Source organism: Coffea eugenioides, chromosome 1 (assembly GCF_003713205.1).
Source record: "Coffea eugenioides isolate CCC68of chromosome 1, Ceug_1.0, whole genome shotgun sequence".
In the NCBI taxonomy this organism is placed as follows: Eukaryota; Viridiplantae; Streptophyta; class Magnoliopsida; order Gentianales; family Rubiaceae; genus Coffea; species Coffea eugenioides.
The window spans coordinates 1,199,024-1,270,282 of record NC_040035.1 but is presented as its reverse complement, the minus strand read 5'-3'; the positions used below and the strand labels follow the sequence as shown (position 1 = coordinate 1,270,282).

General features: G+C 36.0%; 8 protein-coding genes and 1 pseudogene across 8 annotated transcripts; 5 read left to right on the top strand and 4 right to left on the bottom strand.

Annotated features, from left to right (window-relative positions):
* Positions 1-13,447: 13,447 nt before the first annotated feature.
* LOC113775874 lies at positions 13,448-15,824 on the top strand (annotated as a pseudogene).
* A 794-nt stretch (positions 15,825-16,618) lies between these two features.
* LOC113759861 lies at positions 16,619-18,233 on the top strand. Its single transcript, XM_027302440.1, has 4 exons — positions 16,619-16,797; positions 16,893-17,027; positions 17,132-17,195; positions 17,304-18,233. Exons 1-4 carry the CDS (start codon positions 16,619-16,621, stop codon positions 18,231-18,233), a joined length of 1,308 nt encoding a protein of 435 aa, XP_027158241.1.
* A 9,930-nt stretch (positions 18,234-28,163) lies between these two features.
* Positions 28,164-30,653, top strand: LOC113759857 (pentatricopeptide repeat-containing protein At4g21300-like). The gene has a single exon (XM_027302436.1). It carries the CDS (start codon positions 28,164-28,166, stop codon positions 30,651-30,653), a length of 2,490 nt encoding a protein of 829 aa, XP_027158237.1.
* A 2,550-nt stretch (positions 30,654-33,203) lies between these two features.
* LOC113759849 (E3 ubiquitin ligase BIG BROTHER-related-like) lies at positions 33,204-33,902 on the bottom strand. Its single transcript, XM_027302431.1, has one exon. The coding sequence runs from the start codon at positions 33,900-33,902 to the stop codon at positions 33,204-33,206; it is 699 nt and encodes a 232-aa protein (XP_027158232.1).
* Positions 33,903-35,933: 2,031 nt separating this feature from the next.
* On the top strand, positions 35,934-38,799 carry LOC113759845. The gene is made up of 2 exons (XM_027302425.1): positions 35,934-37,908; positions 38,000-38,799. The coding sequence occupies exons 1-2, from the start codon at positions 35,934-35,936 to the stop codon at positions 38,797-38,799; spliced, it is 2,775 nt and encodes a 924-aa protein (XP_027158226.1).
* Positions 38,800-38,928: 129 nt separating this feature from the next.
* LOC113759836 lies at positions 38,929-40,755 on the top strand. Its single transcript, XM_027302418.1, has 2 exons — positions 38,929-39,330; positions 39,538-40,755. The coding sequence occupies exons 1-2, from the start codon at positions 38,929-38,931 to the stop codon at positions 40,753-40,755; spliced, it is 1,620 nt and encodes a 539-aa protein (XP_027158219.1).
* A 6,968-nt stretch (positions 40,756-47,723) lies between these two features.
* On the bottom strand, positions 47,724-49,858 carry LOC113761060 (3,7-dimethylxanthine N-methyltransferase-like). Its single transcript, XM_027303880.1, has 4 exons — positions 49,716-49,858; positions 49,152-49,568; positions 48,634-48,894; positions 47,724-48,139 (listed from the first exon to the last, which is right to left on the bottom strand). Exons 1-4 carry the CDS (start codon positions 49,788-49,790, stop codon positions 47,738-47,740), a joined length of 1,155 nt encoding a protein of 384 aa, XP_027159681.1. The 5' UTR covers positions 49,791-49,858; the 3' UTR covers positions 47,724-47,737.
* Positions 49,859-57,299: 7,441 nt separating this feature from the next.
* On the bottom strand, positions 57,300-59,544 carry LOC113760775 (3,7-dimethylxanthine N-methyltransferase). Its single transcript, XM_027303495.1, has 4 exons — positions 59,400-59,544; positions 58,838-59,254; positions 58,321-58,581; positions 57,300-57,818 (listed from the first exon to the last, which is right to left on the bottom strand). Exons 1-4 carry the CDS (start codon positions 59,472-59,474, stop codon positions 57,417-57,419), a joined length of 1,155 nt encoding a protein of 384 aa, XP_027159296.1. The 5' UTR covers positions 59,475-59,544; the 3' UTR covers positions 57,300-57,416.
* Positions 59,545-66,638: 7,094 nt separating this feature from the next.
* On the bottom strand, positions 66,639-70,559 carry LOC113760785 (3,7-dimethylxanthine N-methyltransferase-like). The gene is made up of 4 exons (XM_027303507.1): positions 70,416-70,559; positions 69,852-70,268; positions 69,334-69,594; positions 66,639-67,054 (listed from the first exon to the last, which is right to left on the bottom strand). Exons 1-4 carry the CDS (start codon positions 70,488-70,490, stop codon positions 66,653-66,655), a joined length of 1,155 nt encoding a protein of 384 aa, XP_027159308.1. The 5' UTR covers positions 70,491-70,559; the 3' UTR covers positions 66,639-66,652.
* Positions 70,560-71,259: the final 700 nt, after the last annotated feature.

Genomic DNA, 71,259 nt, shown 5'->3' with positions numbered 1-71,259 from the left:
TTTAGTATGTCTTAATCTTTTACTCAAAAATCAACATCACTTGTCATTTTAACTATGTTCATATTTCTCTAGCCCCAAATGTGGGGGTTTTTGGGACATTGCGTACCGTTCTAGTCACAGACACAAGGCATCTTGAACTTGCTTAGACAAAATCACTAAAGATTATAAACTTTAGTTCAACATTAACACAGACATCACTAATAATAATAACGTGCATTGCCATTTATGCAGTCTATAATGTTGGAACGCAGAGTATAAAGTTGGAATTGGTGGCCATATATGTAGGATGAGTGAAGAAGCTTATGGTATTGGTGAAAATGTTGAAAAAAAATGTGGAAAAATGCAGAAAGTTATGTGTGTACTCTTTTATTCACTTAAATTACTAATAATAAATAGACTGTGATAGGATGACATTTTCACGAATAGCAAAGGATAATTTACCGGCAAACTAGTATATTTTATACTATATGTTAAAAACCAAAACAATTTACTTTAAAATTCTGGGAGACTAAAAATGTATAAGTTACAAATGCTATAAGTTACAATTTACTTTAAAAAGCTATAAGTTACTAAAAAGGTATATTTTATACTACTATAAGTTACAATTTACTTTAAAATTCTGGGACCATTTCTACATGTTTTCCTAAATTGAGAAAGAAGCTGCCAATAAGTTCTAACAATACCGAGACAAAAGCATAGTGATAAATTAATTAAATGCCCAATTCACATTAAAGTGCAATGGAAAGATTGAAAAATACTCACCACCTATTGTTCTTGGTCATTTCATCATGTTACTTAACATTATAGGATAATTGCAGAAACCTCCTTTGAGGTTTTTGACACCAGCATTCACCTTCTCTATGATTTCTAAAATTGCACTAACCTCCCCTAGAAGGAAATTGGACCTATTACTAACAATAAATTGTATGATTTTACTTTTATACCCTAACTAATTGCAGACACTTAATGAAAGGATTTTAGAAAAGAAAAATAAATTTTTGTCAACAAATTGAGTGACTAATTAAACTAAATTCCTTGCAAGTTTTGGCATCATTAGCCATTGTAAGCAAACCTAAGGAATGGTGCCAATTGAGGGGAGAAAACGGCGTAAATGTTTCTATATTATGCTTTTCAAACCAGTCAATTTAAGTCTAATTTTATACAACTGCAGAGAGGAAGGCCAGTAAGCAATTCTAGAGGTTCTACTAAAGTAAGTATAAAGAGAACTTGCACAAATATATCTACTCAAGTCATTTCTATTTCCAAACCTCTTCCAGTTCAACCTATTACTACTTCGCAAGTTGCTACATCTCTTTCCATTAATACAATTATAATCCTATAATCTGGAAATATCAACAGCAGCAGTAGTTTTAATACGTGGTTTTAATGCACTTACTGCAGTTTTCATTTACTAAAAATAAGTTTATCTTATTAGTAGGCACTTCTAATTACTTGTAACTAGACTTATCTCATACTCAATAACTTTTAGTGATGCTTAAGTATGCTGTTAATTAGCTGATTATTCAGTGATATATATCTTTTTTGTATATGATTGGTGCTGACAACATAAGCAGGTGTGTTACTCCCAGAAATAGCTATTCATATTACTAATAGAGAATTTTAAAAGTGATGTGTATTATTTATAAACTTTGCTGCAAGAACCTGGATATATAATCATTTAACTAGCCGTTAGTATCCACCGTTGCTTCATGTATTCTTGGTAAACTTTATTCAATTGAACTTACACCCCTTGAATTTTGTTAATTCTTAATAGTTTTTCATATTTTGTCATTCCTCTATTAATATAACTTGGAAAGTAGCATGAAAGGCAAATCTGGTATAAATATCTCATCTCACTCCTTAAAAAAATTTTTTAATGTTAACTTTTCTGCCATGGACTGAATTTGCAACACAAACCTTAAGTTCAAGGGTGGTAAGTGCTATTTTCTAAACTATAAGGGAGGTGAGTGCTAATATCAGAAATCTTAGGGGAGGTTTCTGCAATTGTCCCTAAAATTATATCATAAGAGGGCGCCCACAAAAATGTTTGTCTAGTTTTTGACACTAGTGCCTGACAGGTCTACACTTTACCTAGTTACTTATGTTTGGATAGCAAATTTTTTCAAAAATTTTTTTTGTATGTATCAGAAACACATTTCCTAATCCATCTCTTTATATTCTCAATCGTTTTTTTAACTTATATACATCACATCACAAAAAGTGCTATAATAATTATTTTAAATAATTATTTAGAATAATACTCTATCCAAACAAAGTCCAAGGTTGTGGAAAATATCTCAATGATTTGTCGGAGTTGTGAATAGGTCCTCCTCCCCCACCCCGAACAACACAAACCAATGTCCCCAAACCCAGCACCCACCCAAAAAAAAGGTCAACGATCAAAATGTAAAAGAGAAAAGGAAATAACAACCATAGCTGGTGACTTTGCAACATCAATTACTTCAGTCATTAGTCCTTGGGAAATAGACTAAAAAGTTATTTTGTAGGGAAAAAACTGAAAAAATAACCGCTGGTTCACTTATCAAAAACATGGAGTGGACTTAGGGGGTGCTTGGTTCATGCTCTGGAATTGGAATTGAATACGGAATGAATTATAAAAATCAATATGCGTATAAGCTCCTGGTATCATTGAAATCACTACTGCTTGCTACAATTTTTAGTGGAATGGGTATCAAAATTATTATTGCATTTTGCCCTATTTTTTTTTTTGTTGGGTTCAATCATACTGGCCTTTAGCAGCAATCGCCAGCCATCGTCAGACCATCCCCAATCAAGACCTTTTTTTTTTTTAATTTTTTGTTCTTTTCTCTCCTACGTTCAGACATAACTCATATGATGAAGCAACGCCACCTTTTCTTTTTTCTTGTCAATTGATACAATCCAAATTCAGAACTTGTCAATGGCTTGCAAACAGATTTTTTGAACTTTGAGTAGAGTGACTGTGAGAACCCGTAATTTTTCCATTTTTAGGTTTTATTCGGGTTAATGGCTTGTTTTCTGCATTTTCTTTATTAGGAAAATTTTCTAGATAATTTTTATGAGTAAATATAGTTTTTAGATGATTTTTCTAGTATCGAATAGGTTTTGAGAAATTAAGAGCGTATACCGGACGTGGGACCCACTAGTGCGAAAAGTTCGAAAAAATTCGGTCAACTAGGTTAAGTTTTGGATACTGGATTTAATTTACCGGGTGTTAAGAGAGAAGTAGAGGATGCTAAGTGGATTGGTATAAGAGAGATAAAAGTTAGCAAGCATTAATGAAGGTGACAAGTGTCACCATGGGATTTGGTCTTAAGTAAGACCACTATTCACCTTTTGTCCAATTGACCAAATAAATCACCAAAAATTCACCATTTTTCTCTTCATCTTGGCCGGCCCTCTCTCTCAAGAAGAAAGAAAGAAACTCTCCAAGTTCTTGATTCCATCTTGCTCCAAATCATCAAAACAACCACTTAATCTTACTTTTGTTCCATAGAAAACCTTAAGTGAGTGTTTGTGTGGGGTTCGGTGGAGTTGTTTGGGAAGCTAAGAGGACTTGTTGCTCTCTCTCTCTTGTTTCTAAGGTGAGTTATGAAGAACCACTCTCCTCCCTCTAATGATGCTTAATTTATGCTTAGTGGTGGTATAAGATGCAACTTTATGGATTATATTGTGATTTTTGGTTGAATTGATGAAGTTTTGTAATTATTGGGGATTTTTCTGTTTTACTATGAATATGATTGTGTGGCTATTTATGATGATTGGAAATGGTGTGTAAGGGACCTAGGAGGTGGAAAAAGTGGATAATTGTAAGCAATTTCTGTTTTGGAAGAAATTTTGGAAAGTTAGGGTTTATGAAATTACATTCTGCCCGGTTTTGTAGCTCATAGTTAGAGGCCAAATTGGCCTTGGCTTAAAACATGAAATCTGTAGGGAATGATATTTTAGAGGTGCCTGCAAAATTTCAGGTCAATCGGAGTAGCGTAGCTTGAGAAAAGTCGAAATTACCCTTGCTGTCCTGGTTTTACCCGAATTTGAGAATTGCTTCTGTCATGGGTTGTTTTGATTAGGAATGCTTCCGAATTGGTTGTTGAGGTCTTCTGATGAAATGTAGTCCTGTTTCTAAGCTTTCGGATGGCTTTGAAATTTCTGGATTTGGACTTAGGTAGGCTGATTTATGATGTTTACACCAGAATGCATTTTGTGAATCTGTTTTTCCGGTTCTGGTGTAGTATCTTGCATTTTTGACCTGGTTACACTCGAAACTGGGTTGAGTGACCTTCTGTAATATTGTAGCCCTATCTCTTAGCTTCGAAACGGTGGGTCTTGCACCTTCATCCGATAATCTTAGTGCCTTTGGTACCATTACCGTAAAATGAGGTCGAAAACTATTTTTTTCAGGGTTAAAGCTAGTTTCATTTCCGGATTTTCTGGTTTCCCCTAATGCTTGTATATGCTTATGGAACCCTATTTTGGGAATATTTGGCATTGGTTTATGACTCGTTATCGAGTTTCATTGTACTTGTTTGCATGTTTTAGGGCGTGACGGTGGTTCACGACGTTCTTTTGACGGAAGTGCATGAAACACCATTTGCAAGCTTGGTGAGTGTACTACTCACTTGTGTGTTACTATATGGCTTTGATACTTGAACTTGACGCGTTGACTGTTAATTGATTGAAGTGAGAGCGTACTTTATCACTCTCACTTATTGTTTATCATGTTATTGGAATGTTACATGAAATGTTACATGAAATGAAAGTACTTGACTTGGTGTCGATTGGACGAGTATCCAACGACTACAATTGTTATCATTGAGCTCAACCCCATTGGTAGTTGATTGAATCGAGTCGGCGAGGGATTGGTCGTGCCAATTAATGATCCTTGGGGAAATGTTATATGGAATCTTGTAGTATGAGAGACTCTCGATTCCGGTATACTCGAATAATACCACAGTGCAAGTGTTTGGAGTTCAGGCCCGGTAGGGGTATGTTGGGTGGAAGGAATGGAAGTAAAGTGGAGTCTACGGTTGGTTACTCTTAAACATTGACGGAGGGTCAATGAGCTTCGATCAAGAATGCAAACGAGGAAAAGGGCTCTTGAGAGCCGCCCGTATCCTTTTATCACCACCATTAATGTGTGCCTTTGTTTACTTTTGATGTATTGAAATAAAAAGCTTGATGCTTATATGAACTTGGTTGCTTGAGTAGTATTATCTCACTGGGCAATTAGCTCACCCTATTCCTTTTGTTTTCCTTACAGGAAAATAAATGCTTTTGGACTGCAATTGATTGATATTTGGTTACCGAATTGAGCTAGTTGGACATATCTTTTGTATAGCTCATTTATTGAAACTCTAAATGTACTTTTGGGACCGTTTCTCTTCTGATTTGGCAAACCAGACATGTATCCACTTTTGAATACTTTGTATGCCACTTTGGCTTGTAAATGCTAAGTTTCAAGATGTGAATGTTTGCTTGATATTTGGTTGGGTTCTGACGGGTCGGTTACTATTCATGGCCGACTCCGGATTTCATTTTTTTTATTTTTATTTTTTTTTATTTTGACATTTTGACTTGTTTACGCGCGTTTGTAAGTTTCGGAACGCAATAGATCACTCTAAACTGCACCGTTAGTCCTGGCGAGAGTTGGGCAGGCAATCCGCTAACCCCTTTGGTTCGCCTTAGGGGAAGGTGGGGCTGTCACAGTGACACCAGACTCAAGTTGACGTGGTTTCCTTCTCAAGTTGCAGCTGAATTCCTTTGAGATTGCGGCTGTAAATTCTGGTACTGATTCAAACTCAGAGGTGAGGTTGTGCAGGAACTTGTTGTGATGGATGAAATTTCGGAGGTCTAGCGTTTGGATTATGAGGGAGAGAAAGGAGTGACACTAGTGAGAGGGAAGTTTTTGAGATGTTGAGTGATGGCAACAAGAAAAATTTTTAGATGCCATGGAGGAGGAGACAAGTGGTGGGAGGTGATGGGGAAGACTAGAAGGAGGATGACGGGATGAAGGTGAAGGGGTGAGTGGATAAAAGAAATGTTTTATAAAAATTATCTTGGAATCAAATATAGGAATTAATAAAATCCACCAAATCAGTCAGGAACGGAGAGTTGCTAACTTTTTAGAACTCATTCCAAAATCTACAATCTCACACCTATTATCCAAGCATTTAAAATGGACATCATTCCAAATCTTGAATCCCATACCCTCAAACCAAACACCCCCTTAGTAATCAGGTTTGGCATGTAGTGATAAGTGATTGAGTGCTTTCTTAGCATTTACGCTTGTGAAATTGCCAATATAGTCACTCGAAGTGCCACAAGTTTTCTAGCACTTAAAAACTTCAGACATTTTGTGTCAAAATGTCTTGTTTATGTAAAATATACAAAATTTAAGTGGTGAAAGTTTGAGGAGTTTCTTTATTATTATTCCCTTTTTTTGAGAGTACAATATACAATCAACTGGAGTTAGAAGTGAAATCGACCTTTAGTTCACAATATAATTATAAACTTTGACTGAATTTGGATGTTTTAGGAAGGGGGAAATGGGCATGTTCTTGTAGATTTCAATTTTTACAATTGAATTATTTGCCTATGATATTATCACAAGTTTAACTTAAATGTAGTTGCGATAATAGAAGATTCTCGAAAGAAGACTTTGAAAGGTGGCAATTGAAAATGAGTGGAAATTGATGGGCAATTAACTAGTTATTTGGATACTTGAGTTTTACCTATTTTTGTATCCGATTGTTTTATAATTAGTTTTTCTTATAGTTTTTACATAAATTTGAATTATTTATTCTTATGGTTCTTCTCTCTTCTAACAATACGATAAATTTGTATAATTTTTTTTTATCCATATGGACTAACTTAGTGTTTAAAAACTTTAACTATTAACTGATAGATTTATCAATATTGCTGGAAATTGAATATTTGTTGATGCATAAATAAATTGCTAAATTTTTTTGTACTTAATTAAGTAGGAATATGTAACTATGTCTATGGTTATTATAAAAATTGTTATCATCTAAAAAAATATCCATACACAAAATGGTAGAATATCTATTGATTTTTTGATATGTGTTATAATATTTGATGAATATTATTATATTATAATAAAAGTATCTAACGAAGTTTTTAAAAATTAGTATGACAGTTAAGTATAATTATTACATTAATTTTACAAAATTAATATGAATGAGCTTGTAAGATCATCATTAATTTTTTATTTAAATTATTCATGCTTGCACGAATTCATAATAAATTTTTAAAAAATAAACCATGCCAAGGCACAGGCAAAATAATGCTAGTTCAGATTAATGTTGTACATGTATAGAGTCATAAAATCGGTTTGGTGCACTAGCAAACAGAAGGGGACATCCAAAGTATTAGGACAAGTTTGACATTAAAGTGGGAGATTTGTAGAGCAATTGAGCGTAAACAAATGAGGTTGAGGAAAAATTTATATAAATTGCAATACAATCATAAAGCCTGTGACACATTCATTAAAATAAGAAATATTTATTTATTTGAGGTAGTCTAATAGCAAACCAAGGGAAAAAAATATGAATGATCCGCAAGGAGGAAAAATGTCATTTTACTTTAAATAAAAGCATGATTGGATAGGGGTTTAGTTGAACAAAAAAAATTAGACTAATATCGTAATTTGGTGCAGTCTAATAGCAAACCAAGGAAAAAAAAATACTGAGTATGTGGGTTTGGTGAGCCAAGAAATAGGTTGTTTGGATAGAGTATTATTTGAAATATTATTTGGAATAATTACTATAGCACTTTTTGTGATGTGATGTATGTGAGATATAAAGGTAATTAGAAATATAAAAAGGTGGATTGAAAAATGTGTTTATGATGCAAGCGAAATATTATTTGAGATAATTGTGCTAGCTAATACAATCAATGTGTGCGGACCACATGGTGCCGTCCTGTCATTTCTCTCCCTTCTTTCAACACCGCGCATGCTAAAAACATACTGCACGACCCTACCGCTAATACAAACAATGTGCATGGACCAGCCTTCCTTTTTTCAACATCACGCATGCTAAAAGCGTACTGCACGGCCCTACCGCTAATACAAACAATGTGCGAGGACCTTCTTTTAACACCGCACATGCTAAAAACGTACCGCACGACCCTACCGCTAATACAAACAATGTGCACGGACCAAGGTGATTGGCTAGTCCGCGCACATTATTTGTATTAGCGGTAGGGTCGTGCAGTAAGCTTTTAGCATGCGCGGTGTTGAAAGAAGGGAGAGAAATGATCCTTGATTACCAGCTTGTATATATTAAAATCCGTGATTTGATTTATAATTTTAATAAAGGTTATAAATATTAACAATGGAAAATTAACCTTATTAGGAAGAAACTGCAAAATAAGGGGGACTTTGGTCATTATAATAGCAATCCTATTTTACCTAATTCCCAACCAAGCACTAGATAAGTTGGATTGTTAATCCGGAAATGACTCAATCCAAGATTGATAACCCTATTTTGAGTTACCCTATTTTAATTAGCCTGTCAACCATATTGATCCAAAATTCAAACAATTAGGGTAAACAAATATAAAATTCAAATTGTTTGACTAACTCCATTTTGATTTTGGCCATTACATAGTATCAAATTCGGCCCACTAGTTATACTTCTAATGACAAGTACAAGTACGATTTGTCTATTTGATTTTTGGGTATCTAATTTTGCTTGTTTTACATCAAAATTTGAATGATAAAGCCATCCTAGAATGTTGATTACCAAATCAAGTGCTTACACTTCTTAAGAGAACAAATAAAACGTTGCCGGACTTGATCACTTAACATATACCAAATGGCCAACTTTAGTTGATAACATGCTGCCCACTTTGACACTAAATAATTACTGCTAAACTCAATGTGTGTCCACCAATACTCATGGCTTATATAGAATGTAATTATGCAATAAATGATAAAACACCACCACCGAGAGCCTTAATTGCAAGCATAGTCATTCATCGAAGAATGGGAGCCAGCAAATTGCACATGTCTCGAGGCATTTGACATAAAATTTTGCTTTCTTCTATCGAATTGCAATAACCAGTTCATGCTTTAGTACCAAATGGGTTATTATTCATTGGGTCGAAGATATATGAGTAATTATCCATGTTTCAATTAACCTTATCCAAGTGGATAAATATATCCATTTAAATTGCTGCCACGTGAGAAATTTGCCCTTATATCTCCGCACGTGTGCCGATTGCCCATTTTTTCTACCCCATTTTTTCGTTCTTTATTTTCTCCTGACGTTGTACGAAATTAATTTGACAAGTTCCTGTTTTTCCAAGCGGTTTTGTCAGTCTAATGACATTTTTGTGGTAAAGACCATTCTTAACATACTGTATAACTATCCCTTGTCTTACATATATATAAAAAGCTAAGACTTCTACTCCCAGGTTTAGCCACGTGGTAGGCTGAGGGAAGGGAGAAAAATTTTCTTCCGTTTATGCCCTGAGAATCTTGATTAGTTCTCCGAACAGTGTATCACTGTTGAGGTTATTTTTGTCTTTTCACATGAAATTACTATCTTGCCCAGATAACAATAACTAGTCCCAAAACAGTAACTTACTATTGAGGGCTATTTTTGACTTCTCGCGAATAGCCTTTTGCTTTATTTCTCAGTTGTCATCTTTTCTCAGACGTAGTTGCCATCATCTCTGTTGTTCTTCACTTCTTTGTCTCTGTTTTCAAAGACAAGAAGTCATAGGAGTCAAAAAGTCAAATAAAAATCTGGAAGTGCACCGATGGCAGGAAAGCAAAACACTCCCTTTCTACTTCATTTTACAACTTTAGCCCATCATCTTTTGTTTTCTTCTTCCTTTCTGTCTCTCGCTGTTTCCCGTTAATTTTTCTTTTAGCTTTCTTTTCTCCCACAAAGAGTCAATTATGGCTGCCCATCCATATCCGAACTGTGGGATTGTTCCACAAAAGATGATAATCCTCCTTTCCTTTTCATTGTTCCCGTTTCTTGGACTATTCTTCTCATCTCTCAATCATGTGATTATTGCAAAAAAGACATTTTTGCAGATTTGATCGATTTTCCAGTTATGATGACAGATAGGCTTCTTAGCAATTTAGGTCTTTACATTTTGGGGAAATATGGAATCAGAAAGGGAACAGACATATTTATCACTCCTTATTTTGTCTTGCAATCTGAGCTTTTACTATTGGAAGGAAATAGGAGCAGCAAAAAATCCCACCTTGCTCTTCGCTGCTTTTTCTCTGGTGCCTTCTTGGGTAAGACAGATTTTTTCTTTACTTTTTGTTAATTTCTTTACATAACAAATAACAATAGTAGATAAATAAAGACACTAATGTATACACATTATTGATCATAGTCTCTTTTTGGATTTTATCTTCGTTGACAAGGTTTGTTTCATTTTTTTAAGTTTTTGATTAGATGTTCTTCATTTTGTTATTTCTTTTTCTCATCTTTTTTATTAAATGATGTTCTGATGTTTGAGTTTTTTTTTTGGTTGGTGGTGTTTGTTTTGGTTGCAAGCAAATACAGATGTTCAAACAAGTCAAGTATGTGAAATCTCATAGACTAATGACTATCAAGCATTTGATGAAATGTCTATATGAAACTTGGGATAATTAGCAGAGAAAACGTGGAGAGAAAGATTACACAGGAAAATTCTATTTTGCTCTATATCCTTTTTTTCTTCTACGGCCAATTTCTTTTGTGTTTTCTAGGGCACTTTATCTTTCCTTTTCGACCTTTTTTGGTTCTGATCTTGATCTCATGTTGCTCATTCTATGTTGACGTTCGCTATATTTTTGCTGGTGATAGATGTCAGATGGAAGTTTAATTTTGATCTTTCAGTTTGATTTTTGAAAAATTTTGTTCATTCTTTCAACCTTTATATGCCTTTCAAGTTCAATTTGGTCCACGTATACTTTCAAGTCTTCATCTTTTCGTTACTTTTCCAGAATCTTTTTTGTGGCTGAGCTAAGATTTCTTAAAAATAACTTTGATGTCTATGCCTTTTGAGGAACATGATTACATAGGCTTATCAGAGGTTCCTGCAATGGAAAGTTCTGAAAAGAATAATGCTCTGCCTTTGGGAGATAAATAAGAAAATAAAATGATGCATTGTCCTGCGTGCTATGGGAGGGGTCTAATTGCTCAGAGATGGGTTTGATACAATGTAAAGTTGTATTCCATACTCTGACTTTGTTGTATCTGTAGGAAGAGTTCATACCATAAACTGAAAGTTACACACTTCACAGTTTAGCTATGTTAGGCCCATCTTGATCGTTAGCAGCTTTCTCTCTGCAATTATTGTTATCGGATATGAGTTTTTCTATTTAGCTGATAGCTTGTCGAAAAATCTCCATGCAGATGCTTGAAATGTAATGGGAAGTGTATGGTGCCTTGAGTAACTTGTGGTTCTTGTGGGCCTATCAAATGTGTGACGTGCATGGGTGGTGGTTCTCTTTTGACTTGCAAAGTGGCTGTTATGAGATGGTATGGCCTATGTTGTTTTGCACAATATATTTGGCATGCCATATCTCTTACAGACTTTAGGACATAACTAAAAGAACATTTTGGATTTAGTTTAAAAGAACATAGCTAAATGAACTTGTTATCATGACAGGTAAATTGATTTTGAATCTAGCCTGAAGCATTTTGGGAGAAAAATTGTTAAAATGCTAAAAGAACATAACTAAGTAAAAGTTGGGGTTCAGCTTGTCATTAAAAGTTGGTCCCTATGCACATTCCTCACAGGTAAGGGCCATTTAGTCCATGATCCATTGGACAGTCAGTTCAGGGCCAGATATTGAAGCAGTGCCATCTGATTTCTTTTGAATAATTTTATAACTACTTTTTCAGTTTGTTGGTTCATTCAAGAATGGCAAGTATGTTGGTTCATTCAAGATCATTCAAGAATGGCAAGTCAAGTATTCACAGAATCTTCATTGGACAAACTTAAATGTGCTAGGCTTGAAACCCTCCTTTGAAGTAATTGTCATGGATGGCCAAGTACACCCTGTGGACATGCGTACTAGGTCACTTAAGCCTACAACAACTTTGGCTTGTGATTTATGCGTTTGGATGCTATGTTGAGATCCCTACCAAAGCTAAAAGAGCTTTAGTGAACCCGACCAGAAAATGTGAAATCACTTTGTCCACAAGATTTATTGTTTCAGTTTTGTTGTTTCTTGCATGGCATTCCTTCAAGTTATGTTGTTTGCCTATTTCAATCTGCCGCATAGTTGTGCCATGATGGAGAAATAAAGGAAAACATAATTGTTTTAAGTACCGATTATGCATTTTGTCTGTGTTTTTGGCTGTCCAGGAAGACACTTTCAACTCGGAAAGTGAGTGCAACAAGTAGAGCTGCTACAGTTCCTGACGATGTTTTCCACAGAGTGCAAGGCATCCAGTTGTGCAATACCCAAGCCTACCAATGCACTCCTGCCTTTTTTGCCGATTCATTCTTCCTCAACAAGTTTTCCTCTGAAGTAACTGCAGAAAGGGCTTCGGTCCCTCATACTACAAGGGTTATAGTGAGAGACATATCATCTCTGTTATCCCAGTCACTCGTGTGACTATGGCCCATCATAATTGCTCTTTTAGTTTCTATATTATCGGAAACGGTAGAGAGGTTTATCTCAAGGACTATCCGGCTAGGTTCTGTTGGGGCCTGTGCCCATGCTTTGAGTGGTTGAAATCAGAAGTTGCTGTTGTTACTCCTGAGGTCCTTCACTTGCTAGAGTGAAATGATTTCCAGGGGACAGATATTTTAGTTTTTGCTCTAAATTGGGAAGATATAATCAGTTCAAACATGTTAATGGGTTATGCATTGAGTGAATGAGCCATTGTACGAATCAAGATTTTTTTGTGCTCATGCAAAAATAGAAGTTAAGCTGGTAACTACAACCAGAAATGCTAGCGCATATAAAATGGTGCAAGTATTGCAATGAGTGAATGGTCCAATGAGGATGGTTTACATTCTGTATGCTGTCAACTATATTCTCTGCACAACAATTTCATCGTTAGACGTTCTATTCAACTTAAATGAATCATCATCTAATCAGATTAGTATTTTTTAAGGTTCCAAACGAGTAGTTTAATTTTTTTATGTTTAAAATTTATGATATGCATCTCCATACATCTATATAGGAAAACCAAATATCTCTCCTGCATATTTAGGCCAACACATTGGGCATTGGCACAACCAAAAAAGTTTCTAGTATTTAGTATAAGATCTCTCCCTCTACTAGTTTTGACACCCGTGTCTGACAGTTCTACACTTTTCCTAGTTACTTACTCTTTACTGAAGGAAAGGTCCCACTGCCATAAACGCTTTTTGAAGTATTCTCTGGGTTAGATCAGAGAAGGTTATCGTTAATTTAATTTTCAAGATCCCATCTTCACACCAACTCTGGAAGTTTAGTTCCTGATTAATGCTAATCATACCTCAATCTAGCTTCCTCTGTTTTCCTTCACATCTCCTCCTCTCTCAGTACCCATCACAAAGCTCACTCTCAACTTCAAGTTCCCAGTCCTTTCCTTCATGTTACTCAAATCTCCAAAAAAAAAAAAGAGCTTGAAATATCAGATTAACAGAAAACCTTGCCCTTTCTCCCTCCCTTCCTCAGTTCCTCTCTTTCCGCATTTTGCAAAATTATTCGTCTTGTTGCTCACTATAATTGTCAAGATTCATTTTTTCTTGTTAATTCAGTGTCTGCGGTAAAGAATCATTCTCAGATCAGAGGTTAGTTAAGCTAATTGTTTAATTTCTCCGTCGCCTCTTTCCTCTGTTTTTGCAGACCCTTTATCTATTTTCTGTCAAGATCTAGTCTTTTGTTGAATTTTGCTGCCTTTTTTGATTTATGACTTCAATTTGATTCATTTTGGAAAAAGGGTTTTGCTCCAATGAAGGAATTAAATTCAGTAAGTGACCCAATTGGGCAAAACCTAATAAAATTCATAAGCAATGTGTGTTTTTCAGTTTTTGTATTCTCAGTTCTCATAGTTACCGTAATTGCAATAACATACCAGCCCCCTGATCCATGGGAGTCCTCCAAAGCCCTCACTAAGGTTTTTACACAAGTTGAAAATGCCGCTTTTAAAACTGATACTTCTGTACTTAAAACTAGTGAGGATATTGCTGAGTCTCCAAGATTAGCTCCTGCAGGGGCAAGTGTATCTATTACTGAAGATGTGATTGAGAGAACTGAAGCGGATCTTAAAAATGTGAGCTTGAAATCTGGTTGTGAAGGTACAGGTGTTGATAACTATAGAGAGGTTCAACTTGAGGGCCTTTAGGTCCCTTGCATTTTTAGATTATCAACATCCTGTTAACGGTTCGGCGCCTAATGAGTGTGATGTAGCGTGGAGGTTTAGAAATAAGAAGGAGAAATCTTGGAGAAAGTATAGGGATGTCAGAAGGTTTATGATTGGGTTCAAGGATGATTGCAGTTATAAGGTGATCCATGCAGGGCGTTGGCACTCAGGTTTGAATGCCCGCTGTACTAGGATTCGAACAAATGCCACTAGAAGTGGTCTGAGAAACAAAACTGCCCCTGTTGTTAGAGATGATGAAATAAATGATACGCTTCCGGTGGTAGGATCAGATTTGGCATTTAGAAATGGGAGATACCTGTATTATTCACGTGGCGGGAATTATTGTAAAGGAATGAATCATTACCTATGGAGCTTTTTGTGCGCTTTAGGTGAGGCTCAGTATCTGAATAGGACATTTGTGATGGATTTGAGTATTTGTTTGTCCTCTTCTTACACTCAGAGTCATAGGGATGAGGAAGGAAAATATTTTTGGTTCTACTTTGATTTTGAGCATTTGAAGGAGACACATCAGTTGTGGATGAGGAGGAGTTCCATAAAGATTGGAAGAGATGGGATAAAACACATAAAAAGAAAATCCCTGTGAGAAAGGTTGCAGATTATAAAGTTACACCAATGCAGTTGAAAAAAGATAAGAGCACTATTATATGGCGCCAATTTGATGCTCCTGAGCTAGAAAACTACTGGTATCAGGTCTGTGAAGGTCCAGCAATTAAATACATCCAGAGGCCCTGGCATGCACTTTGAAATCAAAGAGACTAATGAATATAGTTATGGCAATTAGTGGAAGCATGGACTGGGACTATGATGCAGTTCATGGGGTTCGAGGAGAGAAGGCACAGAATAAGGAACTATGGCCTCATCTTGATGCTGACACATCTCCGGAGGCGCTTGTTCAAAATCTGCAAACATCAGTTATGCCTTGGAGGCATTTGTATGTTGCTACTAATGAACCATTTTACAATTACTTTGATAAGCTGAGATCTCATTACAAGGTTCATTTGCTTGATGATTACAAGGAAATGTGGGGAAATATGAGTGAATGGTACAATGACACAAGGCTTTTGAATGGCGGGCACCCAGTTGAGTTTGATGGATATATGAGAGTTGAGGTGGACACCGAAGTCCTTTACAGGGCAAAGACAAGGGTTGAAACGTTCTATAACTTGACAAACGATTGCAAGGATGGAATTAATACTTGCTGAACCAGTTGGAAATCTCTGCCATCGCAGAATCCTGAACAGGTTGGATAGAATCTTTATTTTTTTTTTCTAGATTTCAGCTCAAAACATCTTTTGCCTGTTTCACCTTTTGTATTTTGTCTTGAAAGAGTATACTGAGTTTATTTCAGGGTGCTGTTGATTTTACTCATTCATGGTACATTATTGTATTGATTGACCGTCTCTTGGTCTTATCATGTATCTGTACGATAGATAGATTTATTTCACAGCTGTCATTCTCTTGTAATCTGCTTCAATCCGCATCTCCTTTTTGTTTGCTTTACTACTCTCATAATCTAACATTGGCTGTATCTAATGATGAACTGCGTGGTTAGTCAAATATGTCTTAAATAGTTGGTAGTTGCAAGCTCATCTGAAGAGTTGCTTATTTTTTTCTTAGACTTTTTGCAAATCCTTGGGGTTTTAGAAAATTGGTCCTAATAACATAGATCCTCAGGGGTCAAAGATTTGGAGGACATTTTAAATGGAATACCACACACAATTACTCAGCAGATGAATGATAGCTTGACCAAAAAGGTGGAGGAAAAAGAGATTAGGGATGTTGTTTTTTCCATGAACCCAAATAAATCCCCAGGTATGGATGGCATGAGTCCCCTTTTTTTCCAGCATTTTTGGCTCATTATCAAAGAAGACATTATCAATGCCATTCAAACTTTTTTTCACACTGGGTTTATGCTAAAGTCTGTGAACCATACAGTGATCACCCTTATTCCTAAAACAGACAATCCAACAAGTTTGAAGCATTATAGGGACATTAGTCTTTGTAAAGTCATCTACAAAATCATTTCCAAAATCTTGGCTAATAGGATTGAAAGGGTCTTAAATGTCTGTATTAGCATGAACCAGGCTGCCTTTGTACCAGGTAGACAAATTCTTGACAATGTCATTATCTCTCATGAGTTTCTGCATCACTTAAAAAATAAAAGGCAAGGAAAGAATGAGTATTTTGCTCTGAAACTTGACATGTCTAAGGCATATGATAGGGTGGAGTGGAAGTTTTTGCAGGAAATCATGTAAAAGATGGGATTCTCTGACAGGTGGATTAGCTGGATTATGAGCTGCATCTCCACAGTAACATATTCTTTCAATGTTAGTGGGCAGCTAAAAGGTTTTGTAACTCCTGAAAGAGGGATTAGGCAAGGGGATCCTCTTATCTATTTCTACTCTGCTAAGAAGGATTCACCAATTTACTGCGGAAGGCAGAGGAGGAAAAAAGGATAATAGGAATGCGAGTAAGTAGAAGAGGACCATCAGTAACACACTTGTTCTTTACTGATGATTTTCTGATTTTCAGCAAAGTAGACCCTAAGGAAGCAGCTGAATTGAAAGAGATCCTCAGGAAATATGAGTGGGGTTCGGGACAAATGATAAATCTAGAAAATCCTCAGTGTTTTTTAGCAAAAATGTGTCACAGGCAGTTCAGAAGAAGGTTTGCTAGCATTTTGAGAATATCCAAGCTGTATCCCAAGGCAAATACTTGGGATTACTAATGGTGATTACAAGGACCAAACAACAGATTTTTGGCTTCATTAGAGATAACTGTGGGAGGAGGATGAAACAATGGCAAAATAAGCTGCCCAGTGATGCTGGAAAGGAAGTACTACTCAAAGCTATGACAATGGCTCTTCCAGCATATGCTATGTCTTGTTTCAAACTACCAATCAGATTGTGCAAGGAGCTGAGCTCAATGATGTCAAATTTCTAGTGGGGAGAGAAGAATGGGAAGAAGAAAATACATTGGTGCTCATGGCACAAGCTTACACAGGAGAAAGAACTAGGTGGATTGGGGTTCAGGGACTTGCAAAATTTTAATAGAGTCATGCTTGGGAAACAAGTGTGGAAATTAGTGACAGATCATGACTCACTGGTGGCGAAAGTCTTGAAAGCCAAGTACTATCCCAGACAGTCCATTTTCATATGCAAAGTACCACACAATGCTTCATGGATCTGGCAGAGCCTAGTAGGGGTGAGGGAAATGGTGGAAAAGGGAACTATTAAGAAAATTGGAAATGGCAAAAATATAAGAGTGTGGGAGGACAGATGGATACCTGAGCATCCACAAGGGAAATTGATAATAGTGAAACCTCAGAAATACGTAGTCCAAAAAGTAGGAGACCTGATTCACAATTTCAGAAGGAAAAGGCCGCTTATCTTTAAACTGTTCCAGGAAGAGGAAGCAAAGAAGATGCTAAGGATTCCAATCAGCCTGGCAAATAGAGATGATTGTTTCTTTTGGCCATATAGTGGAAATGGACAGTACACTGTTGCTTTTGCATATAAAGAGATCAGTAGACAAAGAAGCTTACAACAACAACAAAGAGAGGTAATAGGAGAAGGGCCAAGTTGGGGGAAGGAAAAGCTGTGGAAGCATTTGTGGAAGTTGAAGCTGTTTATATGGAAATGTATGAACTCGGCTTTACCTGTCAATGAAAAAATCTATACCAGAACCAGAATGGGAGACCTGATTTGCAAGAGATGTGGGGAAGACATAGAAACATTGGAACACCTATTCTTCCATTGTAGGTTAACTAAGGAAGTGTGGCGACTGTCACCACTTCAATGGGATGGATTGGAGGAATATACGGGAAACTTCAGTAGATGGTGGAGCATTTTGATTGAAGCAAGGTACAGGTAAGCAGGGATGGATCATATAGCACTCATAGTAAATATTTTGTGGCAACTGTGGAAAGCTAGAAATGATAGGGTCTTCAATTCAATGGATAGATATCCATTGAAGACCATAGAGAAAGCTCACAAGGAATGGATGTAATACAATAAAGCTAAAGAGAAGGAAAGAGAGATGAGCATACCAGAAACAATAAGAGCAGAGATGAACCAGCAAGAGGAAGGGGGTGGACATGATAGAATATATATCAATTTAGCGATTAAACAACAAGTGGGAACCAAGAAGCTGGGACTTGGCATCGTGGCAGAACCAGTGTTTTGAAAATCGGACCGGACCGGCCGGTTCGACCGGTTGAACCGTGAACTGGCCATGGCACCGGTCCGGTTCTATGGTAGTTTGACTTTGTCAGAAAATTGGTCAAACCCGATCAAAACCGTGAAAATTGCTGAACCGGATCGAACCGGATTGAACCGATTTTCAAGTTTCTCCTTTTTTTTTTTTTTTTTTAAGTTTTGCAAAATGCTTCTATCAAGATTCGAACTCAAGATTTTTGTAACAGAAGACTAATATAATAATCATTGCATCATCATATCTTTTTTTTTTTGATAACTTATATATATAAGACAAATATCCATATTTCTTTTTTTCATTTTTCTTACAAAATCTCATTCTCTCATGACTCTTTTTTTTTAATCTTCAACTCTCTCTCTCTCTCTCTCTCTCTTTTTTTGTCATTCCCTTTTTAATCAAACCTCTTTAGTTTTAATTTATTGATGTTTTCTTCCATCTTTTTAATTTTGTTTTTGTCCATTAAATTGAAAAAAAGTTAAAAAAGAATTATTTTTTTTAACCCAAATTATTTAATGCTACAACCATTCACTTTTATCTTATTTTTTGTTTCTTATCAAGTTTGCATTTCTATTTTCGATTCTCTTGATTTCTTTCGAATTCCAAACTTTCTTTTTAAATTGCAATCTCTAAATCCAAAAGACGTAAATTAAAATTTAAGTTCACAATGTCAAATTCTCATAGATGTGAATTTTGTATAATTTCAAAATATTGTGATATTTTTGGGTTAGATTTAAGATTATTTTGGTAGATATAATTGAAATTGAAATGAAATTTATTTGTTTTAACTTATAATTAAAAAAATTTATTTTTGAAAATTCAAGTTATTCAAAAATAGTAAACTTTTCATCATATAAAGTTTTAAATTAGTCTATTGCATGTCTTATTTTGTGCATATATATATATTTATATAAATTATTTTTTAAAAAAATTCATTGAACCGAGGTTGAATCGGTCCGATCGGTTGAACATCGATCATTTCACTTCACCGGTTCAATTGACGGTCCGGGTTTTAAAACATTAGGCAGAACATTATGACAGACAAGTGGTAGCTCAATGGGCCATGCAAGAGTATAGCTCAGGGAACACACTTGAAGACCAATTGATGGCACTAAAACTTGCCTTATGCAAAGCTAGTGAATGTCAATGGGCTAAAATCCAAGTTCGAGTTCCACAACAACACTTGTTGAAGATGATCAAAAGCAACAGGGCCAAGGGTGTGAGCTTGTTTTCTCATCTGGAAGACATTAGCAGTTTAAGCTCTATGTTTGTGGAATGCTCATTTATTCTGTCTACCAATGAAAATAGTGATACAATAGTCATATAAGCAACTATGCTCTAAGCATACCTTTTGATGAGGAGTGGATCAACCCTCAGTGCTTCAATGCACTTATATAGCTCTTTGAGAGTCTTTTGCTCACTAAGTGTATAGTTCTTAAATATCATCAATGAAAAGTTAACGTTTTCGGAAAAAAAAAGAAGACAAACATTTCGGAGGAAGCATAATTCAAAGAATTATATGTAAAATGTAGGGACAACATGTTTTGTCCATGTGAAACATGACACATAACGTCAAGCTGAAATGAAAACGTGTTAGTAGCGTAGAGCACTAATAGGTAGTGTTTTGAAACCCGAGTTGAATTGGCCGGTTCAACCGATTAGATCGCGAACCGATCACGGCTTCGGTCCTAGCACCTACCACTTACATCATTTTCACACTTTTTTAGGGACATTTGAGGGGATGTTGCAGCAGCATTTTGGGAGCTCAAAGACTGCTTTTTCTTGATTCTCTGGCAACAAGAAACAACTAGAAATATAGGAGTCAAGACTTAGTTTTCTTCTTGAACATTTTTCTCTAGCTTTTTTAGTTAGCTTAGTCTTTCATTTTGTTGGGGAATTCTTGGAGAACTCTTGATGTGCTCAATATTTTGAAGACAATGAAGATAATGGAAATTGAAAACTCTTGTTTCTTCAATTGAATGAGTAATTTTTTCACTCCTTCATTCTTTATTGTTGGATTATGTTTGGTTGCTGATAGGTTGCAATTTTGTTATTAAATTTATGATTATTTCTCCCTTGATTTTAGCCAAATATTGTATTAATGGATAAATTCTACTCATATTTGGTAATTGGTACTAATTGTAGGAATATGATGAGAAAAGAAGTAAAAAGTGGTTTAATGAAAATTTTTACAGTTCTTTGCGGGTGCGATCAAATCCTACTGTCAAGTCTCGGAGGATTGAGATTTTAATACGCGTGGTAGTATCCTAGTTCGAGTCGAAGTTCTTAGATACATGTTTCCTTATCTGAGATAATTGGTCTTTCATTTTGTATTAAGAAACAAATAGGTTATCTTTTATCAATTTAGGGAATCTTCTTTTCTTTGGAGAAAATTAGGAAGTATTAGTAGTTTAGGAAAGTAAGAGACGTGAGAACAAGGAAGTCTTCTTGTTTGTGTTGGCTTTAAAGAGTTATCGTTGTTTTTAGCGAAAGGGGTGATTAGTCTCGGCACCAAGGAAGAACAAAGAGTTTTTCTCTTCGTCTTTTCTTTTCTTTTGCTCTTTCTGTTGTTGAACCTCAGGCAACTTTCATCAATGAAATTGCTTGAGTTATTTTTAATGGAAAACAATTAATCCCTTTTTCTAGTCAAGGGTCAATTTGAAGACACGGTTCCAAACATCTGTGAAATTGAATCATTTTTATTTATTCTTTTATTCATTGATGTTTGTACGTCTTCTGCTATAACTTCTTATGATTATTTTGTTATTCGAATGTCAAAAGTCCGATATTTGAATTAATCTAATAATCTATTGCCATATTAATCAATTAAATCTGTAATTATTTGATTGATTAATACTAATGGCTACTAGCGTGATTGGTCTCATATTAGGGAAACATATGATCTAACTTAAATGAACCCTCGTAGCATTTTTGTCAGTTAGGATTGAGTTTTTCTAATTCTTAATACAATTAGGAAATTAAATCTTATGGTCGTACTTAGAGTTATTTCTTGATTAGGAAAATAGTTAACGGTCGTACCTTGACTATCGATAAACTAAGGAAAAGTTGGCTGTCAGAATTTGTTGATGGTTATAACTAATCTATTAATAAGTGATTGAATCATCCTTGCATCAATGATTAGTTATGTGGATCATATCTAAAAAATTGTACCTTTGACTAGAGTCATATTTATTATTGATTTAATTCTTATTTATTTTTTTAATTGTTTCTTTAATTGGTTAGTGAGTTATTTCTAAATTGTCTAAAAATTCTCCTTGCTTTAGGCTCTAAAAAAAGATAATTTTTTTCATTCCTTGTGGATTCGACCCTACTCACCGCTATATACAAAACTTTGTATTTTATTTGAGTAAGTTTTTATTATTACACAGGTTTGACACTTGTCAAGTTTTGGCGCCATTACCGAAGAGTGGCGTTTGATTAATTTATTTTTTTTGAGTTAATCTTATTTTTATTTTTATTTTTCTCTTTTTTTTTCTAGTTTATGGTTGCTACCATTCAATATTTTGGTGATAGATTGGATTTTATTCCTAAAAAGGGTAATGAGGTTCGTGTTTTCTCTAATGATCAACATTTAGATGCCTCTCATGTAGAAAAATTAGCTGTTGCATTTTGTGAAATTTGTTATGTTTGGGTCATTCAACCGACATGTATCCCATATTTCAAGATGACCTGAGTGCCCCAATTAATACTTTTGGAGTTTTCCAACCCTATATCAAATATGGGATGACCCTTATTCAAACGTGTATGATCAAGAATAGTGGGACAACTTTAACTTTAATTATGCAGCAAGGCCAACATGTTCTCAATATCAATATCAACAGCAACAACCATATCAATGTCATGCATGTCTTTTGAAAAAATGGTGGAATTAATAATTACTAACGCATATCAATTTCAACAAGAGACACAAATGAGAATTAGAAGGATGGAGGATCAAATGCGTCTGTTTGCATCTATAATGAGCAATTACTTTCTCCAATTTGTGAAGAATTGCACTCATAGACTATTATCGATCTTAAGAAAGATGAGAGTGCAATTACCCTGACAAATATTAAGGACTTGCAAGATTCTCAAGAAGAAAGATCTACAGATGCAGTTGAAAAAAAAGCTGAAAAGGAAGAACTGAAACCCCAACCTCAAATCGCTCAAGTGAACGAATCCAGTGAACAATTACCAAATGTGGTGACATCTCCTCCATTCCATGGTCAACATTCTCCCAACTCTTATTTTGTTTTTTTCGTGGACAAAAGACTACTACCAGACAAGCCGCGCCTGCACCTAATTAGCTGATTGGTTCTAAAGATATGTTCAGAAATTTCAAAAGACTACTAGTCGATAAGACGTGCCCACGTCTATAAGTCACGCTGAATTGGCAAGTTGAAAATTTTTGACCAGAAGACTCCTTATATTTTAGGCATATCCACGTCTAAAATGACTGAAGAATTTGGTGACTACTTTCATTCTATTGATTTTATCCTCATTTTTGCTCCACATCCTTAGTAGTGCAATATTCTCCTCAATGTTCAGGGAAGTTTTGTTCTCTCTTTTGCTTCATATTTTATTCTTTATTTCTTACATTGGGGATAATGTAAGATTTAGGTGTGGGGGATAGTATATTGGAAAAGTGTGTAGCCATTTTTGTTGAAGTTTTTGTTCAAAAATTTTGAATTTTATCCAATTTTTTGTCAATTTTGTGCAATTTTTTGGTTATCCTTGATCAATGATAGTTAGATTCGTAAATTTTGCTATTGTTAAGGTTTTATATGCTAATATGTTCAGTATGATGTGAAAAGGTCTAAGGGTGTCTCTCTGGTGAATATTTGAAATTTTATGGCTTTTGCACTTTTTGGTTAACTTCTCTAAACATTGTAAATATTTATTTGGCATTTTTTATATAAATTGGTTCAACTATATCTTAATTCTCCATGTTTGAAAAATGTAGCGGACTTGTATGGTTTTTAATTTTGTTTTGGTACTTATTTGTAAATAATATTTGGTTATACTCTATTAGTTATCGTTACCTAATAACTGGGGGTTTTCACCAAAAGTGTCAACTTTCGCGTCAAAAAATAGCGAGAGGTATGAGTATATGGTTTTTAAGCGATAAGAGTTGAGTAACCAGACTCCTTCATTTGATAGATATCGGAGTTCGCGTCAAAAGTTTGAATGGTTAAAAACTAAACATTTTCCCTTAAAAAAATTTAAAAAAAAAACTCAAGTATGGGGATATTTTAGAAAAGCAAAAAGATGTGCTAATAGTGAAAAATATGGAAGTGTGTCAATGAATTGTTAGCCTGCTGATCCATGGATTTCAATGTTGAGATTTGGCTTAATAGTCAAACCGTTTGCTGACGAATGCCAGTTGAATATTTTATAACTTTGGATTGGCTAGTCAGAAATTGGAAAAGTATTTTGTTAAGAAGGTAACCAGAGAGATATTTCTTGGAGATTAGCCACTAATATTTGACACGTGTTTTAATTGTACCTTGACAATAGATGATTTGAGTGGTAGCCATTGTTTGAATTCGATTACTTGATTTGTTATTCTCATGCTTGAGAACAAGCATGATTTAGGTGTGGGGAAATTGATAGGTTGCATTTTTATTATTAAATTTATGGTTATTTTCCCCTTGATTTAGCTATATATTGTATTAATAGGTAAATTCCACTCATATTTGGTAATTGGTGTTAATTGTAGGAATATGACGAGAAAAGGAGTAAAAAGTGGTTTAATGAAGAATTTTAGCAGTTCTTTGTGGGCTCGTTCAAATCTTGCTGTCAAGTCTCGGAGGCTCGAAATTTTGCCACGCGTGACAGTATCCCAGTTCGAGTCGAAGTTCTTAGAAGCATGTTTCCTTATTTGAGATAATTGGTCTTTCATTTTGTATTAAGAAACAAATGGCTTTTCTTTCGTCAATTTAGGGAATCTCCCTTTCTTTGGAGAAAATTAGGAAGTATTAGTAGTTTAGGAAAGTAAGAGACATGAGAGCAAGGAAGCCTTCTTGTTTGTGTTGGCTTTAAAGAGTCATCGTTGCTTTTAGTGAAAAGGGTGATTAGTCTCAGCACCAAGGAAGAACGAAGAGTTTTTCTCTTCGTCTTTTCTTTTCTTTTGCTCTTTCTGTTGTCAAACGTCAGGCAACTTTCGTCGATAAAATTGCTGAGTTATTTTCAATGGAAAGCAACTAATCTCTTTTTCTAGTCAAGGGTCAATTTGAAGACACGGTTTCAAATATATGTGAGATTGAATCATTTTTATTTATTTCTTTTATTCATTAGTATTCGTACGTCTTCTGCTTCAACTTCTTATGATTATTTTGTTATTTGAATGTCAAGAACCCTATATTTGAATTAATCTAATAATTTACTGTCATATTAATCAATTAAATTCGTAATTGTTTGATTGTTTAATACTAAGTGGCGACTAGCGTGATTGGTTCTATGTTAAGGAAACATATAATCTAATTTAAATGAACCTTCGTAGTATGTTTGTTAGTTAGGATTAGGCTTTTCTAATTTTTAATGCAATTGAAAATTAAATCCTATAGTCGTACCTAAAGTTGTTTCTTGATTAAGAAAATAGTTAATGGTTGTACCTTCACTATCGATAAACTAAGGAAAAGTTGGCTGTCAGAACTTGTTGGGTTATAACCAATCTATTAATGAGTGATTAAATCATCCTTGCATCAATGATCAGTTGTGTGAATCGTATCTGAAAAGTTGTACCTATGATTAGAGTCATATTTATCGTTGATTTAATTCTTATTTATTTCATTAATTGTTTCTTTAATTGGTTAGTGAGTTATTTCTAAATTGTCTAAAAATTTCCCTTACTTTAGGCTCTAAAAAGAGACAATTTCCCCAATTCCTGTGGATTTGACTTTACTCACCGCTATATAAAAAAATTTGTATTTTATTTGAGTTGGTATTTATTATTACATAGACTCAACACCTATATTTATTATTGCACAGACTCGACACCTATCAATTGCATTGAATCCTTAAGCTTTTCTATTCTATCTACTATGTCTAGCTAAGCTAAATATTATTGTTTTAGGGTAGATAAATCTATTTGTACCTTGATTATGGATTAATTGTGGTTACCAATTGCCATATCTTGTATTTGCTAATTCACTTACTTTGTGCATGAACATTTATGAATGCTTAATCATAATTTACAATTCATGTTAGTTATTATTAATATATGTGAGTGGTTAACAATGATGGAAATAGAATAAGCATAACCCAAAGAACACGAAAGTAATGGTACACTTGGATGGATTTTCTTCACATTTCTTCGTCTTAATGAAACCTTCACCTGTGATTTCACAATTAAAATTATGAGTGTGCAAAATCAAAAAATTTCTATTTACTGACCGAATTTGAATTGAATTCGGAATTTTTGAAATCGGTAAATCAGAAATCGGAATTGAATGCGGGTTTTCCTAATTCATATATTTCGAATTTGGTTCGAATTCAATAATGGAGTTTTTCAAATCAGAATTTTCGATTTCGAATTCACAATTCAAAATCGAAAATTGAATACTGATTTCAATTTCAAATTCGTTATATATATATTTTATATATGTAATATAAAAATTATATAATATAATATAATATAATATTATAAAATTTATGTTATCTAATAAATTTTATATATAATAATATATAAAATTTCCCGAATTGGGTGAAATCGGAATTTACTGAATTTGGAATTGAATTCGGTATGAATTTGAATTCGGAATTGGTGAATTCGAAATCAAATTCGATCGAATTCTCTGATGCCAAAATTTCAAAAAATTCGAAATTCAAAGTTCCGAATTACCGATTTCGAATTCGATGCACACCCCTAATTAAATTAGGGAAACTCTAGTGTTGGCAATAAGCAGTTCATCAGCAAAAGTGAGTCTTGATTCCTTGAGGAAAATGTATCTTTGGCAAGACAAGAGTAGTTAGTGATAATTAACCACTTCATTGATAGTTTGGTACATTTAGTGGATTCCACACCCTAGGATGCTTGTGTTTAATTGAGATGCTCTAATTTCACTACTTTCAAGTGCATTGTTATAGTAATGTTATTGCTTTACTTTTGTTAAAAATTCTTGATAGTCTAAATAATAGAGGGAATTTTCGGCCTTAGTAGTTGGTTAGTGTTCCTCGTGGGATTTAACACCTCGCATGCTACAAAAGTGACTTGTATATTTGCTAACAAACAAGATAGTTGGTTATAACTTTCGAGTGCAAGTTTGAACCTCATTATAAATAAATTATCTGATCCACATTCATTTTTACCCTAAAAAAGCAGAATCTAATTCAAACTATATTCATTTTTCTCAAAAAAAAAAGGAATCGAACCCAATCCATATCCATTTTTATCACTAAAAAGTGGGATCTAATCTTTTTGTACATTGAAAAAATGACTATATGTAGATCACGTGGTGATTTCATCCTGAAAGTGGTCAAAAACTTAGATTGGCATTAAATTTTGGTAAGATAAATTTGTAATGGACATAAAGTGAACATTTTAAACATGAATGGTAAAAAATTCATTTGGTTAAATGTGAGAGATATTTTGAACGATTTTTCCATACTTTAATACCATAGCTTTAGGTCAACATAATCATATTATTTCAAAAATATACTAACTATGTCTCCTAGGCTCTTAGTCCCCCTTCTCAGTTAATCAACAATGCAAATAATAACCTTCTATTTTTCAACTTCCTTGAGAAATTTGAACAGAAGAAAAATGATACTATTTTTTATTGTATTTGTGAAATTTTATATTAGCAGAAAATAACAAAAAATAAAAAAAAGTAGTGAAAAATGAATATAAAGCCCGTTATAGCTATAAAACAATAAAGAAAAAAAGAAGACATATTACGTTTTCTGGATATTTACTTATTTTTTGACATTTAATTTCACTTTGGGTGAAAAACAAAAATATTCCTGTGATAAACCTAATACATAGAAAAGCCCCCATGGTTTCAAAACGTACAACATGACACCTCATGCTTTTGAACTAAATTGTAAAGGTAACGGAATCTGTTAAACTTAACGGAAATGACTTATTGGAATCTAAAAAAAATTTATACTTAATTTTTAACAGATATGCCTATTCTACTCCTTAACCCTCAATTCTCTCTATCTAGAGAATAAAACAAATGATTTTTTTGACATGTCTTTTGCTTAATTATATCAGGGTATTTTGGTCATTTCGTCTATTTCCGGGTTTAACAGATTCTGTCACCTTTATAATTTAGTTCAAAGTATGGAGTGTCGTGTTGTACGTTTTGAAATCATGGGGGATTTTTTTGTATATTAAGTTTACCACATGGAGGCTTTTTTGTTTTTCACCCTTTCACTTTGCATATCTTCTTTTTTCCCTCGTGCTTTGATCCAGTTCAAACTTCTTGCAAATATGTTCTGAACCGGCCAAGAAAATGAGTACCAAAACCATGTGAAAATCGACCTTAAACGTATCGAACACTTCCATTTTCAATCACGAAAAAATTCAGGGCCTTAAAAACTGTCCAAAAACTATGCACCACAAGCCATTGCATTCACACAAACACAATGAAAGCAGAAGAAGCTTTAGCTTCTAAACTTGCACAAGTATTAAAATCCTGCAATCCCTCTTGTCCTGGCCACTCTAACCCTTCCATTATCCAAAAGGGTCAGCAAATCCATGCCCAAATCACTGTCAATGGACTTAATAGCTTGGGTTTATTGGGAACAAGGGTTTTGGGAATTTACATACTTTGTGGGAAGTTTTTTGATGCCAAGAACTTATTTTTTCAACTTGAGTTGTACTATGCCTCTCCTTGGAGTTGGATGATTAGGAGATTTACTTTGGTGGGTTGGTTTGATTTTGCATTAATGTTTTACTATAAGATGTTGGGTTTTGGTACTTCTCCTGATAAGTACACTTTTCCTTATGTAATCAAGGCTTGTTGTGGTTTGCAATCATTGAGATTAGGTAGATTAATACATGGGTCGATTAGAGATTTGGGTTTTGAGTTGGATGTGTTTGTGGGTAGTGCTTTGATTAAATTGTATGAGGAGAATGATTGTATAGATGAAGCGCGACGTTTGTTTGATAAAATGCCTGAAAAGGATAGTGTTATGTGGAATGTAATGCTTAATGCTTACGCGCAAGATGAGAACTTGGTGGATGATGTGATTGGGTTGTACAGAGAAATGAGGATGACTGAAACTAAACCTAATTCAATTAGTTATGCTTGTATTCTTTCAGTTTGTGGTTTGGAACAGATGGTTTATTTTGGTGCTCAGGTGCATGGTAATGTTGTCAGATGTGGGTTGGAGATGGAATCTTCGGTTGCTAACGCTTTGATTGCTATGTATGCAAAATGCCAATGCTTGTCTGATGCGCGAAAGTTATTTGATTTGATAACGCAGGCTGATTTTGTAACTTGGAATGCAATGATTGGGGGCTACGTCCAAAGTGGGCGTATGCCTGAAGCTTTAGATTTGTTTTGCCAAATGTTATCTGTGGGTGCTAGACCAGACTCAACCACATTTACAAGTATACTTTCATTGTTTTCTGACTTGCAGTCCCTGAATCAAGCCAAGGAAATTCATGGTTACATATTAAGAAACAATGTCAATATGGACGTGTTCTTGAAGAATGCACTTATTGATATTTACTTTAAGTGCAGGGCTGTGGAGATGGCATCTAAAACCTTCAACTCTTGCCCTGCTATAGATATCATCATTTGCACTGCTATGATTTCGGGGTTTGTGCTCAACGGAATGGATTTTAAAGCCTTAGAAATGTTTAGATGGGTGCTGGATAAGAAAATGAGGCCCAATGCAGTAACTCTAGCAAGTCTCTTACCAGCTTGTGCGGGTTTGGCTGCTCTGAAATTGGGTAGGGAGTTGCATGGTAGTGTTCTCAGAAATGGGTTTGAAGACAGGTGTTATGTAGGAAGTTCAATTTCAGATATGTATGCAAAATGTGGAAGGTTGGACCTAGCACATCTAGTTTTCTTCAGAATTTCCAAAAAAGACACGGTTTCTTGGAACTCGATGATTACTAGGTGTTGTCAGAATGCAAAGCCGGAAAAAGCAATTGATCTTTTCTATCAGATGGGTTTAGAAGGAGCCAAATATGACTCTGTTAGCATATCTGCAGCTCTTTGTGCATGTGCAAACTTACAAGCACTGCATTATGGCAAAGTAATACATGGATTCATGATTCGAGGAGCATTTAGCTCAGATCTTTTTGCTGAGAGCGCTTTGATAGACATGTATGCTAAATGTGGACATTTGGAATTAGCACGTACTGCTTTTGACTTGATGGAGTGCAAGAACGAAGTTTCTTGGAATAGCATAATTGCTGCTTATGGGAACCATGGACACCTTGAGGATGCTTTGGCTCTACTGAATGAAATGAGGGAAAATGGATTACAGCTTGACCATGTCACTTTCCTCACCATAATATCTGCTTGTGGCCATACTGGCCAAGTTGAAGAGGGCAAGCAACTTTTTGAATGCATGACCCAAGAATTTGGAATTACAGCTCGAATGGAACGCTATGCATGCTTAATAGATTTGTTTGGCCGAGTTGGTCGCCTTGAAGAAGCACATCAAGTGATTAGGAGCATGCCATTTACTGCAGATGCTGGCATTTGGGGCACGCTACTCGGAGCCTGCCGTCTCCATGACAACGTTGAACTAGCTGAATTGGCTTCAAATCATCTTTTTGACTTGGACCCGCAAAATTCTGGATATTATATGCTCCTATCACATGTGCAAGCTGATGCTGGAAAGTGGGAAGGGGTTAACAAAGTAAGAAATATGATGAAGGAAAGAGGAGTGCAGAAAGTTCCTGGTTACAGCTGGCTTGAGGTGAATCAGAGCGTCCACATGTTTGTTGCTGCAAACACAGATCATTCTCAGTCATCTGAGATCTATCGGCTATTGAGACATCTTCTTCGGGAGCTGCACGGAGAGGGATATGTTCCTCAGTATTACTATCCAATGCACCGTAGCAAATTCACAAACTCATGCCACTCATCACCTACAGAGGCTGTTCAATTTTGATCATGGTGCTCTGTCAATTAAGAGTAGATATGAATCTCTTGCACCTTGTAAGTATAGACATTACATACTTTTCTTCTTTTCTAGATCATTCATACTTCAGCCTTTGAGGGATGGAATGGAGTACCTTAACATAGTTCTGAATTTCAATTGAAACAAAATGACAAATCTATACCAAGGACACTTCTGCATTAATGCAACTCTGTAATAAATATTTATAGTTAGGTTGTCAAGCAATAACGAGTCATACTGCTGTTCTTAATAATAGTTTGCACACACATTGCAAAATTTACTTGAACTATTTCTGCATTTATAACTAATATGGAGTTACAAAATCTTCAGTTTAACTCGGGTTAGACTTGGAATGATAGGCAAAGAAGAATGATAGACAAAGAAATAAACATTGGGGTAAACTACTCTTGAAGCTTTTAAAATTTCACTCGATTATATGCTCGCCCTTAAACTGCTAGATCCTTCTAGTTTAGCCCTTCTTTTTTAGTTTCATTTTAATGGTTTTGTCTTAGGATGAGGCTTTACTACTTGCACACTCAGAATTTTTTGCCCAGTCTTTTGATGTTAGTAACGAGTTTAATTTATGCCCTTTGTGCTATTGTTAGTATCGTTTCACCCCTTTTGGAGATGTGAATTGAGATCAATTTAAAAGTAAGGACTTTATCATTTGAGGGCTTGATTGAAATCTGATGAAACTCTGAAACATTAGCAATCTGGTTCACCCAATAAAAATGCTACATTTGGCCCCATCTCTTGCAAACACTGTAAAAACACTTGTGGTATGATACAGAATTGTACGTTGATAATTACTGAAATCATTGTATCTAATATCCTTTTCCACATGGAATCCTGCTCAGAAAAACAAATATCTTTGGATCTTATCTTTGTTTAGAGGAATTTTCGGAAAATGAAAATGCAGATGGTCCAGGATTAATGACCAGCTATAAAGGTGTTTCCACATGGTTTTGGGTTTTTCCGTTTTAGGGCTGAAATCATCTCTCTACTTGAAATTGGTGTTCTGTTTCACAGTTTCTTGAATTCTGACGGTGATTTCCTCATCAATTAATTTATGCAAAACGTGGACTTCTCATAAAGATATGTCATACAATTGAAACCAACAAAGTGTATCATTGAAGTTTTATATTAAGAGGAATTCATACGCATGCTCAGCTTTATCTCATTTTGTTCATTCTAGTATATTTACAATATAGTTTGAAGAAAAGTGGGCCAAGACTATTCATGCAGTTGTTACATTGTTAAAAAAAAGGATTTAGTTAACAATTAATGTGTTTGAAGTTACTTTGAGGAATAAGCAACACTACTGACTGGGTCTGAGCTGATTATCATGCTTAAAAGATATTCAAACTGGTAGCATATATATATAGGGTGGTGTAACTGCTGAATGATGTACTGAAGCTCCTAGCAGGAAGTTATGCGTGTGACTTTAGCTTATCTGGATCATGCATTCTGGAAATTGAGCAATTATTTGCCATCTTTTTTAAATACCTGTATATAACTACTCTTCATCCACATGGAAAAAGATGATTGATTAAGAGTTAGATGAAAGATTGTAAGCAAAGTCAGGTATTATGTGGTTCTTACTGAGGATGATCCATCTTTAGGACAACATGAATATTTCCTATTCTTAGTTTCAACTGAAAGGCTGCCATTACCTACTAATCCTTCTTTCTTGGGAAAAATCTATTAATTTGGTGGCAGATTGATTTTATTGTCTGCAACACTCTTTCACTTGTGCATATATAGCAGAGCAACTGCTAATACAACATTCCAAACGTGTGCCCAGGCATCCCTTAGGCGTGAGAGTGCATATCTAGTTTCATACAATGCGATGAAACAGGCGAGCCAACAAATACAACCATCACGGTAAAATTTCTCTATATCTGGAACACAATCGTGAGCTACACTTACGAAACACATACAGTAAATGTTAGAAGTATAATTGTACACATAGAGAGAACCCAATTCAGAAGAATGAATGAGTGAAACAGGTGTAAGGCGTTATGTAGCCCGTCTCAAGAACTTGTAGATGTATCACCAAGAGATTCCGTCTACGTTAACAGGATCAATGCAACTCTAAAAGGTCCCATAAGTCTAGGTTAAGAACATGCTAAAACTAAGATTGCCATCACAAGCTAAAATAGTAATTTTCAGCAAAACCACAATCATGAAAACTGTTCCAATTTAGAATCTTACAAATACGAGATTTTATTCAAATCATGAAAATATCGGTTTGGTTACAGATTGAAGACTAAAATCTCTAGCCTACCACTGGAGAAGAAAAATACATTCATCATCTATGTACAGTTGGTTTTTGCAGGAGCTTGACAAGCTTTTGATCATAATGATTTCAATTGCAGTAACTATGTACTTAGGTAGTGATGAAACCATGCCGTCAAGACCTAGACTTCATCAGAAATAGATAGACTTGTTGTGATCAAGAGATGATCAAAAGCCATCTTCCTTGGCAGAACAAAGTGGATAATAAAGCTTCTTTGTTTGGGATGATGTGCCAAAAACGTCTTAGTTTCCTTGATGGTGAATTGCCATGCACTTGCAGATTGGGCAGACATTCTTCACTTGCAACCATCTGGTGATACAATCCGCATGGAACTCGTGTTGGCATCCTAGAGTTCCCAACATGTCTTCGCTTTCAAATCCATCTTGGCATATTACGCATAGTTCATCCACCTCATCTTGATCTTCATCTTGCTTAGCAAGTTTTTGGTACTTTCTAGTTTGCAGATGCTCTGAGATTATTTCTTGGTACAGATTACTTCGTTGGCCCAGAACTTCCAAATCTTCAGAGATTACAGCAAATGCATCCCCAAGCCTGACAATCTCCCCATTATTAAGTTGGACCAGTTGTCCATGTAAATCATCAAACTCATAATCATCATCATCGTCATCATCATAATCATCAGATTCATGTGCTTGAAGAATATTACCGTGGCCACTGTGTTGAATTCTCTCCTGTGGTGGTGGAATATTTTCAGGATGATCCTCCTCCTCGCAAGATTCTAGATTGTTTTGAGGTTGATGCTGGTCCTCTGGGCCTGGAATGAAGTTCTCAGGATGATCTTCATCCTCCCAGGGTGAAAGGAAATTAACCGGTAGAGGAGTAGCTTGCATGTATACTTCTTGTGCCCTCACGAGAACACTGTTGTAGAAAGGGCCTCTAGTTGTTGTATCGAACAAACCATAAACTACTGCTGCTGCCATGCTGATTTCTCTAACAAATTTCTTTATTCTTCTCGAACTCTAGTTGAGTTGCTGAAAGGCTTCTTGGAGGCTGGTAACAGAGACTTTTTTTGTAGGAAGTTTGATGAATACGAATGACATTCTAGTGCTTTGCATGGAGTTACATAGGTGTCGAGATTTCCTAGTTCTGAAAAGAAAAGGTTTAGATTTCTGAGTTTTAAACGGAAAAGGATTTGGCAAAATTGTGATATATAATGGAGCTACAAATGCAGTAACTTTAGAAAAATTAAGAAAAGATAAAAAGGCTTACATTTATGTGAAAAAATCTTTGATTGTCTACTCACTACTGGATATAATTAAGAGTTAATTTTCTATACACTCACCGTATATATACTATTCATTTTGAAAACGGACTAATACTACATCATTGGGGTAAAAGTATCCTTTATCCTTTTCAATTTGTTCCTTATTATGTTATAAGTCCATTTAGGATGATGACAATTTAGACCTAGTTTACAAATATCATTCTTACAAAAGAAAAAAAAGGAAAGAAGGAAAAACTAACCTAGAAATGTGAGTGAGAGATATCCTAAAAGATAGTCAAAATTGTTTTTGATTGACAAGTACCGAACCTGTGCAATAATAATTATCTACTCAAGAAAAATACAAATTTTATATATAGCGGTGAGTAGGGTCGAATTCACAGGGACTGGGGATAATTCGTCTTTTCTAGAGTTCAGTGCATGGGGGATTTTTGGAAAATATAAGATTACTAATTAACTAACTAATGAGACAATTAATAGAAATAAACAAGAATTAATCAAGAACCAATACGACTCTAGCCAAAGGTGTAACGTTTCAGACACGGTTCATTCAACTGATCATCGATGCAAAGATAATTCAATTACTCATTACTGGTTATAGTTGTCATACAAGCGATGAACAACCAGCCTTTCTTTAATTTCTCGATAGTTAAGGTATGGCTGTTAACTATTTCTCTAACCAAGAAATAACCCTAGTTACGACCATAGGATTTAATTACTCGATTGCATTAATAATTAGAAAAATCCAATCCTAACCAACAAACACATTACGAAGGTTTGTTTAAGTTAGATCATACGTTTCCCTAACATGAAACCAATCACGCTAGTCGCCACTGGTATTAATCGATTAAACAATTACGGATTCAATCAATTAATTTGGCATTAGATCATTAGGTTAATTTGAATATCGGGTCATTGACATTCAAATAACATAACAAGCATAAGCAATTAAATCAGGAAACGTACAAATACCAATGAATAAAAGAAATAAATAAAATTAATTCGATCTCACAGATATTTGGAACCGCGCCTTCAAGTTGGCATTCGACTAAATGAAAGGCTTAGCCACGCCGCATAAGTAAATCTCTACGCAAATTAATTGATTGCTGAGGAGGGTATTTCCAGCTCGGATAGAGCTGGGGTCCCGTCCTGTGGTACTTCGGTTCCGACCGCCTCGGCCTATCACCATCGGGAATTGACTTCGGCCCAGTTACTGCCTCGGCCAAGGCCTTCCCTCATAAAGCCGAAGTGAAGTATAATGACCTGGCAACCGGAGTTGTGGAACATGATCTCTGACACATTTTACACTTCTGATAAAGCTGCTCTGACATGCGCCGCCTGACACATGACTGTTCCGGCGCACCTTTCCGCAGAGCCCATCAAATCACCTTGATACGCTGATCATGCCAGATCTCTAGGGACCTGTGCAAGCAGTCCCTCTTTCTTGTCCATCCTCTATAAATACTCAAGACTTCTACTGAGAAGAGGATGACCAATTTTCTGGTAAAAACCATACACTAATTCTCTATTAAACTATTTTCCCAATTTCGAACTGACTTAGGCTTCGGAGTTCTACCGGGGGATTCAGCCCCTCTTATAACTTAAGCAGGTGACCAAGACCGCCGTGACCTCTTCAGCTGCAGCACTCCCAGCTTTCGGTTCACTCTAGCCGGTCAGAATTCACCTCTTTAATTGGCGCCGTCTATGGGAAACGCGAAGACATCAGAGAATGAAGCCTACGCGTTCTAGGAGCAGGAAAGCTCTCACTATTGGGGCTGAGCAGAGTAATGCAGCTCAGCAAGAAGATATTTCTGAAGGGCAGGAGTCCCCAAGGACCCAGCCCGCAAACGAAGAAGTCATAACTCGTATGGCCGAATTTGTGACCGAAAACCCTAACATTTTCGAGGAGTTAGAGAGGTATCTTAAGAGACAAGGCAAGCAAAAGGCCGAGTCCTCTAAAAGGAAGTCGGATGGATCCCCTGAAGTTTCGTCCGAAGAAGAATCCGACGGGAGACGCTTGAGTCGAAGTGCTTCGAAGAAAGCATTCTCCAAGGCCACTTCTAAGGTAGCCTCCCTGACCAGGTCTTTGTCAAGAGGGCTCTTGAGCCGACGACCTGAGGAACCTCGACCCTTGGAGAGAGCTGTGGTGGATTACCAGAGGGCTCCACCCTTCACGGATGACATCAACGAGGAGAGGCTTCCTCCCAACTTCAAGCTCCCCTCGATACCGTCTTACGACGGCCGAGGTGATCCTGAATACCACAATCATGCCTTCATCTCGGCCTTCCGCATATACTGCATCCCTGACCCCATCATATGCTGGGCTTTTCCGGTATTCCTCCAGGGGACAGTTCGAAAATGGTTCTGGGGTCTAGAACCTAGGAGCATTTCAACCCTGGGGGAATTAGTGGAGAAATTTCTTCACCGTTTTGTCTCCTCCCGACCTACGACCAGGACCTCGGCTTATCTGTTAAATATGCAACAGAACCCGGGAGAATCACTTCGGTCGTATGTCCAGAGGTTCCACGAAGAAAGCGTGCAGATACCTAACTCTAATGAGCAGGTCACCATTGCCGCTTTCACCCATGGGCTCGTTGCCGGGGTATTCAACACGGGGATCCACAAGAAGTATCCCCGCTCACTCCACGAATTGTGGTTGAAGGTCGAGAAGGGCATCCAGGCCGAGGACCTCAACAGCATGAAGAAGGAGGTTCAAGCCGCTCGTCCGAAGATAGACCCCAGAAAGGGGAAAGATCTTGGCCGAAGTGAAGTGGGCTCAGGGAGTGCCTTCCAAAGTCCTAACCGAGACCGCCGTAGTGTTTTCGACAGGATTTCCAAGGGGAAGCCACTCATCCCTGAGTCCGAGTTAACACCCCTGAACACCACCCGGTCCCGGGTGTTGTCTGTGATGGAGCAGAACAACCTCGGGAAGGCCCCTCCCAAGATGTTTGGCAGCAGGGATAAGAGGAATTCGAACATCTACTGTCTGTATCACCGGGATACCGGGCACGAAACCGAGGACTGCAACGACCTCAAAAGGGAGATCGAGAATCTCATCAGACAGGGACACCTGAAGCAGTTCATCCGCCGAGGTGGAGGCCAATCTCGTAATGAGCCTCGACGTGACCACCGGGGTGATCAACGCCGAGACGAAAGGCGGACGTCGAGAAGCAGTTGTAGGCCTCCGGAGGATCCTAGGGAGACAAAAAGGCCTCCCCGAGACGGATCTTCAGGTCACGGGTTAGGGTATGGATCCAACATAACCGGGGTCATCAATACAATTGCCGGAGGTCCAACGGGAGGGGACAGTCAGAACTCCCGGAAGAGGACCTACAGGCAAGCCAACCCGGATCAGGCCGAGTCAAGTTCTCGCCTATCCGAGGTGATCTCCTACGGACCCGGTGATCCTGTCCCAGCAGCCTCCAGTAGTCACGAGGCTTTGGTGATTGAAGTGCTCACCAACAATTATATTGTGAAGAAAGTCTACATTGACCCGGAAAGTTCGGTGGACGTCATGTACCTCCGCAAGTTTGATAACCTCAAACTAGCTAGGGAAAGCATGACCCCGGTAAGAACCTCCTTGATAGGGTTCGGGGGGCACGTTGTGCATCCCGAAGGGATGGTGACTTTGACAGTGACCTGGGGCATCACCCCCGGTGTCGAACCATCCCAGTCAATTTCGTGGTGGTTAGAGCTGACTCCCCGTACAACCTACTCCTGGGCCGACCTACGCTCAACGCTTTACGAGCGGTTTACTCTACATACCACTTGAGTTTCAAGTTTTCCACCCCGCAGGGGTCGCCGAGGTGAGCAGCGATGTCTGCGCTGCCCGGGAGTGCTACCTCGCCACTTTACAAGCGGCCTCTCCAATGGCCTCTGATAGAAGGTGCGAGAAGAGGTCAGATATCCTGTCGATAGATTGCCTCGACCCTCAGCAAGCTGAGAAGTTCCCGAGGCTGGAGACGGGGGACGAGGTGGAAGAAGTCTCCTTGAGTCCCACAAAGCCAGATCAGATCGTCCGCATCGGCATCCGTCTACCTGGCCCAATTAAGAAAGGGATGGTGGATCTCCTCAGAGAATACCGTGACGTCTTCGCCTGGGCCGCAGATGAGGTGCGTGGAGTCCCGCATCACCTCATGATACATGAGCTGAATGTCGGCCCCCAAACCCATCCGGTCAAGCAGAAAAGGAGGCACCTCGGCCTTGAGCGCAGCCGAGCTGTGGGAGAAGAAGTAGACAAGCTCCTACCCGCAAAAATAATCCGGGAGGTCCAGTATCCGACCTGGTTATCCAACCCGGTCATGGTCAGGAAGGATGCGGGGGCTTGGAGGATGTGCGTCGACTTCACCGACCTCAATAAGGCCTGCCCCAAAGACTGCTACCCATTGCCCAAAGTCGACACCTTGGTGGACTCAGCAATGGGTTATGAGGTCCTTTGTTTCCTTGATGCCTTCAAGGGGTATCACCAGATCGGAATGAGTCCAGAGGACCAGGAGAAAACGGCCTTCTACACTGACCAAGGCACATACTGTTACACCACCATGCCCTTCGGGCTGAAGAACGCCGGGGCCACGTATCAACGCCTGGTCAACTAGGCTTTCAAGTCCCAAATTGGGCGAAATGTCGAAACCTACGTGGATGACGTCCTCCTTAAGAGTCAAACGACCTCCACCTTCCTTTCCGACCTAAGGGAAGTCCTTGAGGTCCTCCGGGAAACTCGGATGATGCTAAACCCCAAAAAATATATCTTTGGGGTCACCTCGGGAAAATTTTTGGGCTACCTCGTCTCCCGACGAGATATAGAGGCAAATCCTGATAAGGTGAGAGCGATCCAGGAGATATCTCCACCTCGGTATATCCGCGACGTGCAGAGGCTTACGGGGCGGTTGGCAGCCCTGAACCGGTTTCTGTCACAGTCAGCCTCCAAGATTTTACCCTTCTTCAAGGTTCTCAAGAAGGCCGACAGCTTCTCCTGGACTGGGGAATGTCAACAGGCCTTTGAGCAACTAAAGAGATACCTTCATCACCTCCCAACACTCACTTTGCCTCGGCCAGGGGACAAGCTGTTCTTGTACCTGTCTGCTGCTGCCGAGGCAGTAAGTGTTGTGCTGATAAGGGAGGAGGGGGTACAGTTGCCAGTCTATTAGGTCAGCCGAGTCCTCCGGGGTCCGGAAACCAGGTATACCCAGGTAGAAAAACTCGTGCTGGCTTTGATCCACGCAGCTCGCAGGCTCAAGCCCTACTTTTTAGCTCACCACATCTGTCTGAGGACCGACCAGCCCCTCAGACAAGTCTTGTCCCGGCCAGAGGCTTCCGGGCGCCTCACTAAATAGGCCATCGAATTGGGGGAGTACGACTTGTCTTATGAACCTCGTACAGCAATCAAGGCCCAGGCTCTCGCAGACTTTTTAGCCGAGCTCACTTTTGATGAGGCAAATAAGAGTACCTCGGCTAAAACCTCGGCCACGGCCGAACCTCAACGGTGGATCCTTCATGTGGATGGCTCGTCTAACAGTGAGGGTAGTGGAGCGGGTTTGCTCCTCGAAGACCCCCAGGGAGAGGTGTGCTCATATGCCTTAAGGTTTGATTTCGCTGCCTCCAATAACGAAGCCGAATATGAGGCAGTCATTGCCGGACTCCAGCTAGCCCGCAAGCTCGGCGCCGGGCACATCTTGGTTTACAGTGACTCCCAACTCGTTGTGTGCCAGATATTGGGTGAATATGAGGCCAGAGAGGAGGTCATGCATCGCTACCTCTCCAAGGTCCACCAGTTGGTCGCACACTTCGAGTCTTTTGAAATCCAAAAGATACCACGATCTCAGAACAAACGAGCTGACGCCCTCTCTCGACTCGCCTCCACCTCGTTTTCTGACTTGAACAGGTCGGTACTTGTAGAAGTCTTAGCCGAGCCAGGGTACATAGAAGAAGTGGTGTGCCCCGTTTACCTTGGTGATACCTGGATGGGCCCCTTGATCCGATTTCTCAGTCGGAGGGAGCTCCCTGATGACCGAGCTGAATCAAGAAAGCTTCAGCGCAAAGCAGCTAGGTATGCCCTTCGACAAAATCTGTTGTATAAAAGATCCTACCTCGGCCCATGGCTACGGTGTATCACACCCGAAAAAGGCCAAAGAGTTCTCCAAGATATACACGACGGACTCTGTGGTGCTCACGTCGGCCATAGGATGCTCGTCAAAAAAGCTTTGTTGCTAGGGTATTTCTGGCCCACCATGAGGGTAGATGCCCAAATCCTGGTCCTTAGCTGTCCTGCTTGCCAACACCATGCCCCTGAGCACCACCAGCCGACCAATCTCATGATACCCATCACCTTGCCATGGCCGTTCGAACAATGGGGGACTGATATAATCGGCCCATTCTCCAGAGCCCCAGGCAATTTTGCGTACGTGGTGGTGGCAATAGACTACTTCACCAAATGGGTTGAGGCCGAGCCTTTAAGAAGTATCACCGGAGCAGCAATTCAAAAGTTCTTCTGGAAGAGCGTGGTTTGCCGCTTCGGCCTGCCTCGGGTGGTCATCTCGGATAACGGCAAGTAGTTTGCGGATAATCCCTTTAAGGCGTGGTGTGAAAACCTTGGAATCAGACAACATTTCACCTCGGTTGGACACCCCCAGGCCAATGGGCAGGTCGAAAATTTCAATCGCACTCTCCTCCATGGCCTCAAAACTAGGCTACATCGAGTAGGATCGTCCTGGATAGAGGAGCTTCCAAGTGTGTTGTGGTCCTACAGGACCACCCCGAGGTCGGCAACCCAGGAGATCCCGTTCTCTTTAACCTATGGGTCCGAAGCGGTCGTCCCGGTCGAGTTCATCACGCCGAACCCAAGAATTGTCGCGTATGCTGCCGAAGTTAATGAAGAAGAGCGGCGGGTTGACCTCGACCTTGCCGAAGAGAAGCGTGATATGGCGGCAGCCAAAGTTGCTATTTACAAAAATATCCTAACTAGTTATTACAATGCACGAGTAAAACACCTACGGTTCAGTCCGGGAGACTTAGTGCTCCGGAAGAATTCTGTCAGCCGAGCTGAATCTCAGGGAAAACTCAGTCCCAAATGGGAGGGACCCTACCGTGTTATCGAATCCAGCCAAAATGGATATTATAAATTAGCTTACCGAGATGGTTCTCGCGTGCCCCGAACTTGGCACGCTGAGAACCTCAGATTGTATCACCCCTGAAAGGGTATGTATTTATTATTTATTCGACGCATCTGTTATTTCTTCCTTAGAATTATTTCATGCTATCCTAAGTGAAAAAATAAGGGGACAGAACGTGTATATTAGCCGAGATTGAATAGAAGAGAAGTGAAAATTGAAAGTCATTGTATTAATGATAAAAACAAGTTACATAGTACCGAGGTCGGGTATGAACCCGTCACCTCGGCGACTAGACAAGCCTACTACCTATTCGCCCCCTGCCCCGGCTTCCTGGTTGTCCCCGGTTGCCTCAGCCTCGCCGCCTCCGCCATCACTGCCGACGTCGTCGCCATGGAGTTCGACCCCGTCCAGATCAAATTCAGACAGCCATTTGTTGAACTCTTCCTTCACCTCGGACAGATCCCTTCCAGTCCGGATGCCTTCGGCTATACGGTCGAATAGTTCCTTGGCATCCTCGTTGAAATTATCCTTATCGTGAAGGGACTCCAACTGTTCCGAAGTGAGGAAGGGAGCCGCATCATGAACTGCCGAGGTGTATCCGAACATGAAACTCGGCAAGGTGAGCTCGCCAAGATCCTTGAGAAAACCCTCCGATTTCCGGAAGGCCTCCAGCGCTGAGGTCCCCGCTTCTTCAATGGCCGCCTTGGTTGACTCTTCCTCCTGAGCCCTTCTATCTTTTTCTTCGGCATGGGCAGTCATCAAAGAGTTCTTGGTAACCTCGGCCTGTTCTCGCGCTGCCTCGACCTTGTCACGTTCCTGCTCGGTCGCCTTCAATTTCTCCTCCAGCTCGGCAACCTTCTTCTCAAGTTCGGACGTAGGCTGATAATTTTCGACCAACCTGGTATAGCGTTGAGTCAGTTCAGCGAGGAAAGCCGTAGTGGAGGTCCAGGAGACGGAGGCGCTCTGCATCAGTTCGCCTGGAGTGAGCTTCCTGGCATAGGTGTTATCCCTGGGCAGAACTGAATGGACTAGAAGCTCCCGAGCGACCAAGGGATTCTTGCAGCGGTCGTTCACATTGAGCTCCCACTCCGGACACCATTGCTCGCCGGAGTGCCTTTTGTCCTCCCCGGCCCCTTGTGAGGGCACATTGTGAAGATTGAAAAGGGAGGACCCCGTCACGGGGACTACGGAAAACGCCGTTGTCCCTCTGCCCCGGGGTGGAGAAGCTATGGTTATCCCCCTGATCGGCACTCCAACTGGAATGGCCGAAGTGCGACCCACCCCGGCTGGAATTGTCGAAGTACGGGAGCCCTCCCCGGTGATTATCACGGGAGACTTCCGGCTTGTCGTGGCCGTAGTGGTGTGAGCCGGGGTTGTCTTCTTCTTCGGCCGAGTGGACGGTTCGGCCGGGTCTTTGCGCTTGGATGGCCTCTTGTTGACCCCGGAAGCCCCCGCGGTGATCAGGTCGGAAACTTTCGTCACTGCGAAGTATAGAGGGAGAGTTAGTTAGAATCAAGGAAGAATAGACAAAGTAAGGAGTAAGGAAGTACAATGCTTTTCAAGCCTATTAGAATAGAATGGCGGACGATCCGGGCTGATGAGAGCTCGGCTGATACCGCCGTCAACAGGAACTGCCTCGGGAAAATCCCAGCAGTTGATCCAGAGGCCCGACCTCGTCAGCTTTCTGAAGTTGTCCTCCTCCAATTTACCCGGAGAGGTCTCTTTGACCGAGGTAGGGGGCCTCCACCAGAACCCTCTGGGGAAGTCCTCAGCCGGGACAAAAATGAAGTTCCTCTTCCACTCTTTGATGGAAGAGGGTGCATCTACCACTAACTTCGGGACCTTGTTCCCGAAGTAGTACCATCCCTTTTCAGTCCCACTATTCTTGAGTGAGTAGCAGCGACGGAAGAGGTTGACTGTGGGAGTTATCTCCTGATGTCGGCACAACATTTGGAAGCCGACCAGGACCCGGATAGCATTAGGGGTGAGCTGAGTGATTCTCACTCCCCAATATCTCAGACAGTCCCGGAGAAACCTCGTGGTCGGCATTCTTAGCCCGGCCTCCAACTGGTCGAGGTATATGGCCACTCTACCTCGGGGAGGGAGCTCGGCTGACTGGTCCGGTTGAGGGGTATAGATGCTGTAGTCCCTCCTTCAGGGATACTGACGAACCACCTCGGCAATCATGGCTTGAGTCATTACACTGCCGAACAGAGGGACAATGCCATAGTCAATCGCCGCCAAGTTCGGAGGGGTGGCAGGTTCTTGCACTCCCACGTCCCTAGGAACGTCGTCGCCGAGGTCATCGTTGTAGAGGACCTCCGCTTCGACCTCGGTTTCCTCGCTTTCTTCCTGGGGTGTCCCGGCCTGATGAGACGCTTCGGCCCCCCCTTCCCCGGCCTCAGAAACCGTTCTCTTTTCGGAAGGTTCAGGCCTCTCTGCTTCGGTGAAGTCGGGCCTCACCGTCTCTTTATGAGTACGGGCTGTCCTAGCCATTGCTAAAGGGAGAAATGAAGAGGAAGAAGTGAACTTACTCAGAAGATGTGATTTAAGAGATTGCCGAAGTGAAAAGACAAAGAAACAGAGTTCTGAGGTGATTTTTGATTTTTGGTAAAGAGTAAAACGGTAAAAAGTGCCTCCTATTTATAGGCTAACAGGGAGAAGATGAAAGGACAGAACCTTTGGGATTCTCGAGGGCACAACCTCTCTCCTCATTAATGAGAATACTATTCATCTGACCGTTGATTTCACCTCCATCCATGGATTCATCATTACAGCTGACAGCCGTCCTTTCACCCCTCATCCAGTCCTATCCGCGCAGTCATGACGTGTCCCGACGTTCCCTGTCCTACACACTTGTCAGCCCCGGGAAGTAGCCACTTCGGAATACCACGACCTCGCCCTTCCCGAGGCTTGGGGGGCTTAGTGAGGAGGGTATTTCCAGCTCGGATAGAGCTGGGGTCCCGTCCTGTGGTACTTCGGTTCCGACCGCCTCGGCCTATCACCATCGGGAATTGACTTCGGCCCAGTTACTGCCTCGGCCAAGGCTTTCCCTCATAAAGCCGAAGTGAAGTATAATGACCTGGCAACCGGAGTTGTGGAACGTGATCTCTGACACCTCTGACACTTCTGATAAAGCTGCTCTGACATGCGCCGCCTGACACATGACTGTTCCGGCGCACCTTTCCGCAGAGCCCATCAAATCACCTTGATACGCTGACCATGCCAGATCTCTAGGGACCTGTGCAAGCAGTCCCTCTTTCTTGTCCATCCTCTATAAATACTCAAGACTTCTACTGAGAAGAGGATGACCAATTTTCTGGTAAAAACCATACACTAATTCTCTATTAAACTATTTTCCCAATTCCGAACTGACTTAGGTTTCGGAGTTCTACCGGGGGATTCAGCCCCTCTTATAACTTAAGCAGGTGACCAAGACCGCCGTGACCTCTTCAGTTGCAGCACTCCCAGCTTTCGGTTCACTCTAGCCAGTCAGAATTCACCTCTTCAATTGCAAAGGCATTGCGTTTTTTACTAGAAAGCAAGGAATAAAAGATATTTTTCCTGTTAGGAAATATTGTCGAACACCTGGAATGCGTTAAAGGTCAGCCAAAAAAAAGAAAACTAAAAACTATGCTAAAGGCTAAAATACTAGACCCGTCCCCCTTCTGTACGTTTTTTTTTCTCTTTTTTTAAAGCCAAAAGAAGTGACTCATCCTCTCTCCAGTGGTCCCCTACTGACTTGAGCCAATGAAGTACAAAAGATGGGCCCTAGGCGAATTGTCTCTTGTTTCCTTTTGCTATTAGAACTTCCCGTACCAGCCACCTCTTCATCAGCCCAGAAGGGAAAGGAAATCAGCTTTGGTCCTCTCTTGTGGCCCACGCTGATGGAGCTTTGTAAAGGACTCCCACGTGTGAAGTAATTTACTTCATAAAGTCCTTCCTATTTTGTGTTTTGCTGTTCCATTCCCTGAAATTGAGTTCAATACCAAATATAAGTAAATATTGCTAATTAAAATAATATTTGACAAGAACAAAGGGGAAATTAATAATAAAATAACCAACAATTAACACCCTATCATTGATCTTGTAAATATGGAACAAAGCTTAAGCTATAAGAGCTTAATTTCCCAATTTAAAAGGAATTCGAGCTTAATTTCCCAATTTAAGAGGAATTCTTTTTAAATCCTGTATGTACTAATCCAGAGCTTTGCCCTAAGGAATTGATATGGAATTGATTAATTACTGCAAAATAGCATTTTATAGTACTTACCGTCAATGGAGGATTATTGTTGCCTGTTATCTCAAAATATATTGGAAGAAAATTCTAAAGGAACAAAAGGGAAATAGAACAAAAAAGAATGAAGATCTGAAATTGATTTTTTAAAATTACTCCTTGATTTGATGATTCTGCTTCGATCAAGGTCAAATTGGAATCAAACAAAAATGTGTACATATACTACATTTCATTCCATCATATGTCCCATTTGTTTCCTACATTGAATTCTAAATTGCTCCAGCCAATTTAAACTACAATTTTTTGTCTGTTTGAAATAGTGTTTCTATCCATGTCTTCCATTTTTAATCTGAATCTATGGCCATAGTTTCCTATTTCTCCAAAACATAATTAGGGAGTAATTTTCATCTTTTCCCTTTTTCATATTCCTTTACGTGATTTGGAACAAAAATTTGTACAGTTCTTTTTCTCCAAAATCATATTAGGGTACAAATCAATAAAAAGGAAGTTGGAGGATTTAATGAAGCTCTCTACATTCTAGTATTTGCCCGGCCATTTCTTAACGCTCAGGATTGAAATTGCAAAAGTTGCATGTGTTTGTATGGGCTTACAAGTCCAGATTTAAGACCATAACTTGCTAAAATAGTAGCAATCTCCAATACAACAACAATACTGTAAATATACAAGTACATTTCAGTGAATACTAAATGCAGAAATTACAATCCAGAGAATTTTTAAGTGATAAATTTGAAACACGAACATTATGAAAGAAACATAATTCTAGTATCACAACACAATGATGAATTTGAGGAAGAAAAGGATGCCACATCCTGGAATATCGAAATCTCAAGTCAAACTACTTGTTTGATGGAGGTGGTGAGAAGAAAGGGATTGAAGGAATGGAGATAGGGATACTGGGAATATTTGGAAAGGTTGGCAATGAAGCAGAAGGCAATGGTGGCACGGTCACCTTAGGAACTGCAGGCATGGTGGGCAGAGGTGGCAGCTGGTTGCTTGGCAAGTTTGGCAATGCCCCTGTAGGCAAATTTGGAATGGAAGGGCAATGATGGTATTGAAGAGGTACGGAAGGAATTGCTGGTTGGGAAGTTTGCAAAAGGTGCCGATCCGCCTCGCTTACATGAATGCTTCAAAAAGATTAATGCCATCATCAACGATAGAATGAAGCAAAAGTTGGAATTAGCAGCCATTGATAGATTGATGCTTAAAGTTGAAAATTTTGCTAGATTTGCACCAATGAGTAGGAAATTCTTGATTGATGTTGCGAGTTGAATGAGAGATACGATTCGGTATCTCTATTTATAGGGAATACTTGAAAGATTATAATATGTTTGATTAGATGTTGTTGGACAATAAATCAGAAGTTGAGGTATGGGGGTGAGATGGTTACGTCTACGGTGGAAAGTTCACTTTTCTGCCAATAGTAGGCAGAAGCAATGCAAGGAGGCCAACTGTGCTCTGTGGGGATGCACAACGAAGGATGTCCCGACACCACTGAGAAAACCGGTTGTGCGTGGATGAAAAAATGTAATACATTTTAAAATCATAATAAAAGTCCTCTTAAAAATTTATTCATCATCTATTGTCCAATATTTATATTTGATAAATTAAAACAGTTAATTAAATATTCTATTATAATATAAACAACTATATGTCATTGAGTTGATTGAATAATATTTTTTTTTTGACATTTCAACTAGTTGTCAATTAAGTTTCAATTGAAATAAAGATTTATAATCATTGAAATTATTCAATAAAATTATCAATTTAAGATGAACATAAATATATGGGGATAAGATGAACCTAAATCATGAGGGATTATATATAGTTTTTTAATATACACAAAGTTATGTGATAAATCACCAAGCTACAATGGGTAAAAGGTAATTTATACAAAAAATCATCATTCCCAGACTTCCCATCGGACAACTATTTAGTGCAGTTGTATTTTGTGCCGTTCTACCCGGTTGTTGTGCGTGTTCAAATATTTTGTGTACTAAATATATGTCAAAAATTTTATTCTTATGCGCCACTTTTACTACAAATACAAGATAATAATATAATATAATTATACACCAAATAATATAAAAAGTACAATATGACCGCATTAAATCCTTTCCCCATATCTAAAAACAAACCACAACACGACAACCAACTAAAAGCAAACTTTTACACGTCTGACTTCTCCGGCTTTTTGGCGAGAGAAATGATAAGACTATCATAGAAGCCTTTGCCCGAGCGGAGAACCTTTGCTGCATTCTTCTCAATCCTGTGGGATAAGTCAGGTAAAATAGCTTCTCCAAAATGACCTGCGAGGATGGGTTCGTAAACTGATCTAACGACAGATGCCACATGCGCTGCTCTAGCATGTTCATCGCAGGATACTGGGGAATGGGATCTTCCTTGGTAATCATCATCAATAGAGAAGCCAGCATCATAAGGGGCCTTAAAAGTCTCCAGGTATAAAATTTCAAAAGAACCTTCCTCCTCAACTATGCGCTTTACTTCTTCTGTTGAAGGTGCATAGACTGGAACATTGAAACTATCCAACTTTTCTTCCTCCAGATGTCCCTGTATACATATGCCAATCATCAAGTCAATTCGAATTACTGGACGTACAAGACTTGGAAATCAGCCAATTTGCTAAAACGTCAACTCTAGGGAAAAAAAACGTACAGTTTTTTTTCCTTAGTTTCAATATGTATATATTATTATTACTTGTGCTTTTAGTTCATATTATTATTTTTTCCAATACCTTTTTAACCAAAAAGGGGGGAAAAAAAGATAGCTGACAAATCAAATCCCCCTATATTTCTAACTTGAAAGAATTATCTTAACTGTATTGGAGTTGTGTGACCTAACTTCCAATTAAAGGTTACTACCATCTGATTTACGGTGAACTTGGTCTACACAAAGTTTATTCTATCAAGGTTACAGAGGATAAAATTGCATCCATTTTGCAGCTAAGGTAGGAACCCTGAATAAGCTAGCTAGCTATCTAGTTTATTTCAGATAACAAGCAATGATCGAGCATCTGATCATCAAATAGACAGAGAAATGATAACCTCAATAACCAAGTCGTTTATTGACATCTCAAGTAAGTCCATGGAATTCGGGTTGCCGAATTCATCTTCTTTGCAAATGAAAGTAAGGAGCATTCGGCCACGTGAAATCAACTCTTCCGAATGAATCCTAAGAAATTTGGTAAAATCTTTCGTAAATTGATCCAAATATGCCTTCTGGACGGGCGGACGACTTGCTTTGGAAGAGTAAATGCACCCTTTGTTCGCACTGATCCCCAATTCAGTCACCAAACCGCTGGGAACCTGCACGTCTAGAGCTGGTAACTTATGTAGTTGGATCATTTTGTTAGTGTTGCATGTGGGAATATAAATCATGAGCCACGAATTAAATAAAATATGTTATTAGTTTCTTCAGAAATCTCTTTCTTGGATTCCTGTGGATATCTTGAGAATTATTAAAGAAATTTCCATGCATAGTTACTAATGTGTTGAATAAAAATCGTGAACTTATTTTTGCTACAAGAAAAAGTAAAAAAGATAGAAGGGATTAACTCAAAGACCTGAGATAACCAATGCAAACAGTAACAAGAGTGTAAAAAATGCATGGACTCCTCGGGGAAGAGTCTGCCGTAGAAAGAGCCAGGCATTGCGCCTATCAGGCATGATCCTATTTTGCGTCCATTTTCTTTCTCAAGTTTGCGGTAGAAGCTTGGCAGCGACTTGAAAACCGAATTGAAATCATTTTGGAAAAGATCATTCAGAAAAATCTGAATGGTGGGACGTTCTAATTCATTCTTCTTTTCCTGGCCAACTTTGTCAATACTTTGTACAATGTCCCGAACTGTTAAAAGTGTGTTTGGTCCAGAAGCGCATCCCAAATCCGCAACTTTAATGCACTTGTTGATGTTGGGCAAGTTGGCCCGCAACAATTCTTGTATGCATTGTTCAAGGATAGGTTTCACCCTGATGAGAAACAGCTGCAACACATACCACTCCAAAATACAAATGTTAAAGGGGGCAAAAAGACATACTAAGTTAGAGATCGACGTATCATAGCATGATTTACTACTACTCTGTGTGTGTGTGTGTGTGTGTTAAAGAGAGAGATAGAGAGACAGACAGACATTGTAGGATGAGTTCTTGGCGTAGCTTGTATCGCCTTCGCCTCCATTCATATGCAGGACTTCTTGGAGCTCCATTCATACGCAGGACTCGTACATAAATCGAATTGGGACTGCTAAAGAAGGTATCTGTTAATGATTAATTGTGCGAAATTTCGGGCTTAAATAGCGAAAATTTCATAGATGCGTATGCTAGCTAGCTACCCACGTGCGTAGAAAAGTCTATCAATTGGTCTGAAAGAAAGCGCAGAGTCAATGGGAACTTGACACGAATGATAAAAATCGGAAGTTGAGATATGGGGATAAGACTGGTAAAGTTGAGGTATGGGGATAAGCACAACCAGGGAAGTTGAGATATGGGAATAAGATTGGTAAAGTTGATATATGGGGATAAGACTGGTAAAGTTGAGATATGGGGATGAGCACAACAAGGGATGGCAACGGGTTGGTACAGGGAGAAGCACAACTAGGGATGGCAACGAGGGCGCACACTCGCGAGCATGCGTCCCGCGGGGGGTCATTGGTGCGGGGGCGGAGGGAATTTTTTACCCCCGTTTAGAAACGGGGCGGGGGTATACTCTCCCGCCCCACCCCCCGCCCCGCCACCTGTTTGAAATATATATATATATGTACATAATTATATATATAATGATATGAGTCTATTTGGATTCCTTGTTTTTGTCTCTATTTTTGAAAAACTGTTTTTCACATTTCAAATGCAACAGTAAATGTGTATTTCAAAAACAATTCTAAAAATACCATATCCAAACATTATATCAAAAACAACTCCAAATATATATATTTAATATGTATATTTCAATTATGTATATTATATATATATTATATTAATATAAATTGAAATATACAAATTAAAAATTATATATTTATATATTATATAAATATTTATATACATTAATATTATACATAATATTGTACATTATACACAATATAATATAATATACATAATATGTAATATTGTATACATAAATGTATAAATATTGAATACATAATATATTATGTACATTGCGTTATAATATATACATTATTAATGTACTTTCGTTATTATGTACATTATTGTGTATAATAATGTATAATAATGTTATGTATAATATATAATATACATAATATGTAATAATGTATAAATGTATATTATGTATATTATATTATATATATACACAATATTATGTATATTATACAAATTGAAAATTTTATATTATATATTTAATAAATATTTATATAATGAAATATACAATAAATATTACAAATTTAAATATTATATAAACACCATATTTATAATATTATAATATTTTTAATTAATATTAATTATATTAAATATTTATTTATTTGTATTTTAAATATTTTATTTTAATTAAAATATATTTTTATATATTAATATAAATATTATATATTATATAAATTATATATTATGTAATATATTATATATATTATAAATTTATATAAATGTACATTTATACATAATATATATATTTATGTATATTTATAGTATACATTTATATTATGTATTATATATAATATAATACATTTATACATTTATATTAATTATATTAATACATTTATACATAATATTAATATATATTTATAATATACTAATTTATACATTTATATAATATTCATTTATAATTTATACATTTATAATAATATACACTTATACATTTATAAATATATTTATATTATGTATTATATATAATATAATACATTTATATATATTTATATAAATATATAAATATATTTATTTATAAATATTTATAAATGTATTATAAATGCATAAATGTATATTTATATAAAAATTATAAATTATAATTTATAGATTTATATAATATTCATTTATAATTTATACATTTATAATAATATACATTTATAGATATATAAATATATTTATATTATGTATTATATATAATATAATACATTTATAATATATTTTTATATTTTTATATAAATATATAATTATATTTATTTATAAATATTTATAAATGTATTATAAATGTATAAATGTATATAAATATAAAAATTATAAATTATAAAAATACTCAAAAAATATGTTTTAAAAATACCTCTAAAAATAATCCAAAAAAATCTACAGTAAAAGTTTTTCATATAGTTTTTGAAAAATAACTCCAAAAATAACTAATCCAAACGGACTTGTATTTCAAAAACGAAATGCTACAGTATTGTTTTTGAAAAACAGTCTCAAAAACAGCTAATCCAAAAGGACCCAATATCAATTATACTACTAATTATACATGTCTATTAATAAAAATTAGTAATATTTATACTAAATTTATTAATATATTTATATTAAATTCCTAACTACACTTAATACAATAACACTTTTTCTAAAAAAACACAATAATAATTTAATAATTGTAGTTATAAAACACTTTTTCTAAAAACACAATAACATTTTTTCTAAAAAAACACAATAATAATTTAGTAATTGTAGTTATATCAAAAGTGAAAGCTTGATTATTTTAGTTATATTTGTTTTATTATATTAGATTGTATTCAAATAATCTTTGTTTAATTATTTTTATGAGTTTTAATTGTAAAGTTACAATGAATAATAATTTGGTGATGCGTTGATATTTTAGTACTTGATTATTTGTTCAAATTTAATTATAATTAAGTTATATAATAAAAGTCTTTTAACCCCACGGGTGCCCCCGCGGGGGAAGCGGGGCAGGACGGGGGACTGGGGGAATTAAAATGCAACGGGGCGAGGTTGGGGGAGGTGTCCCCCGCCCCACCTCTGCCCTATTGCCATTCCTAAGCACAACAGATATTCTGTTCCACGTCTTGTGTCACTCTCTGTCCCACTTTTTATTTTATTGCTATTTATCCTACATAAACATTATGTTTTAGTTCTTTTTTGTTTTCTTAACATCCAATAACTATTAACTAAGTAATACGCAAAATTTAATAAACTCAAAAAATCAAAATGCATAAAAAATGAGATTTTTTTATGAATTTTCTATTGTATTTTTTAATTTTCTATTATATAATGCTTTTTTGAACATGTTGTATTAATTTTTTATTCAACTAATAGTTATTGAATGTTAAGGAAACAAAAAAGAACTAAAACATGATGTTTATGTAGAAAAAATAGTAATATAACTAACCTAGAAATGTGAGTGAGAGATATCCTAGAAATGTGAGTGAGAGATATCCTAAAAGATAGTCAAAATTGTTTTTGATTGACAAGTGTCAAACCTGTGCAATAATAATTACCTACTCAAGAAAAATACAAATTTTATATATAGCGGTGAGTAGGGTCGAATCCACAGGGACTGGGGATAATTCGTCTCTTCTAGAGTTCAGTGCATGGGGGATTTTTGGAAAATATAAGATTACTAATTAACTAAGTAATGAAACAATTAATAGAAATAAACAAGAATTAATCAAGAACCAATACGGCTCTAGCCAAAGGTGCAACGTTTCAGACACAGTTCATTCAACTGATCATCGATGCAAAGATAATTTAATTACTCATTACTAGATTGGTTATAGTTGTCATACAAGCGATGAACAACCAGCCTTTTCTTAATTTCTTGATAGTTAAGGTACGGCCGTTAACTATTTCTCTAACCAAGAAATAACCCTAGTTACGACCATAGGATTTAATTACTCGATTGCATTAATAATTAGAAAAACCCAATCCTAACCAACAAACACGTTACGAGGGTTTGTTTAAGTTAGATCATACGTTTCCCTAATATGAAACCAATCACGCTAGTCGCCACTGATATTAATCGATTAAACAATTACGGATTCAATCAATTAATTTGGCATTAGATCATTAGGTTAATTCGAATATCGGGTCATTGACATTCAAATAACATAACAAGCATAAGCAATTAAATCAGGAAACGTACAAATACCAATGAATAAAAGAAATAAATAAAATTAATTCGATCTCACAGATATTTGGAACCGCGCCTTCAAGTTGGCATTCGACTAGATGAAAGGCTTAGTCACGCCGCATAAGTAAATCTCTACGCAAATTAATTGATTGCAAAGGCATTGCATTTTTTACTAGAAAGCAAGAAATAAAAGATATTCTTCCCGTTGGGAAATATTGTCGAACACTTGGAATGCGTTAAAGGTCAGTCAGAAGAAAGAAAACTAAAAACTATGCTAAAAGCTAAAAAACTAGACCCGTCCCCCTTCTGTACGTTTTTTTTTTCTCCTTTTTTAAAGCCAAAAGAAGTGACTCATCCTCTCTCCAGTGGTCCCCTACTGACTTGAGCCAATGAAGTACAAAAGATGGGCCTAGCCGAATTGTCTCTTGTTTCCTTTTGCTATTAGAACTTCCCGTACCAGCCACCTCTTCATCAGCCCAGAAGGGAAAGGAAATCAGCTTTGGTCCCCTCTTGTAGCCCACGCTGATGGAGCTTTGTAAAGGACTCCCACGTGTGAAGTAATTTACTTCAGAAAGTCCCTCCTATTTTGTGTTTTGCTGTTCCATTCCCTGAAATTGAGTCTAATACCAAATATAAGTAAATATTACTAATTAAAATAATATTTGACAAGGACAAAGGGGAAATTAATAATAAAATAACCAACAATTAACACCCTATCATTGATCTTGTAAATATGGAACAAAGCTTAAGCTATAAGAGCTTAATTTCCCAATTTAAAAGGAATTCGAGCTTAATTTCCCAATTTAAGAGGAATTCTTTTTAAATCCTGTATGTACTAATCCAGAGCTTTGCCCTAAGGAATTGATTAATTACTGCAAAATAGCATTTTATAGTACTTACCGTCAATGGAGGATTATTGTTGCCCTGTTATCTCAAAATATATTGGAAGAAAATTCTAAAGGAACAAAAGGGAAATAGAACAAAAAAGAATGAAGATCTGAAATTGATTTTTTAAAATTACTCCTTGATTTGATGATTCTGCTTCGATCAAAGTCAAATTGGAATCAAACAAAATGTGTACATATACTACATTTCATTCCATCATATATCCCATTTGTTTCCTACATTGAATTCTAAATTGCTCCAGCCAATTTAAACTACAATTTTTTGTCTGTTTGAAATAGTGTTTCTATCCATGTCTTCCATATTTAATCTGAATCTATGGCCATAGTTTCCTATTTCTCCAAAACATAATTAGGGAGTAATTTTCATCTTTTCCCTTTTTCATATTCCTTTACGTGATTTGAAACAAAAATTTGTACAGTTCTTTTTCTCCAAAATCATGGTAGGGTACAAATCAATAAAAAGGAAGTTGGAGGATCTAATGAAGCTCTCTACATTCTAAGTATTTGCCCGGCCATTTCTTAACGCTCAGGATTGAAATTGCAAACGTTGCATGTGTTTGTATGGGCTTACAAGTCCAGATTTAAGACCATAACTTGCTAAAATAGTAGCAATCTCCAATACAACAACAATACTGTAAATATACAAGTACATTTCAGTGAATACTAAATGCAGAAATTACAATCCAGAGAATTTTTAAGTGATAAATTTGAAACACGAACATTACGAAAGAAACATAATTCTAGTATCACAACACAATGATGAATTTGAGGAAGAAAAGGATGCCACATCCTGGAATATCGAAATCTCAAGTCAAACTACTAGTTTGATGGAGGTGGTGAGAAGAAAGGGATTGAAGGAATGGAGATAGGGATACTGGGAATATTTGGAAAGGTTGGCAATGAAGCAGAAGGCAATGGTGGCACGGTCACCTTAGGAACTGCAGGCATGGTGGGCAGAGGTGGCAGCTGGTTGCTTGGCAAGTTTGGCAATGCCCCTGTAGGCAAATTTGGAATGGAAGGGCAATGATGGTATTGAAGAGGTACGGAAGGAATTGCTGGTTGGGAAGTTTGCAAAAGGTGCCGAGCCGCCTCGCTTACATGAATGCTTCAAAAAGATTAATGCCATCATCAACGATAGAACGAAGCAAAAGTTGGAATTAGCAGCCATTGATAGATTGATGGTTAAAGTTGAAAATTTTGCTAGATTTGCACCAATGAGTAGGAAATTCTTGATTGATGTTGCGAGTTGAATGAGAGATACGATTCGGTATCTCTATTTATAGGGAATACTTGAAAGATTATAATATGTTTGATTAGATGTTGTTGGACAATAAATCAGAAGTTGAGGTATGGGGGTGAGATGGTTACGTCTACGGTGGAAAGTTCACTTTTCTGCCAATAGTAGGCAGAAGCAATGCAAGGAGGCCAACTGTGTGCTCTGTGGGGACGCACAACGAAGGATGTCCGGACACCACTCAGAAAGCCGGTTCTGCATGGATGAAAAAATGTAATACATTTTAAAATCATATTAAAAGTCCTCTTAAAAATTTATTCATCATCTATTGTTCAATACTTGTATTTGATAAATTAAAACAGTTAATTAAATATTCTATTATAATATAAACAACTATATGTCATTGAGTTGATTGAATAATTTTTTTTTTTTGACATTTCAACTAGTTGTCAATTAAGTTTCAATTGAAATAAAGATTTTATAATCATTGAAATTATTCAATAAAATTATCAATTTAAGATGAACATAAATATAGGGGGATAAGATCATAAGGCTAGTATAGTTGAGATACGGAGACAAGACTACTAGTATTTGAGGTACCCTTGCGTATTTGTAGAAGCTCGGTGGGTAAAATATATATATATATATGTGTGTGTGTGTGTATAATGCTTGTTTATATATATATGTGTGTGTATATAATGCTTATTTATGTTACCACTTGTTAAGTTTTTATATGTTGTTCTTTTTAGTTTATGTCAACATAATGGTTATTATTTTTAGTTAAATTTATTAACCAAACAAAATGTACCACATTTCGAACATGTTGCACACGTTTTAAAAAAAAAAGAAAAAGACATACTTTCCAACATCATCTTGAATTTCAATTTTTTAATATGGTAAAATTATTTTGGTACTTAAATTTTCAAGTCCATATCATCTCAACTCCACCGACGTTGGAATCCTCAACTTAAAGCTTTAAAAACTGAATGCTTTTCTTTCAATTTCTATGTCTCATGGTTTTCCCGTGGTTTCAATGAAAAATAAATAAATAACAAAGCTATATATGTTTCTAAATTGATATCACAAGAGTGAAAGAAAGAAAAAAAAAAAGTAGTGCAAGGGTGAATTTATCAATTTATTAATTTGATTTTGACTTCTACTACTGACCATTCGTGTTTTAACAGAAGAACTAATGGTGACACTTTACCTAAATCATGAGGGGTTATATATAGTTTTTTAAAGTATACAGAGTTATGTGGTAAATCACCAAGCTACAAGGGGTAATAGGTAATTTACACAAAAAATCATCCCAAATAATATTTCGCTTGAATCATAGACACATTTTCCAACCCACCTTTTTATATTCCCAACCACATTTCTATCTCACATACATTACATCATAAAAAGTGCTACAGTAATTATTCCAATAATATTTCAAATAATATACTATCCAAACAAACCCAATTCCCAGACTTCCCATACAGTCATACACATGATATCGGACAAGTATTTAGTGCAGTTGTATCTTGTACGCCACTTTTATTACAAATACAAACTAATAATATAATATAATTAGACACCAAAAAATATAAAAAAGTACAATACCCGATAGACCCCGAACCGCATTAAATCCTTTCCCCATATCTAAAAACAAACCACAACACAAAAACCAACTAAAAACAAACTTTTACATGTCTGACTTCTCTGGCTTTTTGGCGAGAGAAATGATAAGACTATCATAGAAGCCTTTGCCGGAGCGAAGAACCTTTGCTGCATTCTTCGCAATCCTGTGGGATAAGTCAGGCATGATAGCTTCTCCAAAATGACTTGCGACGATGGGTTCGAAAATTGATCTAACGACAGATGCCACATGCGCTGCTCTAGCATGTTCATCGCAGGATACTGGGGAATGGGATCTTCCTTGGTAATCATCATCAATAGAGAAGCCAGCATCATAAGGGACCTTAAAAGTCTCCAGGTATAAAATTTCAAAAGAACCTTCCTCCTCAACTATGCACTTTACTTCTTCTGTTGAAGGTGCATAAATTGGAACATTGAAACTGTCCAATTTTTCTTCCTCCAGATGTCCCTGTATACATATGCCAATCAGCAAGTCAATTCGAATTACTGCACGTACAAGACTTGGAAATCAGCCAATTTGCTAAAACGTCAACTCTAGGGAAAAAAAAAACGAACAGTTTTTTCCTTACTTTCAATATGAATATATTATTATTACTTGTGCTTTTAGTTCATATTATTATTTTTTTTCCAATACATTTTTAACCCAAATGGGGGGGGGGGGGGGGAAAGATAGCTGACAAATTAAACCCCCCTTTATTTCTAACTTGAAAGAATTATCTTAACTGTATTGGAGTTGTGTGACCTAACTTCCAATTAAAGGTTACTACCATCTGATTTACGGTGAACTTGATCTACGCAAAGTTTATTCTATCAAGGTTACAAAGAATAAAATTGCATCCATTTTGCAGCTAAGGTAGGAACCCTGAATAAGCTAGCTAGCTAGCTATCTAGTTTATTTCAGATAACAAGCAATGAGCATCTGATCATCAAATAGACAGAGAAATGATAACCTCAATAACCAAGTCGTTTATTGACATCTCAAGTAAGTCTATGGAATTCGGGTTCTCGAATTCATCTTCTTTGCAAATCCAAGTAAGGAGCATTCGGCCACGTGAAATCAACTCTTCCGAATGAATCCTAAGAAATGTGGTAAAATCTTTCGTAAATTGATCCAAATATGCCTTCTGGATGGGCGGACGACTTGCTTTGGAAGAGTAAATGCACCCTTTGTTCGCACTGATCCCCAATTCAGTCACCAAACCGCTGGGAACCTGCACGTCTAGAGCTGGTAACTTATATAGTTGGATCATTCTGTTAGTGTTGCGTGTGGGAATATAAACCATGAGCCACGAATTAAATAAAATGTGTTATTAGTTTCTTCAGAAATCTCTTTCTTGGATTCCTGTGGATATCTTGAGAATTATTAAAGAAATTTCCATGCATAGTTACTAATGTGTTGAATAAAAATCGTGAACTATTTTTGCTACAAGAAAAAGTAAAAAAGATAGAAGGGATTAACTCAAAGACCTGAGATAACCAATGCAAACAGTAACAAGAGTGTAAAAAATGCATGGACCCCTCGGGGAAGAGTCTGCCGTAGAAAGAGCCAGGCATTGCGCCTATCAGGCATGATCCTATTTTGCGTCCATTTTCTTTCTCGAGTTTGCGGTAGAAGCTTGGCAGCGACTTGAAAACCGAATTGAAATCATTTTGGAAAAGATCATTCAGAAAAATCTGAATGGTGGGACGTTCTAATTCATTCTTCTTTTCCTGGCCAACTTTGTCAATACTTTGTACAATGTCCCGAACTGTTAAAAGTGTGTTTGGTCCAGAAGCGCATCCCAAATCCGCAACTTTAATGCACTTGTTGATGTTGGGCAAGTTGGCCCGCAACAATTCTTGTATGCATTGTTCGAGGATAGGTTTCACCCTGATGAGAAACAGCTGCAACACATACCACTCCAAAATACAAATGTTAAAGGGGGAAAAAAGACATACTAAGTTAGAGATCGACGTATCATAGCATGATTTACTACTACTCTGTGTGTGTGTGTGTGTGTTAAAGAGAGAGATAGAGAGACAGACAGACATTGTAGGATGAGTTCTTGGCGTAGCTTGTATCGCCTTCGCCTCCATTCATATGCAGGACTTCTTGGAGCTCCATTCATACGCAGGACTCGTACATAAATCGAATTGGGACTGCTAAAGAAGGTATCTGTTAATGATTAATTGTGCGAAATTTCGGGCTTAAATAGCGAAAATTTCATAGATGCGTATGCTAGCTAGCTACCCACGTGCGTAGAAAAGTCTATCAATTGGTCTGAAAGAAAGCGCAGAGTCAATGGGAACTTGACACGAATGATAAAAATCAGAAGTTGAGATACGAGGATAAGACTGGTAAAGTTGAGGTATGGGGATAAGCACAACTAGGAAAGTTGAGATATGGGAATAAGACTGGTAAAGTTGATATATGGGGATAAGACTGGTAAAGTTGAGATATGGGGATGAGCACAACAAAGGATGGCAACGGGTTGGTACAGGGAGAAGCACAACTAGGGATGGCAACGAGGGCGCACACTCGCGAGCATGTGTCCCGAGGGGGGTCATTGGGGCGGGGGCGGAGGGAATTTTTTACCCCCGTTTAGAAACGGGGCGGGGGTATACTCTCCCGCCCCACCCCCCGCCCCGCCACCTGTTTGAAATATATATATATATATGTACATAATTATATATATATATAATGATATGAGTCTATTTGGATTCCTTGTTTTTGTCTCTATTTTTGAAAAACTGTTTTTCACATTCCAAATACTACAGTAAATGTGTATTTCAAAAACAATTCTAAAAATACCATATCCAAACATTATATCAAAAACAACTCCAAATATATATATTTAATATGTATATTTCAATTTGTATATTTCAATTATGTATATTATATTAATATAAATTGAAATATACAAATTAAAAATTATATATTTATATATTATATAAATATTTATATACATTAATATTATACATAATATTGTATATTATACACAATATAATATAATATACATAATATGTAATATTGTATACATAAATGTATAAATATTGAATACATAATATATTATGTACATTGCATTATAATATATACATTATTAATGTACTTTCATTATTATGTACATTATTGTGTATAATAATGTATAATAATGTTATGTATAATATATAATATACATAATATGTAATAATGTATAAATGTATATTATGTATAATATGTATAATTCAATTTGTATATTTCAATTATGTATATTATATTAATATAAATTGAAATATACAAATTAAAAATTATATATTTATATATTATATAAATATTTATATACATTAATATTATACATAATATTGTATATTATACACAATATAATATAATATACATAATATGTAATATTGTATACATAATTGTACAAATATTGAATACATAATATATTATGTACATTGCATTATAATATATACATTATTAATGTACTTTCATTATTATGTACATTATTGTGTATAATAATGTATAATAATGTTATGTATAATATATAATATACATAATATGTAATAATGTAATAATGTATATTATGTATATTATATTATATATATACACAATATTATGTATATTATACAAATTGAAAATTTGATATTATATATTTATATTTTATATATTTAATAAATATTTATATAATGAAATATACAATAAATATTACAAATTTAAATATTATACAAACACCATATTTATAGTATTATAATATTTTTAATTAATATTAATTATATTATTTATATTAAATATTTATTTATAGGTATTATAAATATTTTATTTTAATTAAAATATATTTTGATAGATTAATATAAATATTATATATTATATAAATTATATATTATGTAATTTATTATATATATTATATATATTATAAATTTATATAAATGTACATTTATACATTATATATATATTTATGTATATTTATAGTATACATTTATATTATGTATTATATATAATATAATACATTTATACATTTATATTAATATACATAATATTAATTTTACATTTATACTTAATATTAATACATTAATACATTTATATTAATTATATTAATACATTTATACATAATATTAATATATATTTATAATATATTAATTTATACATTTATATAATATTCATTTATAATTTATACATTTATAATAATATACACTTATACATTTATAAATATATTTATATTATGTATTATATATAATATAATACATTTATATATTTTTTTATAAATATATAAATATATTTTTTTATAAATATTAATAAATGTATTATAAATGCATAAATGTATTTTTATATAAAAATTATAAATTATAAATTATAATTTATACATTTATATAATATTCATTTATAATAATATACATTTATAGATATATAAATATATTTATATTATGTATTATATATTATATATAATATAATACATTTATAATATTTTTATACATTTTTATATAAATATATTTATTTATAAATATTTATAAATGTATATAAATATAAAAATATAAAAAATTATAAATTATAAAAATACTCAAAAAATATGTTTTAAAAATACCTCTAAAAATAATCCAAAAAAATCTACAGTAAAAGTTTTTCATATAGTTTTTGAAAATAACTCCAAAAATAACTAATCCAAAAGGACTTGTATTTCAAAAACGAAATGCTACAGTATTGTTTTTGAAAAACAGTCTCAAAAACAGCTAATCCAAAAGGACCCAATATCAATTATACTACTAATTATACATGTCTATTAATAAAAATTATTAATTATTTATACTAAATTTATTAATATATTTATATTAAATTCCTAACTACACTTAATACAATAACACTTTTTCTAAAAAAACACAATAATAATTTAGTAATTGTACCCAATAAAACACTTTTTCTAAAAACACAATAACACTTTTTCTAAAAAAACACAATAATAATTTAGTAATTGTAGTTATATCAAAAGTGAAAACTTGATTATTTTAGTTATATTTGTTTTATTATATTAGATTGTATTCAAATAATCTTTGTTTAATTATTTTTATGAGTTTCAATTGTAAAGTTACAATGAATAATAATTTGGTGATGCGTTGATATTTTAGTACTTGATTATTTGCTCAAATTTAATTATAATTAAGTTATATAATAAAAGTATTTTAACCCCACGGGTGCCCCCGCGGGGGAAGCGGGGCAGGGCGGGGGACTGGGGGAATTAAAATGCAACGGGGCGAGGTTGGGGGAGGTGTCCACCGCCCCACCCCTGCCCTATTGCCATTCCTAAGCACAACAGATCTTCTGTTCCACGTCTTGTGTCACTCTCTGTCCCATTTTTATTTTATTGCTATTTATCCTACATAAACATTATGTTTTAGTTCTTTTTTGTTTTCTTAACATCCAATAACTATTAACTAAGTAATACGCAAAATTTAATAAACTCAAAAAATCAAAATGCATAAAAAATGAGATTTTTTTATGAATTTTCTATTGTATTTTTTAATTTTCTATTGTATAATGCTTTTTTGAACATGTTGTATTAATTTTTTATTCAACTAATAGTTATTGAATGTTAAGGAAACAAAAAAGAACTAAAACATGATGTTTATGTAGGAAAAATAGTAATATAACTAACCTAGAAATGTGAGTGAGAGATATCCTAAAAGATAGTCAAAATTGTTTTTGATTGACAAGTGCCGAACCTGTGCAATAATAATTACCTACTCAAGAAAAATACAAATTTTATATATAGCGGTGAGTAGGGTCGAATCCACAGGGACTGGGAATAATTCGTCTCTTCTAGAGTTCAGTGCATGGGGGATTTTTGTAAAATATAAGATTACTAATTAACTAAGTAATGAAACAATTAATAGAAATAAACAAGAATTAATCAAGAACCAATACGACTCTAGCCAAAGGTGCAACGTTTCAGACACAGTTCATTCAACTGATCATCGATGCAAAGATAATTAAATTACTCATTACTAGATTGGTTATAGTTGTCATATAAGCGATGAACAACCAGCCTTTTCTTAATTTTTTGATAGTTAAGGTACGGCCGTTAACTATTTCTCTAACCAAGAAATAACCCTAGTTACGACCATATGATTTAATTACTCGATTGCATTAATAATTAGAAAAACTCAATCCTAACCAACAAACACGTTACGAGGGTTTGTTTAAGTTAGATCATACGTTTCCCTAACATGAAACCAATCACACTAGTCGCCACTGGTATTAATCGATTAAACAATTACGGATTCAATCAATTAATTTGGCATTAGATCATTAGGTTAATTCGAATATCGGGTCATTGACATTCAAATAACATAACAAGCATAAGCAATTAAATCAGGAAACGTACAAATACCAATGAATAAAAGAAATAAATAAAATTAATTCGATCTCACAGATATTTGGAACCGCGCCTTCAAGTTGGCATTCGACTAGATGAAAGGCTTAGCCACGCCGCATAAGTAAATCTCTACGCAAATTAATTGATTGCAAAGGCATTGCATTTTTTACTAGAAAGCAAGGAATAAAAGATATTCTTCCCGTTGAAAAATATTGTCGAACACCTAGAATGCGTTAAAGGTCAGCCAGAAGAAAGAAAACTAAAAACTATGCTAAAAGCTAAAAAACTAGACCCGTCCCCCTTCTGTACGTTTTTTTTTCTCTTTTTTTAAAGGGTAAAAAACAAAAAAGCCCCCTGTGGTAAGGCTAATACACAGAAAAGCCCCTTATGGTTTCAAAATATACAACACGGCACCTCATACTTTGAACTAAATTGTAAAGGTGACGGAATCCGTTAAATTTAACGGAAATGATTTATTGGAACCTAAAAAAAAAAATTATACCTAATTTTTATCCAATATACCTATTCTACCCTTTAACCCTCAATTCTCTCTATTTAGAGAATAAAACAAATGATTTTTTTGAGTTGTCTTTTGCTTTATTATATCAGGGCATTTTGGTCATTTTGTTCATTTCCGTTAAGTTTAACGGATTCCGTCACCTTTACAATTTAGTTCAAAGCATGAGGGGTCGTGTTGTATATTTTGAAATCATGGGGGGCTTTTCTGTGTATTACATTTATCACAGGGAGCTTTTTTGTTTTTTACCCTTTTTTAAAGCCAAAAGAAGTGACTCATCCCTCTCCGGTGGTCCCCTACTGACTTGAGCCAATGAAGTACAAAAGATGGGCCCTAGCCGAATTGTCTCTTGTTTCCTTTTGCTATTAGAACTTCCCGTACCAGCCACTTCTTCATCAGCCCAGAAAGGAAAGGAAATCAGCTTTGGTCCCCTCTTGTGGCCCACGCTGATGGAGCTTTGTAAAGGACTCCCACGTGTGAAGTAATTTACTTCAGAAAGTCCCTCCTATTTTGTGTTTTGCTGTTCCATTCCCTGAAATTGAGTCCAATACCAAATATAAGTAAATATTACTAATTAAAATAATATTTGACAAGGACAAAGGGGAAATTAATAATAAAATAACCAACAATTAACACCCTATCATTGATCTTGTAAATATGGAACAAAGCTTAAGCTATAAGAGCTTAATTTCCCAATTTAAAAGGAATTCGAGCTTAATTTCCCAATTGAAGAGGAATTCTTTTTAAATCCTGTATGTACTAATCCAGAGCTTTGCCCTAAGGAATTGATTAATTACTGCAAAATAGCATTTTATAGTACTTACCGTCAATGGAGGATTATTGTTGCCCTGTTATCTCAAAATATATTGGAAGAAAATTCTAAAGGAACAAAAGGGAAATAGAACAAAAAAGAATGAAGATCTGAAATTGATTTTTTAAAATTACTCCTTGATTTGATGATTCTGCTTCGATCAAAGTCAAATTGGAATCAAACAAAATGTGTACATATACTACATTTCATTCCATCATATACCCCATTTGTTTCCTACATTGAATTCTAAATTGCTCCGGCCAATTTAAACTACAATTTTTTGTCTGTTTGAAATAGTGTTTCTATCCATGTCTTCCATTTTTAATCTGAATCTATGGCCATAGTTTCCTATTTCTCCAAAACATAATTAGGGAGTAATTTTCTTCTTTTCCCTTTTTCATATTCCTTTACGTGATTTGAAACAAAAATTTGTACAGTTCTTTTTCTCCAAAATCATAGTAGGGTACAAATCAATAAAAAGGATGTTGGAGGATCTAATGAAGCTCTCTACATTCTAAGTATTTGCCCGGCCATTTCTTAACGCTCAGGATTGAAATTGCAAACGTTGATGCTTAAAGTTGAAAATTTTGCTTCAAAAAGACAATGCCATCATCAACCATAGAACGAAGCAAAAGTTGGAATTAGCAGCCATTGATAGATTGATGGTTAAAGTTGAAAATTTTGCTAGATTTGCACCAATGAGTAGGAAATTCTTGATTGATGTTGCGAGTTGAATGAGAGATACAATTAGGTATCTCTATTTATAGGGAATACTTGAAAGATTATAATATGTTTGATTTGATGTTGTTGGACAATAAATCAGAAGTTGAGGTATGGGGGTGAGATGGTTACGTCTACAGTGGAAAGTTCACTTTTCTGCCAATAGTAGGCAGAAGCAATGCAAGGAGGCCAACTGTGCTCTGTGGGGACGCACAACCAAGGATGTCCGGACACCACTCAGAAAGCCGGTTCTGCATGGATGTAAAAATGTAATACATTTTAAAATCATAGTAAAAGTCCTCTTAAAAATTTATTCATCATCTATTGTTCAATACTTATATTTGATAAATTAAAACAGTTAATTAAATATTCTATTATAATATAAACAACTATATGTCATTGAGTTGTCAATTAAGTTTCAATTGAAATAAAGATTTTATAATCATTGAAATTATTCAATAAAATTATCAATTTAAGATGAACATAAATATATGGGGATAAGATGAACCTAAATCATGAGGGGTTATATATAATTTTTTAAAATACACAAAGTTATGTGATAAATCACCAAGCTACAATGGGTAAAAGGTAATTTATACAAAAAATCATCATTCCCAGACTTCCCATCGGACAACTATTTAGTGCAGTTGTATTTTGTGCGGTTCTACCCGGTTGTTGTGCGTGTTCAAATATTTTGTGTACAAATATATATATACAAATATTGTACTAAATATATGTCAAAAATTTTATTCTTATACGCCACATTTACTATAAATACAAGATAATAATATAATATAATTATACATCAAATAATATAAAAAGTACAATACGCATAGACCCCGAACCGCATTAAATCCTTTCCCCATATCTAAAAACAAACCACAACACGACAACCAACTAAAAGCAAACTTTTACACGTCTGACTTCTCCGGCTTTTTGGCGAGAGAAATGATAAGACTATCATAGAAGCCTTTGCCCGAGCGGAGAACCTTTGCTGCATTCTTCTCAATCCTGTGGGATAAGTCAGGTAAAATAGCTTCTCCAAAATGACCTGCGAGGATGGGTTCGTAAACTGATCTAACGACAGATGCCACATGCGCTGCTCTAGCATGTTCATCGCAGGATACTGGGGAATGGGATCTTCCTTGGTAATCATCATCAATAGAGAAGCCAGCATCATAAGGGGCATTAAAAGTCTCCAGGTATAAAATTTCAAGAGAACCTTCCTCCTCAACTATGCACTTTACTTCTTCTGCTGAAGCTGCATAGACTGGAACATTGAAACTGTCCAATTTTTCTTCCTCCAGATGCCCCTGTATACATACATATGCCAATCAGCAAGTCAATTCGAATTACTGGACGTACAAGACTTGGAAATCAGCCAATTTGCTAAAACGTCAACTCTAGGAAAAAAAAAACGTACAGTTTTTTTTCCTTAGTTTCAATATGTATATATTATTATTAGAGGTGGCAAATCAACCCATTTAACTAAATTTACCCATACCCGCCCATGAATAGATGGGTATGAGTATCTTAAATTTTTGTATATGGGTATAAATGGGTTACCCAATAATACCCATTTAATAAATGGGTATTATTGGGTAACCCATCAAATCCAATTAACCCATTTAGAATTCTTTTCCCCCCAAGTCTCTTCTTTTCCCTCACCTTTTTTTTGTCAAATTTTTCATTTGTCATGATTAGAGGTGGCAAAATGGGTGATTTGGGTGGGTTTGGGTTGGGTAAAATGGGTAATGGGTATAAGTGAGTCAACCCATTTATATCCATTTAATTATATGGGTATAAATGGGTAAGTCAAAAAATGAGTTGGGTAACCCAATTATCCATTTATAACCCATTTATTCTAATTTTTTACAAGCTCATATAAATTCATTTTGTAAATTAAATTATCAATTTATACCATTTTACACCCATCATTAATTTTAAATATTTACTTATTATGCCAAATAAGTCTAATTATCAATTTTTTTTTCCATCCGCGTGCCATGTCGCAAAATTACATATTATTTAATAATTGAACAATGAGAATCTAAAATTTTGGACTAAATAATATGAAAGTTAACAAAAAAATTTAATCCAAAACTTTGAACCCCTAGTATTTTTTCGTTTATAAATTTAAAATTTCATTTGAAAAGGTAAGAAAGGAAGCTAAAATTTGTCATAAATTGATGATGCTAAAAATGATCAAATTAATAAATTACAAGGAAATAAAGTGATAAGATAAAACCAACAAATAAATATAATAAATAAAACAAAATAGTTAAAAATCCTGATGAAGACTAGCAATCACTTCATTTAGCATACAAATAAAGACAAATTTTCAATAAATACAAATAACAAGCATTCAGCTTCTCAAGCTTCGTACAACTGCATAGCATAAATGATAAAACTCCTCTAGCTCACTGGTGAATGAAGAAAAAGAACGTGAATGAAGAAAAAGGTATCCTTAAATGGGTTAAATGGGTTAGATGGGTTACCCAATTAAACCCATTTAATAAATGGGTATAATTGGGTAACCCATTTATATCCATAAATAAAAATTTAATGTACCCATATCCAATTACTAATGGGCGGGTATGGGTAAAATTAATTAAATGGTTTTATTTGACACCTCTAGTCATGATGTTAACTATTTTTGTTTCATTATTATTATTATTATTTGTTGGTTTTATCTTAGTATTTTATTTTATCTTAGTTTGTTAACTTGCTCATTTTTTAGCATTACCAATTTATGATAAATTTTAGCCTATTTTCTTATCTTTATAAAATGAAATTTTAAATTTATATATGAAAAAAATGTTAGGGGTTCAAAATTTTTGGATTAAGTTTTTATATTAATTTTTATAGTACTTAGTTCAAATTTTTATATTCTTATTATTCAATTATTAAATAATAGGTAATTTTGTGACATAGAGTATAAATGAAAAAAAATTGATAATTAAGTTTATTGAACATTATAAGTAAATATTTAAAACTAATGATGGGTACAAAGAGTGGTATAAATTGATAACTTAGTTTGCAAAAATGAATTTAAATGAGTTTACAAAAAGTTAAAATAAATGGGTTATAAATGGGTAATTGGGTTACCCAATTCATTTTTTGACTTACCCATTTATACCCATCTAATTAAATGGGTATAAATGAGTTGACTCACTTATACCCATTACCCATTTTACCCAACTCAAACCCGCCCAAGTCACCCATTTTGACACCTCTAATTATTATTACTTGTGCTTTTAGTTCATATTATTATTTTTTCCAATACCTTTTTAACCAAAAAGGGGGGAAAAAAAGATAGCTGACAAATCAAATCCCCCTATATTTCTAACTTGAAAGAATTATCTTAACTGTATTGGAGTTGTGTGACCTAACTTCCAATTAAAGGTTACTACCATCTGATTTACGGTGAACTTGGTCTACACAAAGTTTATTCTATCAAGGTTACAAAGGATAAAATTGCATCCATTTTGCAGCTAAGGTAGGAACCCTGAATAAGCTAGCTAGCTATCTAGTTTATTTCAGATAACAAGCAATGAGCATCTGATCATCAAATAGACAGAGAAATGATAACCTCAATAACCAAGTCGTTTATTGACATCTCAAGTAAGTCCATGGAATTCGGGTTGCCGAATTCATCTTCTTTGCAAATGAAAGTAAGGAGCATTCGGCCACGTGAAATCAACTCTTCCGAATGAATCCTAAGAAATTTGGTAAAATCTTTCGTAAATTGATCCAAATATGCCTTCTGGACGGGCGGACGACTTGCTTTGGAAGAGTAAATGCACCCTTTGTTCGCACTGATCCCCAATTCAGTCACCAAACCGCTGGGAACCTGCACGTCTAGAGCTGGTAACTTATGTAGTTGGATCATTTTGTTAGTGTTGCATGTGGGAATATAAATCATGAGCCACGAATTAAATAAAATATGTTATTAGTTTCTTCAGAAATCTCTTTCTTGGATTCCTGTGGATATCTTGAGAATTATTAAAGAAATTTCCATGCATAGTTACTAATGTGTTGAATAAAAATCGTGAACTTATTTTTGCTACAAGAAAAAGTAAAAAAGATAGAAGGGATTAACTCAAAGACCTGAGATAACCAATGCAAACAGTAACAAGAGTGTAAAAAATGCATGGACTCCTCGGGGAAGAGTCTGCCGTAGAAAGAGCCAGGCATTGCGCCTATCAGGCATGATCCTATTTTGCGTCCATTTTCTTTCTCGAGTTTGCGGTAGAAGCTTGGCAGCGACTTGAAAACCGAATTGAAATCATTTTGGAAAAGATCATTCAGAAAAATCTGAATGGTGGGACGTTCTAATTCATTCTTCTTTTCCTGGCCAACTTTGTCAATACTTTGTACAATGTCCCGAACTGTTAAAAGTGTGTTTGGTCCAGAAGCGCATCCCAAATCCGCAACTTTAATGCACTTGTTGATGTTGGGCAAGTTGGCCCGCAACAATTCTTGTACGCATTGTTCAAGGATAGGTTTCACCCTGATGAGAAACAGCTGCAACACATACCACTCCAAAATACAAATGTTAAAGGGGGCAAAAAGACATACTAAGTTAGAGATCGACGTATCATAGCATGATTTACTACTACTCTGTGTGTGTGTGTGTGTGTGTTAAAGAGAGAGATAGAGAGACAGACAGACATTGTAGGATGAGTTCTTGGCGTAGCTTGTATCGCCTTCGCCTCCATTCATATGCAGGACTTCTTGGAGCTCCATTCATACGCAGGACTCGTACATAAATCGAATTGGGACTGCTAAAGAAGGTATCTGTTAATGATTAATTGTGCGAAATTTCGGGCTTAAATAGCGAAAATTTCATAGATGCGTATGCTAGCTAGCTACCCACGTGCGTAGAAAAGTCTATCAATTGGTCTGAAAGAAAGCGCAGAGTCAATGGGAACTTGACACGATTGATAAAAATCGGAAGTTGAGATATGGGGATAAGACTGGTAAAGTTGAGGTATGGGAATAAGCACAACTAGGGAAGTTGAGATATGGGAATAAAACTGGTAAAGTTGATATATGGGGATAAGACTGGTAAAGTTGAGATATGGGGATGAGCACAACAAGGGATGACAACGGGTTGGTACAGGGAGAAGCACAAATATTGAATACATAATATATTATGTACATTGCATTATAATATATACATTATTAATGTACTTTCATTATTATGTACATTATTGTGTATAATAATGTATGATAATGTTATGTATAATATATAATATACATAATATGTAATAATGTATAAATATATATTATGTATAATATATTATATTATGTATATTATATTACAAGCCCTATCAACTGCCTTGAGTGAACCAGGATAGACGTAATCATGGTCTCTCTCCCTTCCATGCAAGAAAAATTCAGCTGAGCCCTCAAAATCACAAAGAATCTCAAAAGCGGGCGCCCATAGAATTGGGCCATCTTCAATCCCTAAAGGTCCAATTTCTTGAGCTATAATTCGGCACCCAACAACCGA

Excerpts from the sequence above, each read along its gene's own strand:
- LOC113759857 (XM_027302436.1), top strand. The coding sequence starts at position 28,164 with ATGAAAGCAGAAGAAGCTTTAGCTTCTAAACTTGCACAAGTATTAAAA.
- LOC113759836 (XM_027302418.1), top strand. The coding sequence starts at position 38,929 with ATGCTAAACCCCAAAAAATATATCTTTGGGGTCACCTCGGGAAAATTT. Across the intron at positions 39,331-39,537 it reads TGCTGATAAGGGAGGAGGGG|GCCATCGAATTGGGGGAGTA; the intron begins GTACAGTTGCCA and ends CTCACTAAATAG.
- LOC113760775 (XM_027303495.1), bottom strand. The coding sequence starts at position 59,474 with ATGGAGCTCCAAGAAGTCCTGCATATGAATGGAGGCGAAGGCGATACA. Across the intron at positions 59,255-59,399 it reads CCAAGAACTCATCCTACAAT|CTGTTTCTCATCAGGGTGAA; the intron begins GTCTGTCTGTCT and ends TATGTGTTGCAG. Across the intron at positions 57,819-58,320 it reads TAAACGACTTGGTTATTGAG|GGACATCTGGAGGAAGAAAA; the intron begins GTTATCATTTCT and ends ATATGTATACAG.
- LOC113759861 (XM_027302440.1), top strand. The coding sequence starts at position 16,619 with ATGGGATTCTCTGACAGGTGGATTAGCTGGATTATGAGCTGCATCTCC. Across the intron at positions 16,798-16,892 it reads TCACCAATTTACTGCGGAAG|CAAAGTAGACCCTAAGGAAG; the intron begins GCAGAGGAGGAA and ends TCTGATTTTCAG. Across the intron at positions 17,196-17,303 it reads CCAGTGATGCTGGAAAGGAA|TGGGGAGAGAAGAATGGGAA; the intron begins GTACTACTCAAA and ends TCAAATTTCTAG.
- LOC113760785 (XM_027303507.1), bottom strand. The coding sequence starts at position 70,490 with ATGGAGCTCCAAGAAGTCCTGCATATGAATGGAGGCGAAGGCGATACA. Across the intron at positions 70,269-70,415 it reads CCAAGAACTCATCCTACAAT|CTGTTTCTCATCAGGGTGAA; the intron begins GTCTGTCTGTCT and ends TATGTGTTGCAG. Across the intron at positions 69,595-69,851 it reads GTTTGCATTGGTTATCTCAG|GTTCCCAGCGGTTTGGTGAC; the intron begins GTCTTTGAGTTA and ends CTAGACGTGCAG.
- LOC113759849 (XM_027302431.1), bottom strand. The coding sequence starts at position 33,902 with ATGGCAGCAGCAGTAGTTTATGGTTTGTTCGATACAACAACTAGAGGC.
- LOC113759845 (XM_027302425.1), top strand. The coding sequence starts at position 35,934 with ATGAAGCCTACGCGTTCTAGGAGCAGGAAAGCTCTCACTATTGGGGCT. Across the intron at positions 37,909-37,999 it reads GTGGTTAGAGCTGACTCCCC|GGGTCGCCGAGGTGAGCAGC; the intron begins GTACAACCTACT and ends TCCACCCCGCAG.
- LOC113761060 (XM_027303880.1), bottom strand. The coding sequence starts at position 49,790 with ATGGAGCTCCAAGAAGTCCTGCATATGAATGGAGGCGAAGGCGATACA. Across the intron at positions 49,569-49,715 it reads CCAAGAACTCATCCTACAAT|CTGTTTCTCATCAGGGTGAA; the intron begins GTCTGTCTGTCT and ends TATGTGTTGCAG. Across the intron at positions 48,895-49,151 it reads GTTTGCATTGGTTATCTCAG|GTTCCCAGCGGTTTGGTGAC; the intron begins GTCTTTGAGTTA and ends CTAGACGTGCAG.